At 35.2% G+C, this 72089-nt stretch overlaps 1 pseudogene; it reads right to left on the bottom strand.

Moving 5' to 3' along the window:
• Positions 1–46689: 46689 nt before the first annotated feature.
• LOC140502591 (uncharacterized) lies at positions 46690–64735 on the bottom strand (annotated as a pseudogene).
• Positions 64736–72089: the final 7354 nt, after the last annotated feature.

Below are 72089 nucleotides of genomic sequence, written 5' to 3'. Positions count from 1 at the left end.
CCCCACTCACCCTCATTGATAAAACAAGCAATTCAATATAGGTCATATATGGGGAGCAACACAAAGCACTTCCATATTAGTTATGTTATAAAAGACTAACCACATTTCCCTTTGTCTTATTAATATTATTATATTATATTAATATAATTATTAATAAGACAATATTTCTTGGTGTTTTTGGTTTGGGATACATTTTGGGAGGTAAATGGTGAATTCTTTTGGTGACTATTTTGCCCTCTGGATCTAGCACTTCTAGGCAGTTTTCCTTGATGATTTCTTGGAAGATACTGTCCAGATTCTTTTTTTCTTCATGGTTTTCTGGTAGGCCAATAATTCTTAAATTTTCTCTCCTGGATCTATTTTCCAGGTCAGTTATATTTCTTTCAATTAGATATTTTACATTTTCTTCTACCTTTTCATTCTTTAGATTTTGACTGATTCTTGATGTCTCATAGTCATTTGCGTCTACTTATCCAATTCTAATTTTTATCAAATTGTTTTCTTCAGTTTACTTTTGTATCTCCTTTTCTATCTGTCCAATTACTCCTTTTAAGCAATTATTTTATCCAGTTAGTTTTTGTACTTCCTTTTCCATTTGTCTAATTTTCCTTTTAAAAGAGCTGTTCTCTTCATAGAATTCTTTATTCATACTTCTAAAATCGTTGACCAGTTTTTCTTCTATTTACTTCTTCAGCTTTTCCAGAAGAGATCTTTGTGCATGGGAGTACTTCATAGTCCCTTTTGAAGTTTCAGATGAGAATACAGTTTCAATACTTACCTCTTTGATATTTGTGTTTTGGTCCTTGTCCCCAAAGAAAGATTCTATGATCTTTTCCTTCTTGCTTTGCTTCTTCTTACTCATCAGAATGATGCTTTGTGTATTGTGGCCTCTGGTTCTTTCAGCTAGCAGATAGAAAACCTTGTGTTGAGCTGGCTGGTGTGAGAAAGCAAAGGGCAGGCTTCTTTTTTGCTTTTGGTTTGTGTTTCCCTGATTAGCCCTGGGGGCTGGCTTGTCAAGAGGTAGTCTAGTTATGAAGATCTCCTCAGTCGACCTGAAGCAAAGATAAGCTGACCCACTTTCTTCCCATTTCCCCTGAGGCAAGCCTGGGCTTTTGGTGCTGGTGATTGCAGGACTCCACCTCTCTGGGTCTCCTCTCCTCTTGGTTCACCTCTGCCTTAGTAAGAGGAATATTCCTTAGATATTTTTCTAGCCCCACATACTATGAGACTGTTTTCCTCTTCTGCTGATCCCACTGATCTGTGATTTTTGTGGGGAAATATTTTATGGTTCTTTCAAAGTCAACAGGGGGTGGGGGAGACAGATGTACCTATCATTCCATGACTTTGGCTCCCAGAAGTTCAAGTAGGTGACTTACAGACATTTGATCTGTGGTCCTATAGTTTCAGGAGTGCCTGCTACTGATGCCTGGGGCTTAGCAGCTGTCATTTGCTCAGCTGTGCTAGTCTCCCAGCCTGGGCTGCCACTCCACCGTTCCACCCTGGTTTCTCTGCCTCAGGCTGCCTCAGGGCTTTCCTGCTTGGCTGTGCCATGACGGGACATTCTGTGTTATATGCTGTGGCTTCTTTCACCCCGCAGAACAAATCCTTCCCATTGATCTTCCAGTCTGTCCTATTCTGTGTCTGTCACAACCTGTCTCATACTGGATTCTACAACTCCAGACTTTGGTAAGATTCTCTTTTTAGAGGTATCTGAAGGAGTTTGTCTAAGAGCACAGGTAAGTAATTGCTCTCACTCTGCCATCTTGGCTCTGCCCCCCACAGATCATAATTTCAAGATACCTTGAATTACCTGGAAAGGAAGACTCTAAACCAGGCTAATCAAGTGAATATAAATTTGGTATGCGACGACCCACGAAATTTCATTGCCAGAATTTCTGCAAAACTTCAAGGAGTGATCTGTGTCCTGGTTGATAGTATGACCCATTAACAATCACACTATAAGAGTAGAGCCAAGTGGGCAGAGTAGAAAGATAGACCTATAATAGCTCTCCCACCATAACCCATAAAATGCTGGTAAAAAATGACTCTAAACAAATTCTAGAAGACCAGAAGGCATAACATGACAGAGTGAAGCAGATCTTTATCCCAAGACATCTTGGAAGGCTGACAGGAAGTATCTATCACATCAGGTTTGCAGAAGAGCACATCCAAGCCTGGACCATATGGGGACAGAACTGAAGCAGTCTTCAGGGCATGGAATCATGGAAAGCAGCTGCAGTGCCAAGATTTCTCAACTCATAAAACACCAAAAACAGCATTAAAGGGCAGTAAGAAAGCTTTTTCACCTAGAGGAAAGGGGAGCATAGTCTGGCTCCAGTCTTCACCCCAGTGAAGCAGTGGCAGCCACCACAAAAACAGCATCCACTTTTGGAGCCCTCAGCCAAAAGTCTCTCAGGGAATTGAGCAGCTGATCTGGATTTCAGTGCTGAATAGAGGCCCTGGGGTGAGGAAGAGCTCTATCATGTAGGAGCTGGTGATGGCTGTGGAGAGGGAACCCTACTCTCAGTTTCAAGGCAGAAAAGAGTTCTTGTGATTGCTCACAGATCAGAGTGCAGGCCAGGAGAGGAGTAAATTACTCTACCTTGATTAAGACACATTGGAAGAACTGAGAACTTACAGATCCCTAGAGATATCTCAGAGAGCAGCTGCACAAAACATCTGAAGACTAGGGAAGTAAATACTCCACTTTGACAAAGGATTCAAAAGCCAAGTAATAGGATAGAAAAATGCCCCCAAAATGGGGAAAAAAATAAGACTATAGAATGTTACTTTCTTAGTGAAAATGTATTTTTTTCTATCCTTTAGTGTGAGGAAGAACAAACTGTACCATCAGAGGATGACTGGAAAGTCAAGCTTTCTACATCCAAAATCACCAAAAAAAATGATACAATAGTCTCAGGCCATGGAAGAACTCAAAAAGGATTTTGAAAATCATTTAAGAGAGGTGGAGAAAATTTTGGAAAGATAAAAGAGAGCAATGCAAGAAAATCATGAAAAGCGATTCAATAGCTTGCTAAAAGAGACCCAGAAATGCTGAAGAAAATAAACCCTTTTAAAATATCCTAACCCAAATGGCAAAAGAGGTCCAAAAAGCCAATGAGGAGAAAAATGCTTTAGAGAGCAGAATTGGTCTAACTTAAAAGGAGGTTCAAAACCTCACTGAAGAAAATAGTTCTTTGAAAATTAGAATGGAGCAGATTAAAACTAGTGCCTTTGTGAGAAACCAAGAAAATATAAAAAAAAAAATCAAAGTAATGAAAAAATAGAAGACTGTGTGAAATATCTCAGTCGAAAAAAAAAACTCACCTGGAAAATAGATGCAGGAAATATAATTTTAAAAATATTTGTATATATGAAAATTCAAATCAAAAAAAGAGCCTAGCCATCATCTTCCAAGAAATTATCAAGGAAAACTGTCCTGATATTATGGAACCAGAGGGTAAAAGAGAAATGGAAAGAATTCACCAAACACTTCCTGAAGGAAAACCCAAAAGGAAAACTAGGAATATTGTAGTCAAACTCTGGAGTTCCCAGCTGAAGGAAAAAATATCACAAACATTCAGAAAGAAACAATTCAAGTATTGTGGAAATCAGTCAGGATAACACAGGATTAGCATGCTTCTACCCTAAGTGATTGAAAGGCTTAGAATATGATGTTCCAAAGATCAGAGTAACTAGAATTACAAGCAAGAATCACCTACCCAGCAAAACTGAGTATGCTACTTTTGGAGGAAATGGAATTTCAATGAAATAGTGGACTTCCAAGCATTCTTATTGAAAAGATAAAGTTGAATAAAAAATATGACATTCACATACAAAAATCAAGAGAAAAATGAAAAGGTAAATAGGAAAGACAAACAATTAGGAAATCATTAAAGTTGAACGGTTTACAATCCTTCATGGAAATATGTTATGTGTAACTCATGAGACCGTTTTCAGTATTTGGCTAATTAGAAAGAATGTGTGTGTGTGTGTGTGTGCATGTTCGTGTGATGTATGGGCATGTATGTATATGTATACTATATATGTGTAGGTATGAATAAGTACATGACTGTATGTCCATATGTGTGAATATATACATACATATACACATACATACATATATGATATATACTTTATATATTACACATACACAGGGGGCACAGAGTGAAATTTACTGTTGAATGGATTATACTAGGAGAAAGAAAGTTGAAGAGGTTGAATGTAGCGCATCATCTCACATGAAAGAGGGAACAAAGAGTTTTTACAATAGACGGAATAAAGGGAGAGAAAAAAGGAAATAAATGAGCCTTACTCTCATGGGATTTGACTTAAAGAGGGAATATCACCCACTCAATTGGGTATGGAAATCTATTTTACCCTGCAGGAAGGCAAAGGGGAAAGGGATAGCAGAGGGAAGATAATAGAAGGGACACAAATTGGGGAAAGAGATAATCAGAAGCAAACACTATTGTGGAGGGAAGAATAAATGGAGGGCAGGATAAGACAAAGGGAAATGTGGTTAGTCTTTTATAACGTAACTAATATGGAAGTGCTTTGTGTTGCTCCCCATATATGACCTATATTGAATTGCTTGTTTTATCAATGAGGGTGAGTGGGGAGGGAGGGAGAGAATAAGGAATTCAAAGCTTTAATAATGAATATTAAAAGTTGTTTTATCATGTAGCTGGAAATTCAGTTATACAGGCCATAGAGTATAAAAATCTATTTTGCCCTACAAGAAAATAGAGGGAAAGGGGAATGGAAGAAGGGTGGGTAATAGAAGGGAGCTCAAACTGGAGGAAAGGGTGGATGGTGTGCATGCTGTCCTGGCATGAGGGGTGGGGAAAGATGGGGAGAAAATTTTGAATTCAAATTCTTGTGAAAGTGAGTGTTGAGAACTGAAAAATAAATAAATTATAAATTGGAAAAAAATGGCACTCTATTTGATTTCAGGATAATCAGATTAAACTCTGCCACTACCCATGTGACATTAGGCAAGTCATTTTACCTTTTTAATCTCCAGTTTGCTTATCCATAAAATCAGAGGAGTTACTGAAACATCTTTAAGGTTGTTTCTATCTCTAAATTCTATGACATCACAGATTTCTGATGTGTGTGGTAGTAAATCCCATCATGAATCATGTTCCAAAGGAAAAAAAAAATAATGACTACCATTATTGTTTTTTGTATGTTCGTTTGTTTATTTTCCTGAGAGTCACCATAAGATTAGGATATAGGGCTATTTTATAATGGATAGAAAACTGTTTTCAGGACAGGGAACAAATAAATAAATGTTCCCTGCAAAGACTGAGGGAAGTAAATTCAATGGATTTGGTAGAACGTGAGTATGGTGCAGTAGATAGAGTTTAATAACTAGAGTCAGTGAGACATAGGTTCACATCTTGCCTCTAACACTTCTTATTTGTGTGATTATAAGCATCACTTAACCCCTTATTGCCTACCTGTAAAACCGGGATAAAAGTATCCAAAATAGCTATATCACTGGGTTGCTGGGAAGTTCACAACTAACAATGCTTATAAAGCACTTCAAAATGATAGAGGTATATCTCATTATTATTTGAATGAGTCCTGTGACCAGTTTTTTTTTTAATATCTTTATCTTGAGACAGTGTTGTAGTAATGAATATGTTTTCTTCATAATGTAGTAGTTAGTTGGATCATAGGATAATAAGATTATGTGTTTTGAGCTGAAAGGACAGTTAAATCCTTCAGTTTACAAATGAGTCTGAGATGGGTGAAATGACCTTCTCAGGATCACAGAACTATAAAATACTCTTGATCCTCATTTACCTACATTTACCTCATTTACCTAATCTTTTTACTTTCTTCCTCCAGTTGTCTTCATTTATATTACGACATATCATTTGGCCATGACATTTCCGTCAAATGAGGAACCATTGTGATTGACTCACTCAGAGGTTTGGACTAGATATGAATACATCCGGGATATCTCTAGTATTTCAACTAGTAATAGCAAATATTTTTATAGCAATCACTACAGACCAGGAATTTGACAGATACTTTGCAAACATTATCTTGTTTGATCCTTATAACTACCCTAGGAGGTAGATGACACAATTATCCCCATTTTATGGATGAGAAAAAAGAGGCATAAAGGATTTGAATAATTTGACCATAGTCATAGAATGTCTGAAGGAGATTTTGAACCTAGCCTTTTCTGTCTCAAGACCTGTTGCCCATCTACTGTGCCACCTAACTCCCCCTATTAAGTGAGATAAGAAAGTTGTTGAATTGCTTGGGAGACTTGTACACAATCACCAAATATTTTATTAAATAATTTTCTAGTTTAAAACACAAGGGATCTGAGCTTCTGTCAAAGTAAAAGAGATGCTTCTGGGAAAAGCCCATGAGAAGAAATAATTATGAAGTAGAAAGGGAGGAAGAGGATAGTACCTCAGACTCAAACTTAAACTGTTTCCTTTGTACAAATTTATCTGAAGAAAAGCTAAAAGAGCTTCTATTTTTTCATCAGTGTCATAGCAGCAGATGACTGTAATGTCCTCACCAGGAGTTAGAAGGTCAACTGAATACAATAAGGAAAGACATAACCAAACTTCTTTAAGGAATTAATCTGAAAATCTAAACCATACTTAATGGAAATATGTTGAGGACTGCAATTAAATAGTGCCAAGCTCTGTGAGTGAACCCTTTAGGACATGTGCTTTATAATCTTGAGTGTAGTTTCCCTTGGATATTTACATACTTGTTGAAGAAACTGTCATGGACAATTGGGGGGAGAGGAGTTGCTATGTATCAACTGTTTTAACTGCAACATTTAGTAAATACCCTTTCAAAAAGTTAATAAAATGTGAGTAATATAATAATCAGGGGAGAAGCATATGAATTACATATCATGAATTATATCAATAGAAGGCAGCTCAGTACCTTAGGATTGCATGTAGAACTCTGAAGAAAGTAACCGGCTCTGGGAATCTGGTATTGTGGGGATTGAGACAATAAGTCCAGAGTACAAGTTACATTCTATTTAAAATAAATCAATTAAACAGATATTTAGTTAGTGCTTAATAAATGTCAAGCACTATTCTAAGTAAGTTTTAAAGCTAGAAGTGAACCTTCCTCCAAAAGAGAAAAAAAGAAAGGTTACTTTCTCATTAAGGTTATGGTCTCCTTTGATTGAACCTCAATAACTCTAAGTTGAAATGAGGAAAATATGTATTTCCTTTGCTAAAACTCATTATACTCACTTTCCAGATGAATATTTGCTACCCTTTTACACGCAACCATTTCATGAACTCAGTTTAGCTACTGTGTGTTATCTTTCTCACTGGCAAAATGCATTGTCATGATATTTCATTGTATACTCTGACTATGCACACACAGAAAACAGACATTTTACCTTAGGATACATCTCTGCCACTGAGGAAATAGAAAATAGTTTCCCTGCTGATAAATTCTGTAATATACATATATATGTATATATACAAATATATGTATATAAACACACATACTCATATATATATATATATACATGCACATATACATATAAATATATAAACACACACATGTATGTATGTATGTATATATGTATACAGGTATATTCTATTAGTAATTTCTTTTCATACTATCATAATAAAACTTTTAACTCACCTTTTTTCCAAAGAGCTACAGTCTTTCCATTAAAGAATGTGAACAATTGTGGGGCAGAGCCAAGGTGGCAAAGTAGGAGGATGGACCTGCTCTAGATCTTCTCCCATAGCCCATAAAATACCTGTAATAAATGACTCTAACAAAATTCTAGAAGAGCATAAGCCACAAAATGATAGAGTCAAAGAAATTTTCAGCCCAATGCATCCTGGAAGGCCAACAGGAAAGGTCTATATCACAGGGCTTGAAGCAGAGCACAGCCCTGCCTTCATCTCATGGGATGGCAGGGACAGGACTGGAACAGGCTTCAGGGTGTAGAATCATGGGTAGCAGCTATGGTTTCCAGATTTCTCAACTCAAAATGCCAAAGATAACTTCAAAGGTAATTGAGAAATCTCTTTCACCTGAGTGAGAAGGGAGCAGGGTCTGGACCTAGCCCCTGCCTCAAGGCAGTAGAAGTCACCACAGCAGCTTCCCCTTTTGGAGCACTTGGCCTAAACACCCTGGAGGAAATGAGCAACCAATCTGGGTTTCAGTCCTGAGTGATCATTCTGGGATGAGGAGGAGTGCTGTTGTGGTGGAGCTGGTGGAGGCAATGGAGAGGGTATTTTACTCAAAGATCCTGGGAAGAAAAGTGTGTGGTTGATTCCCAACCAACACCTTGGAGGAACTGATAACTTACAGGTCCCTAAAGTATACCCTCCATGTCACAAAGGACTCGAAAGTCAAGTAAAAGGCTGGGAAAATGCATAAAAAGGGGAAAAATAAGACTATTGAAGGTTAGTTTATTGCCAAACAGATATTTTCTTCCATTCTTGTGGATAAGAAAGAACAAAGCATACCATCAGAAAGAAGAAGACTTCAAAGTCAAAGCTTCTGCATCCAAAACCTCCAAAAAAAGACATGCAACAGTCTCAGGTCATGGAAGACCTCAAAAAAATTTTTGAAAATCAAGTAAGAGTGGTGGAGGAAAAACTGGGAAGACATCTGAGAGTGATGCAAGAAAATCACGAACAGCAAGTCAACAGGTTGCTAAAGGAGACTCAAAAAATACTGAAGAAAATAACAGCTTTAAAAATAGACTAGCCCAAATGGCAAAAGAGGTCCCAAAAGAGAAAAAGGAGAAGAATGTTTTAAAAAACAGAATTAGCCAAATGAAAAAGGAGGTTCAAAAGCTCTTTGAAGGAGATAGTTCTTTTAGAATTAGAAGGGAATAGTTGGAAGCTAATGACTTTATAAGAAACCAAGAAGTTACAAAAAACCCCAAAAGAATGAAAGAAAAGAAGACCATGTAAAATATCTCATTGGAAAAACAACTGACCTTGAACACAGATTCAGGAGAGACAATTTAAAAATTAAGGGACTACCTGAAAGCCACAATCAAATGAAATTGTAAAGGAAAATTTCCCTGATATTCTGGAACCAGAGGGCAAAATAAATGCTGAAAGAATCCACTGATCACCTCCTGAAAGAGATCTGAAAAGAAAAATGCCTAGAAATATTGCAGCCATATTCCAGAGTTCCCAGGTGAAGGAGAAATTATTAGAATCAGCCAGAAAGAAACAATTGGAGTATTGTTGAAATGCAATCAGAATAAGGCAAGATCTAAGAGTATCCACATTAAGGGATTGAAGAGCTTGGAATGTAATATTCCAGAAAGGAAGTAGGAATAAAACCAAGAATCATCTATCCAGCAAAATTGAGTATAATAATTCAGGGGGAAAAATAAGCATTCAATGAAATAGAGGACTTTCAAGCACTCTTGATGAAAAGGCTAGTGCTGAGTAGAAAATTTGACTTTCAAACACAAGAATCAAGGGAAGCATGAAAAAGTAAACAGGAAAGAAAATCATAAGGGAGTTACTAAAGTTGAACTGTTTGCATTCCTACATGAAAAGATGATATTTGCAACTCTTGAAAGTTTTCTCAGTATTTGGGTAGCTGTAGGGATTATACACACACACACACACACACACACACACACACGTATATATGCATATATGTATACATACATATATGTGTATACATACCTATGTATATATACATATATATAGAGAGATATACACATATATGTATATCTGCATACATATATGCATATGTGTGTGTGTATTTATAGACATAGGGCACAGGGTGAATTTAATAGGAAGAGATGACATCTAAAAAAAAATAAAAAAATAAAACTAAGGGGTGAAAGAGAAATATATTGGGAGGCGAAAAAGAGAAATGGAATGGGGTAAATTATCTCTCATAAAAGAGGAAAAAAAATGCTTTTTCAATGGAGGGGAAAATAGTCGCCTCTTTTGAGAGGGAAAAAGTGAAACTCACTCTCCTCATATTTGGCTTAATGAAGCAATAACATGCACAGTCAATTTGCTATATAAATCTGTCTTGTGCTACAAGAAAGTAGGTGAGAAGGGGATAAGTAAGGTGGGAGAGGGAGGATAGAAGGGAGGGCAAATGGGAGGAGGGAGTAATTAGAAGTAAACACTTTTGGAGAGTTACAAGACCAAAAGAGAGAATGGAATAAATGAGGGGCAGGATAGGATGGAGGGAAATATAGTTTGTCTTTCACAACATGACTATTATGGAAGTCTTTTGCAGAACTACACATGTATAGCCTATATTGAATTGCTTGCCTTCCCTGTGGGGAGGGAGAAAGAGAGAAAAAATGGAACTCAAATTTTCCTAAGAAATGTTGAGAATTGTTTTTTCATGCAACTGGGACATAAGAAATATAGGTGATGAGGTATAGAAATCTGTCTTGCCCCACAAGGAAAGAGAGAAAATGGGAATAACGGAAGGGAGGGATGTGACTGAAGAGAGGGCAGATTGGGGGAAGAGGTAATCAGTATGCATGATTTCTTTGGGTGGGGAAAGGCGAGAGATGGGGGCAATATTTTTAACTCAAAATGTTGTGGAAATCAGTATTGAAACCTAAAAATAAATTAATTAATTTTAAAAAAGAAAATTAACAATTTCTGCACTGTTAGTATTGTCTAAAGAATATCTCTTCTAGTCAAGGATGTAAGAGATACTTCTCAGTGGCTTCCAGTTTATATATACACACCCACACACGTGTATATGCACAGAGATACATATATACATATGTACACATACATAAGTACATATATATGTGTATATATACACATGTATATGCATGTACATATGTGTGTAGATATACACATGTATGTGTCTTGAGCTCATGAACAAGTAAGACAACTTATTTCCATCCCTTTATTTCAACATTTTTTCCTAGAGAATCTTTCCCAAATATTTCCAAACTTGTACCTCTTTAAATATCTGTTAATCTATTCTTGGTTTATTAAGTAATCAAACTAAAATTTGACTACTTTCTGTTCTCACTGACAGAAATCTATTGCTTCAATATTCCTCCTTGGTGTCAAGAGAATGTTAGTGATCCATTTAATTTTTAAATTGAATAATTAAACCTATATCTATATCTGTAGATATAAATATAGATATATGAATTACATTCATAAATCAACTGAACAATAATTTTAATTTCATGATGCTGAAATATCCAAATAAATTTGTCAAATTGCACAAAACATAATTGCAACCTGTCTCCATTGTTTCAAAGAGTACGGATAACATATCCCGTAGAGTGAAAGCAAGAAATGCTTAGTTATAAGCCAGACACATCTGCAGTTACTAAGACACAGTAAGGCTATTTAGAAGCAGTCAATATAGACAATATAATGTTAGTCCAAATCTCATAAAACACCAGCAGGACTGTATTGGTAAATATCTTTCTTTGATACTAACTATTCAAAGCCGTGGTTTGAAGTTTTTATTTTTCTGTCTTAGTATAAAGCTGTACAGGAAGGATAACATTTTCCTTTTTCTAGCAAATTGTACTTCTATCTAATGTTTTATATTTTTAAGTCCCTATACCTTCAGTTTCTTGATGTTTCTTGTAGGATATAGCACAATAACTTGTACATAGGGATCACCTAATTAATACTGATTGATAGTCTTATTTAATTTGATTTGTGATCCTAAGTATGGAGAATAAGAATCTTTGCCTTATTTATATTAGTAATTTTTTTCACAGAGTAATTAGAGGAAAAATATACTGTGAACCTCATTTGGGGGTAAAAACTGAAGCACACCATTTAGAGGTGATTTGTCCATAGTTGCTCAGTAAATCATTGGAGTAAACTTCTTACCTTCTAACCCAGTGCTCTTTTTTTTTTTTTTTTATGATCTACTATGAAAGACTCTGGGTTTGACTATTTACTTTAACAAATTTGATTATTCTTTCAAAATCAGCAAAGCCTCTCCTTAATGTGGGCATTGCATCTTCTGGCTCCTATAAAACTTACCAGATGATACACAAGATATACATTATTTATTTATTATTATTGACTAGTATAACTGTAAATTGTCTTTAAATGACATTACGAAAATAAGGTAAAAAAATATTTCTTTTAAAATATATTTCTAATTGGAGTTCTGTTTCATGAATTATTTCTGGGGTGAAAATAAAAGTACACTATAATACTGCAACTAAACATTATTTGTTTGTATTGTTTCAAAATTGAGTTTCTGATCAGACTGATTGAACGATTTTCAAATAGTACACATGAAATCAAGTCATTAATCAGTTTGTACAAATGTGGAAAATAATGACCATATTTCACTATTTTGGCTTTTGTGCACAGACCTTTTCTAGACTACTCAATTTCTATAATTTTAGCTTTTAGATGTCAATCAATTAATCAACCAATTTTGGTGTACTAATGTAATGGTATATTTTTTTTTTCTGTAAGAAGATAGCCATTATGAGGAATTCATAGGAATGTGAAAAGACTTCTTTTAACTTATGGAAATGAGGAGACTTGAGCGATGGTACATGTACACAAGAATGGTACATGTGATTAGTAAATGAGCATAAAATATAACAAAAAAATAATTGTAATAATCAATTTGTACTAGATAATATGTTAAAAATGTGCTTGCCTTTCCTAGAGAAAGAGTTTGGATTATGGATATAGATTATTGTATACCATTTCATGTGTGGCAAGTAAATAAGTATGTTTTGTTTAATTGTTTGGGGGAGGGAAAGAAGTGGTGGGAAGGCAGAAATCTCTGTAGAATGAAAAGAGAAAGAAATTAAAATTTAGAAAATAAAGGACTTCTTACAGAAAATATTAGCACAAAACATTTTATGTGAAAAGTTTTCAGTTTCAAGAATATTGAAAAAGTGTGGAAAAGTGGCCTAGTAGTAACAGAATCCAGATTATACAAAATGAAATCTTGAAAACAATCTGGTAATGGCTAAGAAATAGAATGGTAGATCAGTGGACTATATTAAGTATACAATACACAAAATACAATATTAAGTATACAATACAAGAATCGGCATGATAATATAGTGTTGGATAAATTCAATGATCCAAATTTTGGGGGCAAGAACTCAGCATTTGACAAAAATATCTGGAAAGCTAAGAAGTAATTTGGAAGAAGCTATGCATAGATCAATATCTCACACTGTATATCAAAATAAAGTCAAAATGGATAAATTATTTAGACATAAATGGTGATTTATAAGTTAATTGGAGGATCATGGAAAAATAACTTAGATTTTTGGATAAGGGAATAATTTATAATCAGCAAGACACAGAGTGGATCATGAGAACTAAAAGGGATAGTTTTAATTATGTGAAATCAAAAACATTTTGTACAAATAAAATTTATGTAGACAGAATTAAGAGTAAAGCAGGAAACTGGGGAAAACTTCTACAGCAAGTTCCTCTGATAGGGCCTCATTTCCAAAATATATAAGAACCTGAGCCAAATTTGTAAAAATAAGGGCCATTCACCAATTTATAATTGGCCAAATGATAAAAACAGACAATTTTTAAAATAAATCAAAAGTGCCAATAATCATAGGAAAATTACTTAACTCACTATTGATTAGAGATATGAAAAGTAAAAGAACTCTGAGGTACCACATCACATCTCTCAGAATGGTTAGCAAGTCAGAAAACAAAAATAACAAATGCTGGAAGGGTTGTTGAAAAAATTGCTTCACTTGTGGACTATTAGCAGCATTGTAAACTGCTCCAACCATTCCTGAGAATAATTTGGAACTATGTCCAAATAGCTAAAAATCTAAGCATACACTTTGGCTTACCAAGACCACTATTAGGTCTATTTCCCAAACAGATCAAAGAAAAAGGAAAAGGGCCTATCTGTACAAAAATCTTTATAGCACTTCTTTTTGTGGTGGCCAAGAATTAGAAATCGATGGGATTCCCATTAAGTGAGAAAATTGCTGAAAAAGGTACAGTATATGATCATGATGAAATACTATTGTTCTATAAGAAATGTGGGATGGTTTCAATAAAACACAACAGCCTAGTAAGTCTTGTATATATTCTACCATGAATGAGTCTATGATAGTGAGTTCATGGACTCCAAAACCACAGTGACCCTATATGTACCCTGCTTCTGCTTATTATCTCCTTGTTTCTCTTGAGTTTTTGTCTGTTAACTTGTTTGCTAAATTTGTTTCCTATAGGCTTAGTAGCTCTGTAGCTCTGTTTTCACTCTCTCCCCTATCATTCTATTTCCCCATTTTTCTGTTTCCTGAAACAGATGCCTTTAGATGCCTGATTGTTTAAGCCAGATGTCACCCCCTATCCATGAGGGCAATGTATTATCTCTGGATTTGAATTAGACCAAGCTCTGGATGCCAGCTGAAGAACTAATCTCTCAAATGAAACCTCTTGGGGCAGGAACAAATCTACATTCAGTCTCAGCAGGACGTAGTAATGGAAGAAGAGAACTTCTCCCCTTACCCTGAGATTTTGGGCCCCATTTGTTGAGAGGGAATGATGGGATGCTTGTGCTCAAGCTCCACCCTAAAATATTGTTTTATGTGTTCATTTTGTGTGATTCCCGTCATACTGCTGTGGAGTTTTCTTGACCCTGGTTGCCTAAGATATTGTTTTGTATGCTTATTTTCTGTCATCCTTGTTAGAGTTCTGTTAATACCGATTGCCCCAGTGACCTATGTATTGAATATGAAAGTTCTTGGAGCCAAATGTAATAGTAATTTAAATGGAAAGATCTTTCTCATGCATTAACAGATACTCATAATTGTTTAAATCACCTGGAAACCTAAGGAAGAGTGGGGAAGAAACAGGAGGATGTGAGTGAGTGGGGTCAGGTCAGAGGATACAGGCAGGCAGATGCAGCAAGACTCAAACTCTTGAGTATTTGCTTGTGAAAAGGCCCTGGCTGAGAGGGTGAGGCTTGGGAATGGCTTTGCTCCCTGTGGTAATCATGTTTATTAACTTCTTGGTCACCATAATAGATTTTGCTTTCTGATTCTGGGATTTGGCTGTCTAGCGTCTAAATAAATATTTTTCTTCTGCCTTCTATATAGAGAGTCTTTTATATTTTGTGATTGAGAACTATGCTGTAATATCGATAGTCACTACCAGTATTGTGAATGTTGCCTTGGTGACACACTTTGGAACTCCTACTCATTTCAGCTAGTTTGGGGTTCTAGAAACAAGCAGAATCAATCTAATCTCTTTTTCACATGACAGATGCAAAAAAAGTATAACAGAAGTGAAGTTTGTAATTGTTTAATGTTAGTATGGTGATCTATAGTGACAGTGAGGCACCTACAGAGTATGGGACATATAAAGAATCAATGTGATTTAGAAAAAGCTTTATATAACTATATCTATACATATACACATATACATAAATACACATGTACATACATATATAAATGTGCATGTATACACAATATATACATATACACACATATATGAATGCCTACTACATACATGTGTGGAGAGACACATAAAAAGGCAGATAGAATCAGAAGTATTGAAAGTCAGTCAGGAAATGACAGAGAAAAGTCAAAACTGAGACAGAGAGAAATTAAAATTGAAACAAAAACAGAAAACAGAAAAAGAGGAGAGTGAAACAGAAAAATGGGGAAACAGAATGATAGGGGAGAGAGTGAAAGCAGAACTGCAAAGCAGGAGAGTGAGAGCCAGAGAAAGAGAGAGCAAAGAGAAGAGATATCTGTTGTTTAACTATAAACCTTTTATTTGGAAAGCAAAGTAAGAAATATATTTCAATAGAATTTTGAAAATAAAGCATACTTCAAAGTTAGGACCACTACAGTTCTCTGCAATGTTCCAGTACTGGGTGACTTCATCTCCCTCCCCACCATTCATCAGCCTTTTACGTGCCATGTTTCCTCCATTAAAATGTAAGATCCTTGAAGATACATGCTATCTTCCTTCCTACTTGCATTTGTGTTGCCAGTATGATGTCTGGAACATAGTAAGTACTCCCTATAAAGCTTCTGACTTGATATCATCATGTTTTAATTTCTGGTTCTTTAGTTCCCAGCAAGTTTCTGTCTTAGTACTCCTATAGGGAGTAGGGAGAATAAAGAGATCACATAAAAATTTAGTCTCATTACTCCACATTATTTGAATATAGGAACATTTTTGAAGTAAAAGAAGAATTTTTATCCTCTATAAGTTGTCCTCTCCTTGAAAAGAAAAGAGTCAGTTTTGTGGGTACTGAAACAATTAATAAAAAATAAAAAAGAGTTTGATGTAATGGAAACATTAATCATACAAGCATTAGGAGTATTCAGACCTAATCTTGTATCTGTCACTATCTCTATAACTGAGGTCAAGGAGACAGAATGGTATTCTGAAAACTGTATTTGATTTTGTAGTCAGGGGATGTAACTGTGAAATTTTAATCTGCTACATATTTCCTATGTTACGTGTGATATTGAGTGAATTGGCATCTAGTGTTCTTCCTGGGTTCTCTAAGTCTTGTTGATTGCCATAAAAATTGAGCATTAATGACCATGAAGAAATTACAGTATTTTAAGTCAAAATATGGTAAGGAATATTGTTTGAGTATTTAGAGAATCATATCTTACTGATAACTTGCTATATTTAATTTTCATTGTGCTAATATGTATAGGGGTATATACATGTATTTATGTATATACCTGCTGACTTTGAAACATAAATTCTGGCAATGAGCATCTTTGAATTAAGCTAGGCTGGTCTGTGAAAAACAGACACAAAGTCCATTTCCACATTCATCCTAGCCTATGTTAGTCTGGAAGGACATTGTAAAACTTGAAATCTACTGTCATAGATTTGAACAATTCAAGATCACTTCCATATCATGATAAGGCTTGAATGAGTGCACAAACAAAATAATACACTAACAAATGAAAGAGTAAATGAATGAATGGTATTTATTAATGACTTATTTATGAAAAAGACTCTGATAAGTAGAGCTCACATTCTAAACAATGGAGTTGATACACAGTGGGGGGTACAAAGCATTTGCAAAAAATGAGTGTTCCTTAGGTTATTATGGCAAGGGAGATGGCAATGCATCTTCTTACATGTCATCCCTATTGTTGATCCTTATCTGCTTCTCTTGCTGAATGACTTTACACGGATGAGAAATTTAGTGATGAGAATTTTCTTGTCTGGATTTTCATTAGGAGTGACTGCAGAAGAGCTGGGGGTTACAACACGTGCTGTTATGGGGTTGTCTTGGGGATTGCTCCTGTAGACAGAAAAGGACATGATATTGTAGGAACAGGGCTTCAGGTCTGTGGAAAGGGTGTTGTGATTGCTGTGGATCATGGAGGCAGCGAGATAACGTGCCAGAAAGGAAATGTTTGAAGCAGTAGCAGTGGTTTCATATAACTGACATATGCCAAATTGGTTCATTCCCATGAGAAAAAAGAGACTTCAGTAGATAACCTTTTAAACTGAAGTAAACATTGAAGATGCTTTTGCATCACTTCATTTAAGCCCTTACAGTTTGTTCTGAGAGCATCATGCTTGTCATTTCAAATACTGAAATAGTATTCTGTAAGAATTAGGTATCACAGCTTGTTCAAACATTCCTCAATTGATGGTCATCCCCTCAATTTCCAATTCCTTCCCACCACAAAAAGAGCTGTTACAAAATATTTTTTGTCACATCTAGGTCCTTTTAAAAATGTCTTTTCGATAAAGACTTAGTAGTGCTATTGTTTCATCATAAGGTATATATAGTTCTATAGCACTTTGGGCATAATTCCAAAGTGATCTCCAGAATGGTTGGATCAGTTCACAACTCAACCAACAGTGCCTTAGTATTCCAAAGTTCACACATAGCCTCCAGAATTTGTCATTTTCCTTTTTTTTGTCATGTTGGCTAATCTAATAGGTAGATGGTGGTATCTCAGAGGTGTTTTAATTTGAATTTTTCGGATCAATAGTGATTTAGAGCATTTTTTCCATATAGTTATAAATAGTTTTAATTTATTCATCTGAAAACTGTTCATATCTTTTGACCATTTATCAACTGGGGAATTAGATGCATTCTTATACATTGAACTTAGTTCTCTGCACATTTAAGAAATGATATTTTTATCACAGAAACTTTCTCTAATTTTTTTCAGTTATGATTACTGTTTTACTGTTTATTTCCCTCCATCCTATTTTCATGTTCATCCAATCTACTTTCTTTTACTGTGTACCTCCTCAAAAATCCTGACTAATCACTTTCCCAATCTGCCCTCCCTTCTATCAGCACCACCCCCTTCTTTTACTCCCTTCTTTTCCTAATTCCCTGCGGTAAAATAAATTTCTATACCTAACTGAGTGTGGATGTTATTCCTTCTCTGAGACATTTCTCATTAGAGCAAGATTGAAGCATTACCTGTTAGCCTCATCTCTCCCTCCACCACAAAGTCTCTTTAATGTGATGTGATTTACTGCATTCTACCTCTCCTTTCCTCCTTCTCCCAGTGAATCCCTTTTTCTCACCACTTCATTTTGCTTTTTTAGATATCATCTCATCATAGACAACTTATGCCTATGTTTGTGAATACTCCAACTGCTATAATAGTAAATAATAATAGTTTTAAGAGTTAAAGCTATCATTTTGTCATGTAGAAATATAGACCTTTAAAACTTTTTTAATCCCTTATGATTTCTATTTCTTTTTGTCTTTATGTACTTCTCTTGAGTCTTGTTTCTAAAAGTCAAATTTTCCATTCAGTACTAGCCTTTTCATAAGGAATTTTTAAGTTCTCTATTTCATTAAATAGTCAATTTCCCCCTAAAGGATTATAGTCAGTTTTCCTTGATAGGTGATTCTTGTTTTTTATCTTCTTTTACCTTCCAGAATATCATACTCCAAACATTCTCATCTTTTAATTTAGATACCACTAAATCTTATGTTATCTTGACTATGGTTCCATGATATTTGAAAGTTTTTTTCTGCATTATCTTTTTTTTTAAGTTTTCTGCATTATTTTTTTTCTGCAATATTCTTTTGACCTGGGAATTCCGGAATTTGGCTGTGATATTCCTGGATTTTTCATTTTTGGGTCTTATTCAGGAGGTGATTGCTTGATACTTTCCATTTCTATTGGTTCTAGAATGTCAGGGCAGGTTTCCTTAATAATTTATGAAATATATATGACTGCTTCTTTTATCATGGCTTTCAGGTGATCTAGTAGTTGTTAAATTATCTCTCCTTGATTTCTTTTCCTGATTAGTTGTTTTTCTAGTGAAATATTACTGATTCTTCTCTATTTCCCTTATTCCTTTGATTTTGTTTGATTATTTATGTCTCTTTGAGCCACTAGAATATATGATTTTTCATATGACCATCAATAGCTTTAATTTCTTCATCTGAAAACTGCCCTTCCATATCCTTTGACAATTTATCAGTTGGGGAATGAATTACATTCTCATAAATTTGACTCATTTCACTCTCTATGTATGAGAAAATAGACTCTTATCAGAGATACTTGCTATAAAAATTGTTACGCAGCTTTCTGCTCTCCTCCTAATCTTGGTTGCATTGGTTTTGTTTCTGCAAAAAAGTCTCTTAATTTAATATAATAAAAATTATTTACTTTACATTTCTTAATACTCTCTATCCCTTGTTTGATCATGTAATCTTTCCTTCACCATAGATCTGACAGGTAAACTGGTACTTGTAATTTTAACTATAGTGTCAACTTTAAGGTCTAAATCATGCGCCAAGTTTTCAACTTCTCTTGGTATATGTTGTGAGATGTTGGTTTAATCCTAATTTGTGTCCTACTGTTTTCTACTTTTCCCACCACTTTTTGTTAAATAGTGGGTTCTTATCTCAAAGGTTGGAGTTTGGGGGTTTATCAAACACTGAGTTAATATGGTCATTACCTAATGTATCATATATATGTATATATATGTATATATATACACACACAGATATATATATATATCATATATAATGTATCATTTATGTGTGTATATATATATGTGTATATATATATATATATATATGTATATATATATATATATATATTCTATTCAATGATCCACCACTTTCCTTCTTAATCAGTATCAGATAATTTTGTTGATTACAGTTTTATAATATAGTTTGAAATTTGGAATTTTTAGATCACCTTTTAAATTTTTTTCCCCAATAATTACCTTGATATTTTGAACTTTTTTTCTTCCAGATGAATTTTGGGTTAATTTTTACTGGTCTTTCAAATGCTTTTTGGGAACTTGATTGGTATGACACTGAATAGGAAAATTAGTTTATGCAGATTTATCATTTTTTATTTTATTAGCTCAGATTCTCTATTAGGAATTCATATTTTTTTCAATTGTTTAGATCTGAGAGCATGTGCATAAAAAGTATTATGTAATTGTGTTCATATAGTTCCTGGGTTTATCTTGGCATGTAGAATCCCAAGTATTTTCTATTTCTCATAGTTTTTTAAATGGAATTGTTCTTTCTCTCCCTTGCTGTTGTGCTTTTTTGGTCATAAAATAAATGATGATGATTTATTTTATGTCCTGCTACTATTCTAAAGTTGTTAGTTATTTCTAGTAGGTTTTTTTAATTGATTCTCTAGGGTTTTCTAAGTATATCATTACAGGATCTATAAAGTTATGATTTTTTCATTACTTATTCTAATTCCTTTTATTTCTTTTTCTTCTCTTATTGCTTTAACTAAAAGTTTTAGTACTATAATGAATAATAGTGGTGAGAATGGGCATCCTTGCTTCTCCCCTGATCTTGCTGAAAACTCTTCTAGCTTAAACCCATTACAGATAATTCCTATTGGTGATTTTAGATAGATACTACTGATTATTTAAGGAATAGCTCCTTAATTCCTATGCACTAATGTTTTTAATATGAATGAGTGCTGTATTTTTTTAAAATCCTTTTCAGCAGCTATTGAGAAAAATCATATGATTTCTGTTTGTTTTCTTATTAATATGGTCAATTATGTTGATATTTGCCTTGATATTGAACCAACTCAGCATTCCTGATATGGATTCAAACTGATCATAGTGTATAATTCTTGTGATATATTGTTGTAATCACCTTGCTAGTATTTTATGAAAAGTTTTACATTGATATACATTAGGGAAATTGTTCTATAATTTTCGTCTTCTGTTTTAAGTCTTTCTGGTTTAGGTATTGTGTCATAAAAAGGAATTTGGAAGAACTCTTTCTTTGCTATTTTTCCAATTATTTTCAATACTATTAGAACTAGATTTTTTTATATGTTAGGTCAAATTCCCTCATGAACTCAACTCGCCCTGAGGAATTTTTTCTTAAGGAGTTCATTAATGGCTTGTGCAATTTCTTTTTCTAAGATGTGATTGTTTAGGAATTCTATTTACTGATCTGTTAATCTGGGTCATTTATATTTTCATAAATATTCATCAATTTCACTCAGATTTTAAGATTTGTTGACATTTAATTGGCAAAATGTTTCCTAATTTCTCTATTTTGTTGATATAAGAATTTAGAGAAATAAGTTGTCTTCTAATATTGCTGTCGGTATACCCCATAAATTTGTGTATGTTGTCTCTTTGTTGTCATTCTCTTTAATGAAATTATTGATTGTTTCTGTGATTTATTTTTTGATGCACTTGGTGATTCAGGAGTGGTTATGTAGGCCTAGGATCCATTTTAATAAAGGTGATAATTAAACATATGTGATCTGACAAGGCATCCAAGTTAAACTGCTATGGGAAAAGAAGGGAGTTTAGGACAGAGTTTTTGGATATACTACATTTAATTCTAGTGTAGTAGCATTTTGGCTGCTTAGTCTGATATGGGCTTAATGACTGAATCTATACCTATAAATTAATGTTCCTACTCATTTTTGACCATGAATATCTGTCCTCCAAACACATCCCAATGTCTGTCAGAAATGACTTTTAAGTTACTATTTGTTTTCCTTCCAGCTCAGAGCTCAACTCCTCTGTTCCAAGCAGGGTTTTGCCTAATTGCTGACATTGATCAGCTTTATATCAGACAGGACATAAAACAAAGAGTTGGCTTGATATAATGCAAACATTTCTTCATTTTTAAGAAGATTTCTTTTTTCTTTCCTTCTACATAACATTGCTAGGGAGCATGCAGAAGGAATGCCAGGCTGAGTATCCATTACAAGATATCTCATGGCCAACTCAATACTAGCCATGCTGGGACATATTTAGAGCAACCAAGGAACATGTAGTGCCTCTGACAGACTAATTTACTGATTCATAGCCCTTTCTCTTTGGGTAATATGTTTTCACTGACCAGGTAAAAGAAGAAAGCACTCTGAGAATTTTCTGAGAACTGGAGACGAGAAAGTTTATCCATTTTTTCTCTTTGCCTCTCTGAAGTTTCTATTTTCTTTTAATTTTGTTTATTTTTTTATTTTGAAAAATAAATTGTCAAAATATTTATTGAGGTGATAAATTTATTTTAAACTTAAATATTAAAATGTCAATACACAATAAGGAAAGAAAAGAAACATAAACTTAACTATTAAAACAAATAAAAAATAAGAAAAGAAAAAAACATTGTCATGAGCAGGGCAGAATGTGAGAGGTTTAAAAATATACACCAATAAATTTTCATTTCAAGAAAGCCTCTCTAATCAATCTTACCTATTCTGTTCAGAGCTATCCACCTTTTCTTTGCTTCTTTATAACTTTTTTTCTCTGCTGTCCACTTTTTACTTTGTGCTTTTTTCCCCCTTTTTCTCACTGTGTGTGTATGTGTGTGTGTGTGTATGTGTGTGTGTGCGCACGCGCACAGGTTTGAGTTGAATATGAAGGCATAATATCTAAAAAAATTTAAGGGGGAGAGAGGAACGTACTAGGAAAAAGGGAAAGAGAGGTAGAGTGGGGTAAATTCTCTCACTTAAGATGCAAGAAAATGCATTTACAGTTGAAGGGAAGAGGTGGGGTAGTAAGGGGGAATGAGTGAAGCTTACAGTTATCAGAAATGACTCAAATAGAGAATAACATACACACTAATTGGGTATAAAAATCTATCTTATCCTGCATTAAAGTCGGAGGGAAAAGAGATAAGAGAAACACTTTTGAGGAGGGATAGAGTGGAAGGAGAGAGAAAAATAGAATAAATGTGGAGGAATAGGATGGACAGAAATACAGTTAGCAATAGGGATATTGATTAAAAAATCTGAAGCAGGTTTCCGTGATAAAGGTATCATTTCTCAAAAATATAGAGACCTGAGGCAAATTTATAAAAAAAAAAAAAAATTGAGAGCCATTCCTCAGACGATAAGTGAGCAAAAGACATGAACAGTTTTCAGATGAATTAATCAGTTTGTCTATGGCCATATGACAAAAATGCCTTAACTCACTTTTGATTGATGTAATGTAAATTAAAACAATTTTGAGGAACTTTCTCATACCTATTTGAATGGGCTAATAGGAGAGAAAAGGAAAATGACAAATATTGGAAAGCAAGTGATAAAAATGAGATATTAATGCACTGGCGGTGGAGTTGTGAATTGATTTGACCATTCTTGAGAGTAATTAGGAACAATGCCCAAAATGCTATATAACCACATATCCCCTATGACCTAGCAATATGACTACTTGGTTTGTGTCCCAAAAGAGATAACCAAAAGGAAAAGGACCTATATGTACAAAAACAATAATAGCAACTCTTTTTTGGTGCCAAGAACTACTTGTATTGTTGTTTATCCTTCATTCTCAAAGAAGACCAAGATGTCAGATGATGCCATGATTTGCAAGTGAATTGGATTTAAGTGAAGGAGCTGTACAACAGCCTCACTTTCTCCTTCAGAGCCCTCTTGGTCCAGTGGCAAGACATGGATCATGATAAATGGTGATGGCCCTGGATGCAATGGGAGAAGTTAGCCCTTTTAAGCTAAGGTCTATAGCAGGTCTCCATTTGGCTGAGGCAATGCCCACTCAGTGAGTAAGCTTGTTGAAGAAGTGAGCTAAGGAATGACCCCTTTAATAAAAATAGAAACAGTCTGAGAGGGGAAGACCCTCAGGGTGTCTGGCCAAAAGAGAAACAATTACTATTTACATTCAGTCTGAGTCAATCAGGCCCAATCTATCACTGAGTGGTGCTTGGGTAGGAACCTATTGTTGGTCAATCAATGAGTGGAGGAGGGAGTTTTGTTTAAGGCATGTTCTTTAAGAAACAAATCTAGCCAGTTAACTCTAAGATATCTTTCTTGGTTTCAGCCTTCAAAATTTATTTTCTTTGGCCAGATCACCCAACGTTAGGGTGTAATGTTCCATGGGAGAGAAGGACAGGAGAAAAGAGGAAAAGAGAGGGGATGACAGACCTAGTAGAAGCACCTACTATTTAACAGGTATTGTGATAAACACTTTACAAATATCTCTTTTGAGCCTCACAATAATACTGGAAGGTGGTATAATTTCATCCTTTTTTTGTACTTGCAGAAATTCAGGAAGACAGAGATTGGGTGACTTCCCCAAGGTTACAGAGCTAGTAGGTGTCCGAGGCTGAATTTTGACTCAGACATTCCTGACTCAAAGCACAGTGCTCTATTTATTTTGCCAATTATTTGCTCTAATATTAGTATCACTCCTTTCTGAAAGACTATATACTAACACTGAATTATATTTGAAAGAACCTTAAAGGTAGTCTACTCCAAATCCCTTGTTTTACAGTGAGGAAAGAAGGCACATAATATATAAATGTCTTTTCCACAATAATGTAAAAACAGGCAGTGATTAGATTTTTTTTAATTTTAATTTTTATTTATTTAACTTTTAACATTCATTTTCACAAAATTTTGTGTTCCAAATTTTCTCCCCTTATGTCCCCTCCCCCCACCCCAAAAAACCGAGCATTCTAATTGCCCCTGTCTGCCAATCTGCCCTTTCTTCTATCATCCTGCTCTGCCCTTGTCTCCATCCTATACCCCTTTACCTGTATTTCTTATTTCCTAGTGGCAAGAACAGTACTCAACAGTTGTTCCTAAAACTTTGAATTCCAACTTTTCTTCCTCCCTCCCTCCCCACCCCTTCCCTTTGGAAGGCAAGCAATTCAATATAGGCCAAATCTGTGTAGTTTTGCAAATGACTTCCATAATAGTAGTATTGTGTAAGAACTAATTATATTTCCCTCCATCCTATCCTGTCCCCCATTACTTCTGTTCTCTCTTTTGATCCTGTTCCTCCCCATGAGTGTTGATCTCAAATTGCTCCCTCCTCCCCATGCCTTCCCTTCCATCATCCCCCCCACCCTGCTTATCCCCTTATCTCCAACTTTTCTGTATTGTAAGATAGGTTTTCATACCAAAATGATTGTGCATTTTATTCCTTCCATTAGTGGAATGTGATGAGAGTAAACTTCATGTTTTTCTCTCACCTCCCCTCTTTATCCCTCCACTAATAAGTCTTTTGCTTGCCTCTTTTATGAGAGATAATTTGCCCCATTCCATTTCTCCCTTTCTCCTCCCAATATATTTCTCTCTCACTGCTTGATTTCATTTTTTAAAGTTATGATCCCATCCTCTTCAATTCACTTTGTGCACTCTGTCTCTATGTGCGTGTGCGTGTGTGTGTGCATGTGTGTGTGTAATCCCACCCAGTACCCAGATACTGAATAGTTTCAAGAGTTACAAATATTGTCTTTCCATGTAGGAATGTAAACAGTTCAACTTTACTAAAGTCCCTTATGACTTCTCTTTGCTATTTACTTTTTCATTCTTCTCTTCATTCTTATGTTTGAAAGTCAAATTTTCTTTTCAGCTGTGGTCTTTCCATCAAGAATGCTTGAAAGTCCTCTATTTCATTGAAAGACCAATTTTTCCCCTGAAGTATTATACTCAGTTTTGCTGGGTAGGTGATTCATGATTTTAGTCCTAGTTCCTTTGACTTCTGGAATATCCTATTCCATGCCCTTTGATCCCTTAATGTGGAAGCTGCTACATCTTGTGTTATCCCGATTGTATTTCCACAATACTTGAATTGTTTCTTTCTAGCTGCTTGCAATATTTTCTCCTTGACCTGGGAACTCTGGAATTTGTCCACAATGTTCCTAGGAGTTTCTCTTTTTGGATCTCTTTCAGGCGGTGATCTGTGGATTCCTTGAATACTTATTTTGCCCTCTGGTTCTAGAATCTCAGGGCAGTTTTCCTTGATAATTTCATGAAAGATGATGTCTAGGCTCTTTTTTTGATCATGGCTTTCAGGTAGGCCCATAATTTTTAAATTGTCTCTCCTGGATCTATTTTCCCTGTCAGTTGTTTTTCCAATGAGATATTTCACATTATCTTCCATTTTTTTATTCTTTTGGTTGTGTTTTGTGATTTCTTGGTTTCTCATCAAGTCATTAGCCTCCATCTGTTCCATTCTAATTTTGAAAGAACTATTTTCTTCAGTGAGCTTTTGAATCTCCTTTTCCATTTGGCTAATTCTGCTTTTGAAAGCATTCTTCTCCTCATTGGCTTTTTGAACCTCTTTTGCCAATTGAGTTAGCCTATTTTTCAAGGTGTTATTTTCTTCACCATTTTTTTGGGTCTCCTTTAGCAGGGTGTTTACTTGTTTTTCATGCTTTGCTTCCATGTCACTCATTTCTCTTCCCAGTTTTTCCTTCACCTCTCTAGCTTGATTTTCAAAATCCTTTTTGAGCTCTTCCATGGTCTGAGCCCATTGAGTGGGCTGGGATACAGAAGCCTTGACCTCTGTGTCTTTGCCTGATGGTAAGCATTGTTCTTCCTCATCAGAAAGGAAGGGAGGAAACGCCTGTTCACCAAGAAAGTAACCTTCTATAGTCTTATTTTTTTCCCCCTTTTCTAGGCATTTTCCCAGCCAGTGACTTGACTTCTGGGTGTCCTCTCCACCCCCACCTCGCCTCCAGATCCGCCCAGTCAGCACTTGAGGTCTGAGATTCAAATGCAGCTTCCCAGCCTCAGGGCTTTGGGTGGGGGCAGGGCTACTATTCAGTGTGAGATCAAGTTCAGGTCCTCAGGTGGGGTCAGGGCCGCCTCACTGGCTCAGTTCACTCAGGGGGTTTATGCAGAGACTTTCAACAATGGATCCGGGGTCCTGCCTGCTTGGGGAGCCCTGGTCTGCTCCCGCCTCTGCTGCTGCCTCCCGAGGGAGCCTGAGTTATGGGGGCACCCCACGCCCCTCTCGACCCGCCAAAGAGACCCTCTCACCGACCCTTGTCACCTGTGAGTGGGAGACCCGCACGGCTGCTGGAGATTCTGTCCCCGAAGCCTGCTCGGATCTGCTCTTTTCGGCTCTGCACCACCAAGCCAGGGTTGGGCTCTGCTTTGGGTCCGGGGTGCGAGGGACCTTTTGCGAGAGGTTTTCAGGGTCTCTGAAGCAGAAATCTCCTCCGCTCCATTCTGTGGCTTCTGCTGCTCCAGAATTCGCCGGTGGTTCTTTTTTTACAGATATTTTATGGGCAGTGGGTTTGGAGGTAGCATATGTGTGTCTTTCTACTCCACCCTCTTGGCTCTGCCCCTCAGTGATTAGATTTGAAATAGGATCAGGTGGTGACAAATTTCATATGAATGTGATTATACTATCGTTTACTTGTTTCTGGTCAAAAGTCACACAGGGTTACAGAGTCATAAGCTCTTTGCACCTCCAGGTTAGTGAAGAGAATTTACTTGATACAAAACTTCTAGCAAATGGTGGATTTGACTAGAACTCTTGACTGACATCTTAATTCTACTGAGATCCAGTCAGTCCATTATGGGAGAACATTGTTTCTCGGTTTCTTCTTTAAAAATTAAATAGGAACAGATTTTGGGAAGATGGCAAAGTAAGTTGGGCAAATTCCAAGCTCTCTGGATTTCCCCCACAAACAAGACAAAATCTACCCCAGGGTGAACATAGAGTTGCAAAAATTTACAAGAATTGGAGTCACAAGAGTGTTCCTTCTGGGACAAATGTAGAAGACCAAAAATTAAAAGAAAGAAATCCCAGCACTGAGTTTTGCTCCCAGTGAAGAATAAATACCTCCAGACTTATTACGCTGAAACAGGGGAATACCTTTGAATTCTTATATTCTCTTGTAATATCTTGGGGGATGACTTGTATTTTTATGAATTTAACTCAGTTTTCTCTATATTTGAAAAATGAGACCTTTATTAGAGAAACTGACTGTAAAAAATGTTTCCCAGCTTTCTGCTTCCCTTCTAATCTTGATTGCATTGGTTTGTATGTACAAAACATATTCACTTAATATAAAACAAATTATCCATCTTCCATTCTGTAACATTCTCTATATCTTGTTTGGTCATAAATTCTTCCCTTCTTCATAAATCTGACATGTAAACTATTCTTTGCTCTCCTAATATCCTTATGGTAACATCCTTTGGGTCTAAATCATGTACTTATTTTGACCTTATCTTTAGTGTATGGTATAAGATGTTGGTCTATGCCATGTTATTTTCCAGTTTTCCAGCAGTTTTCAACATATAGTGAGTTTTTATAAAAAAAAAAAAACTGGAGTCTTTGGATATATCAAACAATAGATTATTGTAGTGATTTGTGACTTGACTACTGTGTCTTGTGAATATAATATATTCCATTGATCTACCACTCTATTTCTTAGCCATTACCAAATAGTTTTGATGATTGCCACTTTATAATACAGTTTTAGATTTGGTTTTGTTAGGTCACCTTTCCTTGTATTTCTTTTCATTAATTCCCTTGATGCTTTTGACCTTTTTTGGTCTTCCAGATTTGTTTTGTTGTTATTTTTCTCACTTTATAAAATATATTCTTAGTAATTGGAGATCCAGAATCTTAAGGAAGAAAATGAATCCCTCAAAATTAAAAGTAGGCAATGGGAAGCCCATGAAGTTGTAAGAGAGCAAGAAGTAATAAAACAAAATAGAAAGAATAAAAAAAAAAATAGAAGAGAATGTTTTATTAGGGAGAAAAAAACAGAGGGAATAACCATGATCCCATTTAACTTTTAACAAAGTTAAAGCTAAAATTGCTTCACTTATAAGACAAAAATAGGGAAACTGATGTATATGTTAGCCATATTAATCAATATTGTCTTAGACTAAAATAACTGATGGTATAAGATTGAAATATGGTTGTGGTATAGAAAATGATGGCTTGGTAGACACAGAAAAATAAGGAAGGACTCAGAATTATGAAGGAAAAGATTATCCACTCTCAGAGAAACAGAGAATGAATAAGCATAGTATGGTCTTACACAGATGCATATGAATGTAAATGTTAATATACGAGTATGATTATAGATATCTAAGTTAATGTGTGTAAGTATATTTATGTTTGTATATATGCTTGCATGTTTTATGTTTGTATACATAATTATTATTTGTATGTATATGTATGTATTTGTGTATGTATGTGCATATATATATATATATATATGTTTGCATGTGTAGTTTAACTTTATTAAATTATTAAGTCCCTTATGATTTCCCTTTCCTGTTCATTTTTCTATGCTTCTGTGTTTTGTAAAGGAAAGTTACAATTTCTAATCAGCTCTTTTTCATCAAGAATGCTTGAAATTCTTCCATTTCATTGAATGTCCATTTTTCCCCTGAAGGATAACACTCAGTGTTGCTCTGTAGGTGTGTCTTGGCAGTATTCCTCCCTTCTTTGACTTCTGGAATATTGTATTCCAAGCTCCTCTATCCTTTCATGTAAAATCTGTTAATCTTGTATTGTCCTGAATGTAACTCCATGATACTTGAATTGTTTCTTTCTGGTCTGCTTGCTAGATTTTCTCCTTGATCTCGGAACTCTGGAGTTTGGCTATAATACTTATGGCTTTTCATTGTGAGATCTCTTTCAGGAGGTGATTGTTGGATTCCTTTAATTCTATTTTACCTTCTGGTTCTAGAATATCAGAGCAGTTTTCCTTGATGTTTTCTTGAATTATGATGTCTAGGCTCTTTTTACTTTTATCATAGCTTTCATGTAGTCCAATGACTTATAATTATCTCTCCTGGATCTACTCTCCAGTTCAGTTTCTTATTTCCCAATAAAATATTTCATATCATCTCATATTTTTTTCATTCTTTTGATTGTGTTTCATTGTTTGTTTGTTTGTTTATTTCTCATAGTTATCAGGTTCCATTTGCTCCATTCTAATTTTTAAGGAATTATATTCTTCAGTGACATTTTCTACCTCCTCTTCTGTTGGACCAATCCTACTTTTTAAAAACAATTATTTTTCTACATTGAATTTTTGTGTCTCTTTTTTTTTTTCATTTGGACACTTCTGCTTTTCAAGGCATTCTTCTCCTTCTTGAATTTTTGAACCTCTTTTACCATTTGGCCTAGTCTGTTTTTTCTTTAATATTTTTTGTGTCTTTTACCAAGTTCTTAACTTGTTTTTTCAGGATTTTCTTCCATGACTTTCATTTCTCTTCCCAAATTTTCCTCCTTCTGTCTTGCTTGATTTTCAAAATCCTTTTTGAGTTCTTCCATGGCTTGAGAACAATTCAGATATTTCTTGGAGTTTTTGGATAAAGGGGTATTATCTTTCTTGTCTTCTTCTGACTGTATGTTTTGATTTTCCTTCTCATCGTATTAACTTTGTATGGTCAGAAGTTTTTATTCTTTTCTCATTTTCCCAACCTGTTTCTTGACTTTTACCTCTTTGGTAAAGTAAGACTATATTTACAGGGAGGGTGGCACACTGTCACAAACTTCAGGGGTTTTGTGCAGCTGTTTTCAGAGATGCTCCTAGAGACCTATAAGATTTCAGTTCTTCCAAAGTAGTACCACCTAAGTAGAGGTGTTTACTACTCTCCTACCCTGTGATCTCATCTGTGGTGAGTTAAGACATGCACTTTTCTGCCCTGGAACTATGACCAGAGTCACTACTCCAGTATGAACAAAGGCTCTAGTGTACTTGTGTTCCTTCTTGCCCTGGGAATGTTATCCAGATTTGTGAGTTGGTTCTGAGCATGGGCAAATCAACAGGGCCAGCCTCAGAGTTAGTGTGGAAACTCTTGTAACCTCTTTGTGACCAGTTTTTCCATTCCCTTACTGTCTGTAGCCTGAGAGCTCTGGAAACAGCTGCTGCCACTAATTTAGTAGTTCTTAATGCCTGTTCCTAGTTTGGTAGGGGTGGAACTGGGTCTGCACTGGTGAGGCCTATGCTTGACTGTTCTCCACTCTCACCAAGGTGACACAAAACTTGTCTGCTGAAATTATAAGTTACCTTTGGATGAAAAACTATTTCACAGCTCTGTTTGGTTTCTGTTTCTGTTGCTCCAGGAATTGTTTTACTATATTATTTGAAGGTATAAGAAAGGGTTTGAGGGAGAGCTAAGGAGAGTTGCTGCCTTTTCTCCACCATTTTCCCTATTTTCCTAACTACTTTATATAGTATTGAAATTCATTGTTCATTAAATATTTGGTAGAATAAAAATTGGTCATGTAAATTGATCTGGTCCTGGTGGGTTTTTTTTTTCATAGGGAGTTTATTGATGGCCTCTTCAATCTATTTTTTCTCAGATATGGTTATTTAAATCTTATATTTTTTCACGTGTTAATATTGGAAAAATATATTTTTGTAAATCTTTATCCATATCTTTTAGGTTGGTAGATTTATTGGCATATTATTGGGCAAAAGTGTTTCAAATAAATTATTTTCATCCACATTGTAAGTAAATTCACCTATTTCATTTGAAAAACTGGTAATTTGGTTTTCTTTTTTAAATCAAATTAATTGATCATTTATTTCAATGTATTTTTCATAAACAAGTTTCTAGTTTAATTCATTAGTTCATTGGGTTTCTTATTTTCCATTTTATTGCTTTCTTCTTCGATTTTTCAGTATTTCGGATTTGATATTCAATTGAGGATTTTTCATTTGTTCTTTTCCTAGTATTTTTCAGTTGCATGTCCATTTAATTGATCTTCTCTTTCTCTGTTTTGTTAATATAAGCATTTAGAGATTTGAATATCTCCCTAATTACTACTTTGGTGATAACACATACATTTTGTTGTACTTTCTCATTCTTATCCTTCTTTTTAAATGAAATTGTTGATTTTTCTATGACTTGTTCTTTTTCTCACTAATTCTTTAGGGTTGGATTGCTTAGTTTACAATTAGTTTTAATATAACCTTTCATGGCTCTTTATTGAATGCTTTTTTATTCAATTATGATCTGAAAAGTATTTAATCAATATACCCACTCTTCCTCCTTTGCTTATGAGGTTTTTATATCTTAATACATGGTCAGTTTAATTTGATGAGTGTCATATGCCACTGAGAAAAAAAGTATATTCCTTTTATTCCCATTCAACTTTCTTTAGACATCTATACAGTCTAACTTTTTTCCTAAGACTCTGTTTTTCTCCTTAACTTCTTTTTTGTTGTTGTTTAATTTATCTAGTTCTGAGAAAGTAAAGTTGAGACTCCTCACTAGTATGGTTTTGCTTATCATTTACTCCTGTTTCTCATTTAAATTTTCCTTCAAGAACTTGGGTGGTATTATATTTGGTGCATATGTTAGTACTGACATTACTTTATTGTCTGTGCTTTCATTTAGCGAAATGTAGTTTCTCTGTTTATTACTCCTAATGCAGCTTTGCTTGCTTTGTCTGGGATTGTATTTTCTGTAGAAGCTATAGTAGCAAACATATAGTAGATGATTCTTTGTTGCAATCCTAGGTGATTTGTTCTCATATTCCAAGCCCCTTGGTCCTTTAGTATAGAAGCTACTGAATATTGTGTTACCCTGACTGTGAATATATGATACTGGAATTGATTCTTTCTAGTTTCTTGCAATATATTTTCCTTGACATGGGAGTTTGATTTTAGAATCTTGTTTAGAAGATGATCAGTGAATTCTTTCAATTTCTATTTTATCATCTGGTTTCTAGAATATAAAGGCAGTTTCATTTGATAATTACTTGAAATATGATTTGTGGGCTTTTTATCGTGATTTTTCAGGTGGTTTGATATTTCTTAAATTCTCTCTCTACAATCTATTTCCCAAATTAGTTGTTCTTCCAATGAGACCTAATCTTTTCTCAGTTTTGAAAATTTTGTTTGATTGTTTCTTGATATTTCATGTAATCCTTAGTTTTCACTTAGACAATTCTAATTTAAGGGATTGTTTTACTGAGTGATCTATTGTACTTCCTTTTTCATTTGGCTAATTCTACTTTTTAAACAGTTATGTCAGTGAATTTTTACCTCATTTTTCTTTTTGCCAGTCTTCCTTTTTAGACATTCTTCTATTCCATAAATTTTTGTGCCTCTCTTATCATTTTGCCTCTTCTGCTTTTTTAATGTATCGCTTTCCTCAGCCTTTCTATGCCCTCTTTACCAACCTGTTGGCTCTTTTTTATCACTCATTATCTTTACTAACTTTATTGTATTCCCCTCTTTTAATTTTTGAAATTCTTTTTTTAGTTTTTCTGGGGCCTGAGAAAAATTCATATTTTTCTTTGAGGCTTTGGAAGTAGCTGTTTTAATTTTGTAGTCTCCTTCTGAGCTTTGTTTTGGTTCTGCCTGTCACCATAGTAATTTTCTATGGCCAGGTTACTTGTTGTTTTTTTTAAGAATATTTGTTGACTTTTATATCTCTGTTAAAATTAGATTCATTTTCCAATGTTGAGGGGCATTCTACCAAGTTTTGGTCTATTTGTACCGCTATTTTAAGAGTCTGTTCAGGGAGTCTCTAATTTAAAGTTTTTCCAGCCTTATATAATCTAAGGAGAGGTATGGTTATTGCAATCCTGTAATGTACCTTCATTTTCTAATGTCCATAAGCACTATTTTCTTCCATGGAACTTTGATTGAGGCATATACTCCTGTAAACATTACCTCGTGCTCTGGTATTATGACCCAGAACAGAATGGGCAACACATTTCTTGTTCTCAGTGCTTGCAATGAATCTTCTCTAATGTTCTTATCAGTTGTCTGATCACCTTAATAGTTATGGACTCAGATCATCAGAAGTCACCACCACCACCAAATCAATCCTCCCTAGGCTTGCTATTAGCTAGCTGCCTTCCTTGGTGTGACCTGTGCTGGAGTGTACTTCACTCTCACCCACATGAGAAAGACATTTCCTACTGACCTGAAGGTGTATTGGGCTGGAAAATTGTTTCAACCCTTTTATTGGTTCTGTTCCTCCAGAATTTTTTCAAGTGACTATTTTAACATTGTTTAGAAGGGAATTTGAAAGAATTAAGATGAATCTCTGTCTTTATTCTGCCATTTTGGCTTTGTTTCCCAACATTGATTTTTATTGTTCTCTTGCTTCAGTTCAGTCTAATACTTTATAAATCCACTGAGTAGTTTCTTGACAAAATATATTTTTGGATGGCATTTCCTTCTCCAACTCATTTTTACACAGGAGTAAACAGACAAACTTAGTCAAATAACATGCCTAGGGTCACACATCTAGTAAATGTCTGAGGATGAATTTGGACTAAGGTCTTCCTTACTTTAGTCCTAGTACTCTATTTTATGCCACATGAGATACTACCTCACACATATAGGATTAGTTTACATCACAGAAAAGGAAAATGACAAATGCTGGAGAAAATGTGAAAAAAAAATTGAACACTAATGTGTTGTTGGTTCCATTATATATTAGTTCAATTATTATTGAAAACAATCTGGAACTGTGTCCAAAAGTCTATTAAGTTGTGCGTCCCCTTGACCTATCAAAACCAGTAGTAGGCCTGTTTCTTCAAAAGGTAAAAAAAGAGAATACATACACACACTGTATTTATAGCAGCTTCTTGTGGCTGCCAAGAATTAGAAATTGAGGATATTCCCAATAATTGATGAATAGTTGAAGAGGCTGTGCTATTGAATAATAATGGTATACTAAGTTGTGCTCTAAGAAATAATGAGCAGAATATTTTCAGAAAAAAAACAATCTTGTGAGACATATAAACTGATACAAACTGTAGTATGCAGTATTTGGAGAACATTTTACAGAGTAAGAGTAATATTGTAAGAATAATTATTTGTGAAATACTTGACTTCTCTAATCAAGGCAATATTTCAAAACAAAGGAACCGTGATGAAAAATGCAATCCACCTCCAGAATGAGAACTGATGAAATCTGTATAGATTGAAACATACTTCTTTTATTTTCCTTGTTTTTCCTGCTTTTTATGTATATATTTCTGTTTGCAACATGCTTATATGAAAATATGGTTTACTTAACTTCGTACTTATATTCAAAATATTTATTGTCTTCTCAAGACATGGGAGTGAGGGAGAGATGTGGTAACCTCAAATCTTAAAAAAAAAAAGGATGAAAATATTTAGTCATAAAGCTAGAAAAAACATGGTTTATATCTTTTTCAATATGACATCAAATGGTGAGAATATAACTGCTTATTCTTTCTTAAGTCTTATAATGAGCAACACAGTAATTCAAACCCAAACTTAGGTTTGCTGATTTATAAAATGCCAAATGCTCACCCTGAAAAATTAACAGTTGCCCATCTGAACCAGTTTAAGTTTCATAATTCAGACATGCCTACAAGGTCCCATTCCATCTTAAAATTATGCATATTAATGTGGATCTGGGTGAAATACAGTTTTTGAAATTGGTGGTCAAGGACAAATTCTATCTTCTTTCTTCTGCATAGGCAGAGTATCTTTGAAATCAATGAATATTAAAAAGCAATAATAATAATGCATATTAGAATGAAAATAGATGCAATTGTCATGTTTATATTTTTTATGAGTAACTTGAAAAATGTTATAGCAAGTTTTGTTATATATAAAATGAAACCAAGAGAATTAATACCCATTTCAATGCTGGTTATTATAAAGATGAAGAATTCTAAGCACCTTCTCTCAAGCCCATAGGGAAAAATGCAAATGGAAAACTTGTCTTACAAGTACATTTCTAGTGAAAACACTCATGCGGTGAACTGTAAATTCGAGCCATTACAAATTTTAAGCCCATGACAATGTTTCCCTACAAAAATTACTGTTCTTTCTGGATTCCAAGCTTTTCTATGATTCATCATTATTTGTTAGCTAATATCAGTGACAAATTAGAACTAAATGAATGGATTAATAAATCTAACCTATAAGAACAAGTGAACCATCTCCAAGGAACTTCATAAATGAAATTTTTGTTATTCCTAAGGTACCTACCCAGCATATCCCCCTGTAATTATGCAGTCATCCTTGTCAGTCCCTACTCTTTTAGTAATTGAAAGATAGCAAAAAATATTATACTAATAACTTCCCTGAGTTAAGTGCAGAAGACAGAAATGATATAAATATCTCCCTAATCCATATATAATGCATGTTTGGCAACACAGTTTTTACATGCAATTTGCCAATTTAAGATAAAAATGTATCAAGATATTGTACAATTTTATCCCATGCCTCTGAGATGGACTTCAAAAATTATTTTCAGTTGAAGATTCAATCCAGTGCAACAATCAATCAAAGATCATAGGTTAAGCATTCTTTTCAAGAAGAAAAATTAAAATGACAAATGTTGGAGAGGATGTGGGAGAGTTGGAACACTAATTCATTGCTGGTGGAGCTATGAGCTCATGCAACCATTCTGGAGAGTGGTTTGGAAGTATACCCAAAGGACTACAAAAATGTGCATACCCTTTGACTCAGCAGTATTGCTTCTAGGACTGTATCTCCACGAGATCATAAAAATAGGAAAGGGTCCCACATGTACAAAAATACTTATAGCAGCAGTCTTTGTAGTTGCCAAAAACTGGAAATCAAGAGCATGCCCATCAATTGGGGAATGGCTGAATAAATTACGTTTTATGAATGTAATGGCCATAACAAATTGCGCCATAACAAATGATGAACAAAAAGACTTCAGAGAGGCCTGGAAAGACTTATATGATCTGATGCTGAGTAAAAGGAGCAGAACCAGGAGAATTTTGTGCATGCCAACCACCGCAGTGTGCGAGATTTCTTTCTGGTAGACTTGGATCTTCATAGCAATGCAAGGACATTAAAAAACAAAGGAGAAAAATTAAAAGATAGGGTCATGCTGGTATATGAATCTGTTGTAGAAACTTAAAAAGAACGTTGTGTATATCAAGTAGATAATTACACAGAAACACACAGAAAATAAATAAGTGGTAAATAGTAAAGTCCTCATTAGTATGAATAATGAATCCCGTGAAGTTTTTACACTTGAATTTATATGATTTGAAGTTATAATTGCAATGTATATGTAAAACATTGTACTTGGTTCAAGAGAATAAATAATGCAAAATTTTTAAAATGAGGTTTTATCTATTTATAGATGTAATATGACAGCAAAGAATTAGAAAAAAATGAATTTCAGATTCGTTTTTTCTTTAGTATTTTATTTTTTCCCCAAAATTACATAAAGAAAAATTTTAGCATTCATTTTTACAAAATTTGGAGTTCTAATTTTTTTCTCATTCCTGCCCCTCTTGTCTTTTGAAAATTTTAGGCAGTTTGATATAGTTTATATGTATGCTATCATGTAAAGCATATTTCCAGATTCTTCATAGGTGTGGAAGAAGAAACAGATCAAATAAGAAGAAAAAAAATGTGAAAGACAAAGTAAGTCAAAAAAATACACTTCAATCTGATTCAGAGTCCATGAGGTCTTTTTCTGAGTATGGATAGCATTTTTCTTTATGAGTCCATCATACTTGTTTTGGATTATTTACTTCTGAGAGAAAGGCTGAGTTTTTCAGAGTTGGTCATCACAAAATGTTCCTGATAGTGTGCACAGTGTTTTCCTGGTTCTTCTCATTTCACTTTACATGAATTTGTACAAGTCTTTTCAGCTTATTTTCTGAAGTGTGCCTGTTCATTATTTCTTATTGTACAATAGTATTCCATTACATTCATATAACACAGCTTGTTCAGTCATTCCACAATTGATGGGCATCCCCTCAATTTCCAATATTTTGCTACCATGCATAGAGCTGCTATATTTTTGGACATATATTTTTGGGCATTTTTTTCTGATCTCTTTGAGATACAGATTTAGGACTAATATTGCAGGATCAAAGGGTATGAACAATTTAGTTGCTCATTAGGCATAGTTTCAAATTGTTCTACAGAATGGTTGGATCAGTTCATAACTTCATGAACAATACATTAGCATCCCAATTTTCCCACATCTTCTGCAACATTGATCATTTTCCTTTTTTTGGCATATTAGCCAATCTGATTGGTGTCAGGTGGTATTGCAGAATTGTTTTAAATGTGCATTTCTCTAACCAATAGTGATTTAGAGTACTTCTCCACATGCCTATAGATAGCTTTGTTTTCATCTGAAAACTGCCTGTTGATATCCTTTGACCATTTAACATTTGTGGAATGAATTGTACCCTTAAAATTTGACTCAGTTCTCTATATATTTGAGAAATGAGACCTTTATCAAAAACACTTGCTATAAAAAACCTTTTCAAGCTTTCTAATTTCCTTCTAATCTTGGTTGAATTGTTTGGTTTTTTTTTGTTTTGTTTTGTTTTTACAAAAGCTTTTTCAATATAGTCAAAATTATATATTCTAGATTCCATAATGCTCTTCTATCTCATTTCATCATCAATCCTTCGCCTCCCCAAAGATTTGACAGGTAGACTACTCCACGTATTTTGTAATTTGATTGCTTCATTTCTATGGTGCCTTTTAGCAAGATGTACTTTCCTTCCTCACCTCTTTTAATTAGGTCTATTTTTGCTTTTACTTTGTCTAAGATCAGTATAACTAACCCTTCACTATTTTTTTTACTTCAACTGAAATATAATAGATTCTACTCCAATCCCCTTGCCTTTACTCTGTGTGTGTCTCTCTGCTTCAAGCATGTTTCTTATAAGCAATATATTATAGGATTCTTGTTCTTGATTCACTCTGCTGATTCCAATTTATGGGAAAGTTCATCCCATTCACATTCACAATTATGATTACTACCTATATACTTTCCTCCATCCTTTTGTTCCTCCTGATTGTCCTCTCTTTCCTTTCACCCTTTTGACCTCACCTAAGATTTGTTTTTGTCTCCCTTCTCCTCTGATCTGCCTTCTATTCTATTAGGTCCCCACCTTTACTTAATTTCCTCCACTCTTACTTTCCTGTCAGGGAAAATATATTTCTACATTCAACTGATTGTGCATCTTCTTTCCAATTTGAGTCAATACTGATTAGAGTAAGGTTCAAGCAATGCCCATTGCCACCCCCTTCCATATACCCCTCCACTGTAATAGTTCTTTCTCTTCTCTTTATGTGAGATAATTTACCACATTCTACATTTCCTTTCCTTCTGTATGCATTGCACTCCTCTTTCACAGCCATTAATATTGTTTTATGTTACTGCCTCAAAATCACCTTATACCTATACATTCTGTGTATGTATATTCCTTCTATTTGTACTGTTAGTGATACAAATTTTAAGAGCTACAGGTATTATTTTCTCATGCAGGAATGTCAGCATTTTAGCTCTATTGCATCTCATATGTTTCTTTCTTCTTTTACCTGGTCATGCTTCCTTTGGGTGTAGATAGTGGAGGTCAAATTTGCGGTTTAGTTCTGGGTATTTTCCTTTTGAAGGCTTGAAATTCTTCTATTTCCTGGAATGACTTTTTCCCCCTTGATGTATGTACTGCCAACATGATATTCACAGCACCTATGGCAGCCATGAATATCCTGATGCAATTCTGAATCACAAAATACAACAGGCTCTCCACATTGAAGGCAGAACCAAAACATTTATTCAGGCATCAGAAACTAAATCCATCATAGTAATAAGAATCTATACCCAGTAACAATGCAGAGAACAACACCATCCCCAAGTCTTCCCCCTGCTAGGCTTCCCACAAACCAGCTCCATTAAACAAATGACAAGCAGGCTCCCTTAAAAAAAATCACAAACAACCTTTTCTACTCACGCTAGCTAGAAGCCTGCTTGCCTGCATCTTTCCTAGCTCTGATTGCTCTCTGACTCACTTCCTTGCAGCTCTATTCTAGCTCCAACTCTTCCTGTTCCACCTTTTCTGTTCCACGCATTCAGCAAACTCCTCCCATAATAGACTCCATGTGACTCAGACTCGTATGACTCATCTTCCATGTGACCCAGGCAGGTCACAGGGACCTATTAATGAGTGGGAAAGATCTCCCCATTTAAATTACCATTAAAATATATTATGCTGAATTTTGCTAGAAACATGATTCTTGGTTGAAGTCCTAGAGTTTGCCCTCTGGAATATAAAGCTGTATGGCATCTCATACTGTAATGTTGCAGCTGCCAAATCATATGTGATTCAGGATGTCATTCCCTGATATTTGAATTGTTTCTGGCAACTTGTAGTATTTTTTCCTTCATCTGGTGGTTCTGAAATTTGCCTAATATGCTCCTTGTTATTTTTATTTGGGGATGTTTTTCCTGAAGTGATTAGTGGATTCTTTCAATGCCTGTTTTACCTACTAGTTTTAGGCCACCAGAAAAGTTTTCCTTGATAATTTCTCAAAATATGCTGTCCAGGTCCTTTTTTTTTTTTTTTTAATTGTGGGTTGCAAATAGTGCAATGATTCTGGTGTTATCTATTTTCCGGGTCAATTTTTTCCCATGTTTTTCCCAAGAGGAATTTGATATTTTCTTCCATTTTTTCCTGTTTTCAAATATTTTTGACTGATTCATTTTGTCTTCTAGAGACATTAGCTTCTGCTGGCTTAATTCTATAGCTTTTGTCCTTTCTTTTCCATTTGGTCAATTGTATTTTTAGAAAGATATATTTTCTCCAGTGGATTTTTGTATCTCCTTTTCCATTTGTCCACTTCTACTAGACAGTTTTCCAAGAAGGTAAGTCTTTTTTTCATAATTCTTTTATATCATTGTCATTTCTTTCCCATTTTTCTCTATCTGAATTGTGAGATCCTTCTGGAATTCTTCTATGAATTCTTTTTATACTGACACCACTTTCTGTTTTCCTTTGAGTTTTTTTCCCATAGTTGTTTTGACATTGTTGTCCTCTTATAAGTTTGTGTCTTGTTCTTCGTGGTCACCATAATTAATTTCTATGATCAAATTCCTTTTTGTTGTTGGTGTTGGAAGTGATGGATTTTTCTCATCTTTTCTTTTTTTTTGCCTTTTTTCCTTTCTGTTAAATTTGATCTATGTTTCTAAGATGGAAGGTGCTCACTCTCAAGTTTCTTATGCCAATAGCTGTAGACCCTGACTGTTTTCCTGTGGGTTTTCTGCATTTCTCTGAGGCTAAACTGAAGCACATCCAGATATGACCCCAGAGGATATCTGTTTGCTTTGTGCTGTTCTGAAGTTTATGCGGATTCTAAATGGGGCTCAGGATTTCCCACTTGTATGGGGATTTCTACTGGCTTGCTGGGACACTTCCTGCCCTGGAATGTACTTCCCTTTTATCTGCTTGAAGTGGATCACTCTTGCCACTCTTCCAAGTCTTTGGGGTTAAAAGACTGCTCCTCCACATCTTTCCACGGCTGCTGCTGTTCCAAGATTGGTTTTGGGGAGCTATTTTATGGATATTAGGAGGTGAATATGGGAGAATTATAGTGATTTTCTATTTATTCTGTCACCTTGGCTCCCAGAATCTGATTTGCTTTAAAGAGTAGATATAAAACATTTTAAATGAAAAAATAAAAACCCAATTAATATGATACCTAAAAATTAGCCTGCACTAATTATTTGATGAAAACATCACTAGTGTTCGGTTTTTTTTTAGCATTTTAGTTTACTTAGTTTATTTATTCAAATATATACATATGTAATTTATTTAATATTTTAATAACGTAGCTGAATTGTCTTTTTCTTTGAATCTTCATATATAGATTGGTAGGTAGAGAATTTTTATTTTTATCTCAGAAAATTTGCACACTCACATTCTCAAAGAATTAACTAAGTATAATTGACTGACATGGATCATGTAAAATCAGTAGTCCTTTAAATTTTTCATTATTGTCTTAAAAAACAATTTTGAATTTCTAGGCTAAAATACTTGATAAACAATCTCCATAAACACTTTTAGTTACCCATAAAAGAACTGAAATAATGGATGGCAGTAGCCTCTCAGGGCTCCAGATTTTGGGGATTGTTAAGTAAATATTGGTTTTATTTCAAATTCCTCTTCTGCATTACCAGTAAAGCATTTGGAGATCATTGGACATTAAAATCAAGGTGTTTTCTTTCTTAAAAATATAAGTTCTGGAAAACACACTTTTCCAGAATATTCCTATTTCAACCACATGAAAAAGTTGTTCATAAGATATCCATGACCTTCAATTATTTTCTTCAAAATATCAGCATATTTAGCCACTTCATCATTTCCTACAGTGATCAGTTATCCAACAATTTTAACATTATAAACATGAACTTATGTTTAAAAGCTATGAAACCAGCTGAGTAAAAGTTTCATTATTCTTCATTTCATCACATTTTCTTTCACTACTTTAAATAAACAAAAAGTTTTTGTCTGAAAGGTTGCTTTGGTAAGAGAAATTAATGTTTTATTGCCATCTTAAATCCATATAACTGAAAGATACTCCATTTTTATGATTGCAGTAATCCTTTATAGATGCTTGTCACCACAAAAATCTGGTGCAACTTTAACATTTTCTCTTATTTATCTTGTATGCTTTATAATATCCTATGTCATAGATTCAGAGATGCTGTTGTCTCATTCTTTTTTACATTTACTATGACCAAATTCATGATTTTCAATTAAATAAAATGTTATTCCAAAGACATAAAAAGATATGTGCATGTGCTGCTAATATTTCCACCTGAAATAAGCTTCCTTTTATATATTTCAATATGGGAAATGCCACTTTATAATGCTTGCTTCAGTTTCCTCATCTGTAAAATGAATTGGAGAAGAAAATGGCAAAATGCTCCAATATGTTTGCCAAGAAAAAGAAAACCCAAACGGCTGTTGGGAGGAGCCAAAATGGCAGAGAAAATCCAGGATGTTTTGTTAGCTCTTCCCAATTTACCTCAGAAACAATATTAAATCAGGCCTATAAATGACTTTGGAAGAAATATAATACACAAAAAGATTGAATGAAACATTTTTCCAGCTTAACATAACTTAGGAGGACTTCAGGAAAAGTCTATCTCAGTTGGGAAAAAGGCAAGTACAGTCCAGCGTAGTTGGTGTATGGGAAAGACAGTGGAAATTCTTAGTCATAATACAGGTTGGCAGTGGAGTCCCCTTGGTCCTGGTTCAGCAAGCCAACGATGAAGTCTCTCACCCCAGTGCAGAAAAGAAATAGCAAGCCTTGGAATCCCAACACAACAGGCAAAATTGGCTGGGCTACCTCCAATGTAGTGGGCAAGTTGCAAGCACTTGAGACCTGCTGTGGAAAGACAGTGAATAACTCCCTGGCCCCAGCTTAAGAAGTTTGGGTTAGTGCCCATTGTGCACCAGGAACAGAGCAAAAGTTATGAAATAGACTGACAAATAAGTAAGAAACAGAAAGGAGTCCTAACCATAAAAAGCTACTATGGCAACAGGGATGATCAAAACACAATATAAAAAGAAGAAAACATCTAAATGCCTACATGTGAAGCCTCAAAAGGGAATTTGAACTGATCACTAGCCTGAAAAATCCTCTTGGAAGAGCTCAAAATGAATCTTAAAATTCAAGTAAGAGAGGTAAAAGGAAAATTGGGGAAAGTAATGAGGATTATGCAGAAGAATTATGGGAATGAGTCAAGAGTTTGGAAAAGGAAGTACAAAACATTTGAAGTGGAGAGTGCATACAGAGTAAAAAAGGCAGGTTGCAGCAGAATATATTATGCTTTAATTGATGTAAAAAAGAAAAACAAAACCCAGAGGTAGCAACTTTGATATTAGAAAAAGGAAAAGAAAAAGAAGATATAATTAAAAGACATAAGGAAGAAGATTACCTCTTGCTAAAAGCTGCCAGAGATAAGGAAGTAATATCAATATTAAACATATACGTGCCACATTGTATAGCCTCCAGATTCTTAGAGAAGTTAAGTGAGTTACAGACAACAAAACTATACTAATGGGGGACTTCAAACTCATCCTGTCATGATTAGATAAATCTAACCATAAATAACAAAGAAGTTAAGGATGTGAATTGAATTTTAGAAAAGGTGGAAATGGTAGACCTCAGAAGAAAATTGAATGGGGATAAAAAGGAATGTACTTTTTTTCTCAGTGGTACATTGCACCTACACAAAAATTGACCATGTATTAGGGCATAAAAATCTCACTATCACATGAAGAAAACAGAATTATTAAATGCATCCTTTTCAGACTGTGATGCCATAAAATTTTAAAGTAATAATGAGCCATGAAAAGATAGATAAAAAATTTAATTGGAAACTAAATAGTGTAATCCTAAAGAATGAGTAGCTCAAAAAACAAATCATAGAAACAATAATTCCATCCAAGAGAAAAACAATAATGAGACAACATGCCAAAATTCATGGAAAGCAGTCAAATACTTTTTAGGGCGAAAATCCCATTTGCAAATGCTTACATGAATAAAATAGAGAAAGAGGAGAACAATAAGTTGGACATACAACCAAGAAAGCTAAAAAAAAAAATTAAAATTCCCAATTAAATACCAAATTAGAAATCCTGAAAATTAAAGAAGAGATTAGTTAAATTGAAATTAAGAAAACTGTTGAACTAATAAATAAACTGAGAGCTGCATTCATGGGAAAAACAATAAAACAGATTAAACCTTTGGTTAATTTCATTTTTAAATAAAACCAAGATAACCAAGTTACCAATATCAAAATTGAAAAGGGTGAATTCATCAACAACGAAAACAAAATTAAAGCAATAATTAGGAGCTATTTTGCCAACTGTATGCTCAACAAGTTTGACAATCTAACTGAGATGGATGAATATTTGCAAAAAATATTAATTGCTCAATTTAAAATAAGAAGAAATAACATACTTTAACAACCCAGTTTTAGGAGGGAAAAAAGAATTTAACAAGCCATCAATGAAATTCAGAAGAAAAAAATTTTCAGTGTCAGTGGATGTTCAAGTGAATTCTATGAAATACTTAAAGATCATATAATTACAATACTACATTAATTCCAATACTATACAAATTACCGGAGGGGAGGAATAGATGAAAGAAGGAGAGCTACTAAATTTCTTTTATGACACAAATGTGGTGCTGATGCCTAAACCTGGATGACCCAAAACAGAGAAATAAAATTATAGTCCAAATTCCCTAATGGAAATTGATGGAAAAATTTTAATAAAATATTAGAAAAGATATTACAACATTTTATCACCAGCATAATACAATATGACCAAGTAGGATTTATAGTAGGAATGCAGAGCTGCTTATATATTAATAAAATTTTCAGCTTAATTAACGATATCAATAAAAAACTAACATAAATCATGAGTATAATAAAGATGCAGAAAAAGATTTTGACAATACATAATCTACATTAGTATAATGTACAAAAAAATTGTAGCCGCCCTATTTGTGATGGCAAAGAATTGGAAACTGAGGGGATATCCAATGGCTGAACAAGTTGTAGTATACGAATGTAATGGAATAGTATTGTTCCATATTAAATGGTGAGCAAACAGATTTTAGAAACAAACTAAGAAATCTAAAACTGTTCATACCCTTGGATCCAGGAATACCATAACTAGTTCTTTATCCAAAAGAGATCATTAAAAATGGAGAAGGACTCACATGTACAAAAATATTTAAAGCAATTCTTTTTATGGTGCCAATAGTTTAGACATTGAGGAGATGCCCATTATCTGGGTAATGGATGAAAAAGTTGTGGTGTGTGAATGCAATGGGGTACTATTTTTCTATAAGAAATGATGAGCAGCTAGGTTTTAAAAATGACCCAAAAAGACTTACATGAACTGATGATGAGTGAAGTGAACAGACTCTTTTATTTTATTATACACAGGTAAATATTATACACAGTAAAAACAACACTGTATGATGATAAGCTAAGATACACTTAGCTTTCCTAAGCAATTTAATAACCCAAGACTCATGATGAGAAATCCTCTCCACATCCAGGAAAAGAACTCTAAACTCTCAATGCAGATAAAAGAATACTATTTTCTTTTTTCTTGGTTTTTTTTGGGGGGGGGGATAAAAGAGCACTTATTAGGCTTTTATTATGTCTCAATTTTTTATTAATTTATTTGTTTTCAATTTTCTACAATCACTTCCGTATCTGAGATTTTCCCCCTCCCTCCCACTCCTTTCTTGCTCCCTCCCCCCTTCCTTCCCAAGACAGCCTGAAATCTTATGTAGGTTTTACACATACATTCTTATTAAACACATTTTCACCTTAGACATGTTGCATAGAAGAATTAAAATTAATGGGAGAAGACATGAAAACAAAACAAAACATAACACAAGAGAAAATTGTCTGCTTCATTCTGTGATCCAATTCTTTAGCTCTTTCTCTGTATGTGGAAGGCATTTTGCTTCAAGAGTTCATCAAGAAGTTTTTAGGTACTTGCATTGCTGTGAAGGACTAAGCCTACAAGAAGAATTTTTCATATGCCGGGGTTGTTCCTATGTACAAAGTTCAGTTTATATAAGTCCTTCGAGGCCTCTCTGAAGTCTTCCTGTTCATCATTTCTTTTTTTGGTTTGTTTTTTATATTAATTTTATTTAATAGGAATGTATGTGTGTAACCTATATAAAATTGTATGCCATCTTGGCAAGGAAGGAGGGACTTAGGCAGGAGGTAGGGGAAAAAATCAAAGTTGTATGGCAGTGATTGCAGAACACTGAAAATAAATAAAATACTTCCCTTCTCCATAAATCTGACAAATACCCTATTCCTTGCTCCACCATCTCTTATAGGTATGGAAACAGTTTGCCCAAATTGAGTAACAAGATTTTTTCCCCCTGTTTACCTTTTTATTCCTTTTTTGAGTCCTACATTTGAAGATCGAATTTTCTACTGAGTTCTGGCCTTTTTGTTAGTAAGTCTGGAAATCCCTTATTTCATTGGATGTCCATATCCTTGCCTGAAATGTTTTGCTGAAATTTGCTGGGTAATTGATCCTGGGTTGTAATCCCAACTCCTTTGCCTTACAGAATATCATATTGCAATTCATTCGATCTTTAAATGTAGAAGCTGCAAGGTCCTGTGTGATCCTGACTGTAGCTCCTCAATATTTTAATGGTTTCTTTCTGGCTGCCTGTAGTATTTTCTCCTTCACTTGAGAGTTCTGGAATTTGGTAACAATATTTCTTGTTGTTTTTAGTTTGGGATCCCTTTTGAGAGGTGAACGGTGGATTCTTTTGATGACTATTTTGCCCCCTGGATCTAGCACTTCTGGGCATTTTTCCTTGATGATTTCCTGCAAGATATTGTCCAGATTCTTTTTTTTCTTCATGGTTTTCTGGTAGGCCAATAATTCTTAAATTTGCTCTCTTGGATCTGTTTTTCAGGTCAGTTATATTTTTTTTTCAATTAGATATTTTACATTTTCTTCTATCTTTTCATTCTTTAGATTTTGTTAGACTAATTCTTGATGTGTCATAGAGTCATTTACTTCTACTTATTCAATTCTAATTTTCATACATTGTTTTCCTCAGTTTACTTCTGCTTCTCCTTTTCTATCTGTCCAATTTTTCCTTTTAATGAATTATTTTCTTCTGTAAGTTTTTGTACTTTTCCATTTGTCCAATTTTCCCAGTTAGGTTTTGTCCTTCCTTTTCCATTAGAGCTACTCTACTCAGTGAATTCTTTTTTCATACTTTTAAAACCTTCGGCCATTTTTTCTTCTATTTCCTTCTTCATCTGTTCCAGGAGTACTCTCTGTGCATGCAAGCAGTTCATAATCCATTCTGAATTTTCAGATGGGAGTACAGTCTCAATACTGACCTCTTTAATATTCATATTTTAGTCCTTGTTCCCCTAGAAAGATTCTATGATCTTTTCCCTCTGACTTTGCTTATTCTTGCTCATGATAGTGAGGCTTTGTGTGTTGTATCCTCTGGTTCTTTTACTTAGAAGCTGAAGGATCTGTTGTTGAGCTACTGATGTGGGAAAGCTAAGGGCAGGTGTCTTTGTTTTTCCTTTTATTTTGTATTTCCTGACTTAGCCTTGGGGCTATCTTGTTAAGTGTAAAGGAGGAGTGGTCTGGTTATGGGAGATCTCCTCAGCTGAGCTAGAGCAAAGGCAAACTCAGCTCATACTTGGGTCCTAGTGCGAGTTTCCACCCCCTCTTGGGCTCCTCTCTTAGTGCTGAGGCATGCCTGGGTCCTAGATTGAATTTCTTGTGCTAATTTAGGACTAACATTTAACACCAAGAAAACACAAGTGCTCCATCAGCCAGCACTACACCATCCACATGTGGAACCATCTCAATAGCCAGAGACAGTGTTCTCTGGATATGTAAAATTACTAATTGAATGTTGCTCTTTCTAGGATTTTCAAGTTGGTGGGGGTGGGTGGCTTTTTCCTGGGGTCTCCCTCGGAAGAATTGCTAATGGCCTTCCTTCTGATCAAACCCAACCCCAGTCACAACTTCAACCAGCCACTGAATGATATCCCTGAAGTTATGGGGTTGTTTGCCCCAGGAAAGCATAGTATATGCAATGGACTTGCCAGTGCTGCTGCTGATGCCTCAGGACTTGCTGAAAATCACCCTCCATGGTCTGCACTACATAGTGCAAAAAGAATATTTGGTCAAGAAGCTCTTTCTCCTGTTTATCTATCATATAAGTGAGGAACTTTCAATCCCACTGCACAGAGGCAACACTGGCAGGATGCAGCTATCGAATATTCATTAGAAGCATGTAGGCTTCTTTCATGAGAGTCATACTTATGAAACTGAGTAGGATATTCTTGATGACATGGGATACAATCTCCTTGGGTGGGTAATGTTGGGGGGACACAAATTCCATAAGCAATTGCAAAGTCTCTTGTGGGACGTTTACTTTGATGATGCTGAATACCAATTGGAGTATTTGCTGGGGAATGGATTCTCTCTTTTGTTTCTTGTTCTCTGTAACTTCTTTGTCCTGTATTAGTGCCTTTAAGAAGAGGTGATGCCCTGGAGGTGTAAGGCAGACAGCGGGTCCTGGATAAGTCCACAACAGGCTCTGAGGTGGCAGCCACTGGCATGGGCTTCTCTGCCTTGTCTTGGACATCCAGGGCAGAAACCCAGGGAACTCACTCTGTGAAGAAACCTTGTGGAAGGGGAGAGGAGTGTTTCTGAATCAGACTGGTATTATCAGCAGAGTTGTTCTCATTCTGCCAGTCATTAGGGCATGTTTCAGAAGAACCTTCCAGGAAACAGGGCACTGATGTGTTTTGGATATTGCTTTCACTGCTGCTGCTCTTTGGAGAGAGTGAGAAAACATCTGAAGAGATTTGTAAAGTTCCCTAAGAGCCTAGATCACTACTGAAGGTAGTTGTACTACAGTTTTGCTCTGAGCTACACAGAGAATCCTCACCACTGGGTACTGGAGAGAGGCAATCTTCAAATCCAGTGTCCTGAATTAGGTTCCGAGCAGAAGTTGGACTATCATACACTTTCTTCTTCAGTAACTGAGACCCTTCCTCAGTCTGCTGTGCTGTTTCACAGTTGATGGAACAGTTGGCACCTGCCACAGAATGGGAATGCTTCTTTGGGGAACAAAAGATAGGGTCCAGATCTAGGTTCATACTGTTCTCACAAGGATAATCAGAGTCAAAGGGATTATCCTCTTCATCCACCTGTGTCAGATCTATGATGCTGAATCCACTGGGGGTCTTCACTATTGGGTTAAGTCGATGAAATCCACCACTGCTTGGGGACTGCATGGGGATTCAGCCCCTCAGCTCCCCTGTCCACTTCTCATCAGAGTCTACCGGGATCCACAGGCTCGAATAGAGTGGAGGCTTCTGTCAGGACTGCAAGGCTCATTGCTGTCCCACTGTGATCCGAAACCACAATGGGTTCCATCATGGGATCCACTTCTGAGGCTCGAGGGGAAGCGAGTGGCCGCACTCTCCAGCGCCTCTGGCTGCAGCTGAGGCCATCCAGCCGAGCCAGGGCCTCGCCTTCAACTCAGCCCCTTCCTGCTGATATCCCTGTCTCAACTTCGGCTCCAGCGGGAGCCAAAGCCTTGGCCCACGACGGGGTCCCCGGTGTGGGCTCAGGAAATCACTATTGATTCGAGAAAAGCAAACTGAAATAACTTTTAGGTACCACCTCACATCTATCCAATTGGCTAATATGACAAAAAAAGGAAAATGATAAAATTTGAGATGTTAGAAAATTGGAACTTTCATGCATTATTGTTGAAATTGTGAACTGATCTAACCATTGTGCAAAGCAATTTAGAACTATTCCCAAAGGATTATAAAACTGTCCATACCCTTGGAGTCAGCAATACCACTACTAGCTCTATATTCCAGAGAGATTATAAAAAAGGAAAAGGAATCCACATATACAAAAATATCTATGGAAGCTCTTTTTGCAGTGGCCAAGAATTGGAAAGTGAAGCAATGTCTAACAAGTGGGGAATTGCTGAGCAAGTTGTATTATATTAATGTGATGGAATGCTCTTATTTCATAAGAAATGATAAGCAGATTTCAGAAAAAAAAAAAAAAACATCCTGGAAAGATGTATATTAACTGGTTCTGAGTGAAAAGAGCATAACCAGAGGAACATTGTACACAGTAACAGCAGTACTGTGTGATAATCAACTTTGGCAGGCTTAGTTCCAAGACAATTCCACAAGACTCCTGAAGGAAAATGTGTTCCACATCTAGAGAAAGAACTATGGAATCTAAATGTAGATTGAAGTATAGTATTATTATTTTTTTCTTTTTCATGGTTTTCCCCTTCTGTTCTGATTCTTCTTTTACAACATGACTAATGTGCAAATATGTTTAATATGATTGTACATGTATAGCCTATTTCATATTGTTTGCTGTCTTGGTGAGGTGGAAGGTAGAAAAAATTTGAATTCCATGTCTTATAAAAGTGAATGTTGAAAACTATCTTCACATGAAATTGGATAAAAAATTAAATACCTTTGAATGAAAAAAGAAATTCAAAAGTTTTTTTGTGTAAAGAACAATAAAAACTACTATGAAAAACAGGAAAAATTCCCCCTAAATAACTGAGGTTTATAACTGATAAAATAACTATAGAACTATTTTAAAACTACTTGTTTTATTTTTTCTATTTGAATGTGTTTTTCCCAGTTCAGAGCAGGGAAAATTTTTTTCTGACAGTAAGCCATACTGGCAAAAAGAAAAATACAAACAAAAAAACTGTTGGGGCTTAACTTGTCTCATGAGTAAATTCAGTATTCAGTGTAAAGTAAGCATTATCAAGGAGCTGGGGGATGTTGTAAGGACTGAGTGATGTTGAAACTTTGTTGCCAAGGTAACAGTCTTCTGACTGTAACGAATCTAGCACAGGGGAATCGTGAAATTGGCAAAGACTGTGTGTCTCTTTGGCTTTCTACTAGCAAAGAAGAGAATATGATTCAGGGATAAGGAAAAAGAAATGAAGCAGAAAAGAGAAGTAGTACACAAGACTTTGGGGACCAAAAAGCACTATATCCTTAAATGAAAAAAAGGAAGAGATTGAGAAATCAGAAAGAGAAGATAGAGAGCTAATTAGAAATACAAATGAAGCAAATTAAGACCTTTTTCCCCATAATATGAAATTAAGTACTTTAGATGTCATTCAGAAATATCAAAGTAACAAGGTGGCACATGTATATATTTACATATATATGTTATGCATATATATGTATATATAATATATATGCATTTATGCATATATTTAATGTATATGTATATATTTGTATATACATACATATATATATATGTGTGTGTGTGTGTGTGTACATGAAGTCTAGTGAAAATGCTAAAAGGACCAAAGCCCAGAAGCACTGTAAGTGAAAGGAAGTTGATTTTTTCTTGTAAAGAGGAAATAAAAGAAAATAGTTAATCAAGCCTTGATTGGTAACAATAGAATTTACAAACTATTCTGGTCTGTAGAAATATGTTGGCATTTCTTCATCTAACTTTTGTATTATTTTTTCTTCACACAAATGTCTACATGCTGAGGAGTGGAATTTGTTTAGGGAAGACTAGTACCTCTGATGTGAGGGCTACTGAGCACTTATTAAGGCTGCTTTCCACCTTTGATATCTACCTGATCTACATAACTCCCACCATGGCTCCAAAAAGTTGTAGCATGCACGGTGACCACGTTCTGGCAAACCATTTTGACATATGGGCTAAAACAAGTTGAATGTCACTGAGGATCTCAAACATTTCAGTGAGTTTGTGCACCTCAAGCATGTGAAGACTTCCATTGGTGGAATGGGTTAATGAGAAGAATTTCTTCCAACAGCCATGAAGGCACCTGAAGCTGGCACTGTGGAGTGCTTTAGAGATTGGATAAACATCAAAGATGGCAAGGTCATCACTGCATCTTGAGCCATCACCAGTCCTCTTGACTCTGCCCTGTCACTTGAATGTGATTAGTCTGGAAGAGAGAGTGAGGATGATGACTTTGTGCAAATCTGCCTCACATAAAACCAATATACACATGAATCAAAAGATATCACCCAAACCATTTTTACCATTTTCACCTATATCAAATTACTGTGTTGATATGTAAGTGATAAAGCACAGGTGCAGCCACACTGGGAGTTATAGTCACAAACCTGCATACAGGAGGCCAAGACCCTATGATCCTATTCTCATTGGAAGCTGCAGTGGAATTTGGCACCCTCTGGATGTTTGAGCAACCATTTAATTATTGCACTGCTCACCTGCTGGTGTGACAAAGAGACTAGACAAGGTGCCCTACAAAGTGTAATTCCATTTAAAATGACTGCAGAAAAGGTAAAATATTTGAGATTTTACCTGCCAAGACAAACCCAGAAATTAATTGTATGAATACAATTACAAAACACTTTTCACAAGAACAAAGTCAGATCTAAATAATTGGAAATAATATCATTTGCTCATGGGTAGGGTGAGCTAATATAATAAAAATTGACAATTCAACCTGAATTAATTCACTTATTCAGTGTCATGCCAATCAAAATTTTAAAAATGTATTTTACAGAGATAGGAAAAAGTAATAACAAAAGACAGATAATTAAAAAAACATGCAAAAGAAGTTGGCCTATACCACCAGAGCTAAAACTACATTATAAAGTAGCAATTATCAAAAACATTTGTCACTGGCTAAAAAATAGAGAAGTAGATCAATGTAATAAGTTCGGGAGTGGGGAACATTTGACGGAAAATGATGCTGGAAAAACTGGAAAATAATATGGCAGAAATTAGGCATAGACCAACATCTTATAACATCTTATAATATATACCAAGATAATGTCTAACATGAGTTATACATAAAGGGTTATATCATAAGCAAATTAAGAGAGAGAGCAATACTTTGCCTGTCAAATCTATGGAGAAAGGAAGAATTTAGGACCAAACAACAGAAAGAGGCATTATGAAAGGCAAAGTGGATTATTTTAATTATATTAAATTAAAAAGCTTTGGCACAAAGTAAGTCATTGCCACCAAGAATAGAAGGAAAACAGAAAGGGGAATGATTTTTATTGCCAGTGTTTCTGATGAAGACCTTATATTTCTAATATATAGAAAAGTGAGTAAAATGTATAAGTATACAAGTTATTTCCCAACTGATAAATGGTCAAAGGATATGAGCAGATAATTTTATGATAATGAAGTTAGAGCTACTTATAGTTATATGTGGAAAATTCTCTATTGATTAGTGAATCACTTTTTTTATTATAAAATAGATATAATTAATGTATCAAAATCACATTTTGGAGATTGGCTATGATGAATTCACTGTTAGGTGAGATTTTTCTGTAAAGGGTTATGAAATAATTGTTACAAAACTGGACAGAATAGATTTCAGTATTCTACTAACTCCTTTTTCTGTAAAAGCCACTAAGGTAACTAGTCGTTGACTTGGGAAGTTGAGAGTTCTCAGTTATCATAGTACTGGAGCCTGTTTTCTGGCATGAAGTTCCTATTGGTTGCACAGAGGATAAGTAGTTTGAGCAGGAATACCTTCTCCTGCAGCTAGGGTCCTTGGGGCTACCCAGGTTCTTAGGCTAGTAAGACTTGGAAAGCCTCAAACTCTATTTCCACACCTACCGAAGTGATTTCATTACCTTCCTGCAAATGGAGCCTAATCCTTTTGATAATCAGATCCTTCCTTTCAATGACTGAAGTCCTCAGGTAATCTGTTAACACATGTTGATAGATAAGAGACAGTGCAGATGTTCAAACAGCTCATCCCAACTCTGCCACTGGCACATATCAGACTCTGGCTCCTTTCAGGAATGGTAAGAACAAATCCAAATATCATTTCTGCAATTTTATTTGACCTGCAGGTTTATACCCACTCCCCCATCTATTTATATCCCTTTCATAGATCATAATAAATATACAATTCTCAGATTAACAAACATCATCTTCCTTTTTAGTGATGTAAAGTTTGCTTATATTGAGTAACATGTTTTGTTTTCCTCCATTTAACAGTTATGCCTCTCTTGAGACCTGCATTTGAAGATCAAATTTTCTATTGAGTTCTGACCTTTTCATCAGGAAGGTCTGGAAATCCCTTATTTCACTCAATGTCCCTCTCCTTGCCTGTAAGATTATGCTCAACTTTACTAGGTAATTAATCCTTGGCTGTAGTCCCAACTCCTTTGCCTTATGTAATATCGTATTCCAATTCCTTCTATCTTTTAATGTAGAAACTCCAAGTTCATGTGTGATACTGACTGTAGCTCCTTTGATATTTAAATTGTCTCTTTCTGGGTGCCTGCAGTATTTTCTTCTTCACTTGTTTGTTCTGGAATTTGGCAACAATGTTTCTTGGTGTTTTTAGTCTGAGATCCCTTTCAGGAGGTGAACAAGTGGATTCTTTCAATAACTATTTTACCTTCTGGATCTAGGACAATTTTCTTGAAGATTTCTTGGATGATAATTCCAGGCTCTTTTTTTCATCATGGCTTTCTGGTAGATGAATAATCCTTAGATTTTATCTCCTGGATCTATTTTCCATATCACTTGTTTTTTCCAACTAGGTATTTTACATTTTCTTCTATCATTTCACTCTTTAGATTCTGTTTGACGGATTCTTGATGTCTCATAGATTCATTAGCTTCTACTTGCCCGATTCTAATTTTTAACAAATTATTTCTTCCATTAACTTTTGCATCTCCTTTTCCATCTGTTCAATTGTTCTTTTAAGGAGATACTTTTTCCAGTTAGGTTTTGTACTTCCTTTTCCATTTGTCCAATTGTACTTTTAAATTCTTCTCTGATTTCTTTTTTCATATTTTTAAAGTCTTTGGTTAGGTTTTCTTCTATTTCTCTAATTTGACTTTTAACATTTGACTTTTCTGAGCTCTTTCAAGAAGACTCCTTGTGCTTCAGACCAGTTCATATTCCCTTCTGAAGTTTCAGATGGAAGTACAGTCTCAAGGCTGACCTCTTTGGTATTTGTGGTTTGGTCCTTGTCCCCAAAGAAAGATTCTATGGTCTTTTCTTTTCTGCTTTGCTTCTTACACATAATGATCACCTTTCTCCTGACTTTTAAAGTAGATCTCTGCATCTGGGGCACAGGGGGCTCTTTCCCTTAGTTCTTATACCTAAAACTTGAGGTTTTGTGTATTGTGGCCTCTGCTTCTTTCAATTAGAAGCTAAAATGCTTCAGCTTACCTGGTGCTGAGCTGACTGATGTTAGAAAGCAGAGGCCAGGTGAGGTTTTTTCGGGTATCCCTGGAGTTACCCTGGAGCTGGCTTGTTATGTATGGAGGAGGGGTGATCTGGCCACAGGAGGTCTCCTCTGATGAGGTCATAGGCAAGCATTTGCATAGGCAAGCTCAGCGACTTGTGATCCTGTCTGCTTTATTGTCTTCCTGATTCCCCTGGGTTGCTGAGGCAGGCCTGGGTTCCTGGTGTTGACAACTGAGGTCTTCACCCCTGTGGGGCTTAGGATCTTCTCCTGATTTTCTGAGGTGGAGCAGTCTGGGACAGCTCTGATCCTGCACTGTTTCCCTGTCTGTTTCAGCGACAGAAAGAGGGACCCTCCTTAGTGATTTTCCTAACCTCACAGACTAAGAGACTGTTTGCCCCTTCTCCTACTCCCACTTTTCCAGGGCTTTTTTCTGCAGAGATGTTCTCTGGGCTCATCAAGGTCAACAATGGGAGGGGGATAGCAATTTCCTATTACTCCACCATCTTGGCTCCCAGAACTGGAAATCCTGTTAGGGAATTTCATAAAAGAGAAAAAACAACAACAACATAACTCTGGCTTAATAAAGTGAGGCTTCCATCTAGACCCAAGACATAATTCTTTGAGTTCATCATACAGCTGATCTACTGCACAATGACACCATCAGAATGTCCTTCATGCCAGAATTGTATCTGTTGTACTTTTTTTCTACAACTTTAATATTATTTTTGCATCTATATTATGACAATGCAATTCTGTTCCCAAAATTCCCACATTTAGGCCTACCTCAGGCAACAATGAAATTCTTTCATACAGGAACAATGTGATATATATCAACATATCATTTCAAAACTTTAAAATATCAGTTGAATATCAAGATAAATTATATATAAAAGTTTAAACATTTAGATGCTTAGCAAGCTCTGATAATTAACTGTTTTTAATCTGATTTTATTTTGTTTAAATTTGTGTGTGTGTGTTAAAGAGAGAGAGATAGACACAGAGAGAAAGAGAGAGAGAGAGAGAGAAAGAGAGAGAGAGAGAGGAGAAAGAGAGTTTGTGTTTTATTCACAAACTTGGATTCTTAGAAATATTTTTATAGAAATCATAAAATAGCTTTTACAGTGCCTAACTACTTTTCATAGGATTTAGTAAGTTAGTAAGTGGTTCTTTCAGGTTAATTTTATTCAGAACATATTAATATTAAATAACACTTAAAAAATTAACATGACTGATATTTCTTCAAAATTCGGTATTAGAGACATATGGTTGAAAGGGCCATTAGAGTCAATCTAGTTCACTTTCCCCATGTGACAAATGAAGTAAAAAAGACTCAGAAAAATATAATACCCTGTCCAAGGTGATACACAAAGGGAAATAGAAGAGCTGGGTTTGATCTAAAATCCAGGGAACCTAGGTTCAGCATATTATATACCATTAATATTGAGCTTCTCTAGCAAAGATTTATCAGTCTTCAAACTGAGCCCTTATGATATGTGAGGGCTACATGGAAGACATGATAATTGCCTCACAGTGTTAAAACAATGTGTTTCAACTATTTACATAAATTACAAATCTATGATGATCATACTTCCAGGGATAATATTGTTTGACTTCTGAAAGGATAAATTAATCTATAAACTATTTTCAATATAAACATATTATGCACTTATCATTCTGTGGAAATAAGAATTAACAACCAATTCTGATCCCATCTAATCTGCAAATTAAAGTTTTAAATTGCCTTTGGTTCAGAGATTTTAAGTGACTTGTTTATGATCAAGTTAGTAAAAGTCATTGTCTCTCAATATAGAAGCATAGATGTATTCATTCATCCCTCTGATCATACCATGCTTATTCTTTCAGGAAAATATTTTAAACATGTAATAATTAAATTAGAAAAGATATTCTGATATAGTTATTAGATATTAGTTATACTGATATAGATATTACATTAGTTATTACATATTAACTGGAAACTTTTCCATTTTCATATATTTAAAATAAGAACGTTCTTTAAATATCACAGAGGAGCTTAATATTTTACTAAAAAAAAACCTTGAATCATCACATTGGATATGAATTTTAGATGGTTTTCTTACACATTTGTAAAGATATAAGTAAAACAATTTAAATGACAAATATCATCTTCTGAATGACTGATCATTTGCTTATATTTATAGTCTGGAATTAAATTTTATTGGCTCACCTTAACATATTTGCTAATCATGAAACCTCAAATCATATTTATAGCTTTTGAAATCACCTTCACTGTTAATGATTATGCTTTTACTGATAAACTTAAACACACTGAAAGTACTGGGTGTTAATCTAGTCCACAATCTAATCCATGCAAAACATCAGTAAAATGAGACTGTATATTTTATAGGATGCCTTTGCTTGGGAAAATAAATAATATATTATAAATAACGAACTTTGAATATTGTACAGTCTCTAAATTTATTCCCAGCTTATTACTTTAGTCATTGTTTGCCAGGCCTAGAGGCCTGAGGGCTACCCGAGTCTTACCTTACCTATCGCAGGTCTTCGGCTGGCCAAACCGGATAAACGTATGAGAGAAGAGACTTTCCAGAGTCGAACGAGGGTTAGGCTTTATTCAGGGTCTTGGTTACATGTGCAGGGGGAACTCTTCCTTAGGAGAGAGGGGAATCTCCCAAGGAGGCAAAAATCTTACAGTAAGAGATTGGAAACGGAAGTGGCGAGAGAGGGGAGAGGGAAGAGTGAAGAGAGGAGAGAGGGAAGAGGGGCCTTCTGTCCTGTAAGGGCCCCTCAGCGCTAAGAGCCCCTTTGGGCTTTCCTGACCCTACTTAAGCTCTCCTGCCGTATCGTTTGCACCTCAATACCGTGCCTGTTAGATAACAATAGGTGTGCCCAGATCCGGGCCAGTCTCGAGGGCGGGGATGCTCTCTCCCATCACGTTCTCGAGGGAAGAGGCGGAAATACACGAGATCTCACTCCTCAATTCCCTGCTGTTTCCTGGGGGGCCTCATGAGAACTCTAAGGTTTAGAAGTCCTCACCTTTACCCGTCCGAGACTGTCCACATGGAACTGAGCTTACACCCCCAACAATTGTTTCTAGTATTTTCTAATTAAAATGTTTTTGAATGGGTAAAAGAACTATGGTTATTGGAAAATATTATTTTTAAAAGAAATAATGGAAATAGTGCCAAAGCAATAAGATGGAAATTAAGAGATTCAGAAAAATCTAAAGTTAATATGATTTGGATTGACTTTAAACATGTTTTTGGACCAATTTTTTTGTTGGGGAAAGACTCTTAATCTCTAAGAATTTATTGTCTTGATTTTATAGTGTCCTCTCTGATTCACACTTTCAGAGCCAGACTTGTTACATTTGTCCCTGAGGTACCCGAAAGTCATAAGGAGGATTGAGTAAATTTCTTTTATAGTGGAATCACCTGAAATCCCTATCATGTTTTCTTCCCATAGTAATATATTTTGACTAGTGTCCCATTTCATCATTTGACATCTTTCAAATATTACAAAGTGATATTTTTCTTTTGATGACAGCAAGAATAAAGTATTTTTCTCCCACAACATATTATCTTCTACCCCATTTTACTTTGGTGTTAAGGATGGTGGGTAGCCAGTACAAAAATTAGTTAAATTTCTATAGAAATTCATCCCTCCAAGTTCATGTCTAGATTACACATTTGCTGAATGAATGTGCGTGCGTGAATGCACACACACACACACACACACACAAATATTTTTTAAAACCTTATATTCTCACTGGATAGGAACTAATCATTTTCAATGAGAACATATTTTAGGATTTAAAAATATTTTGTACACCTTATTTTTAACATCAAATACCACCCTTAAAAGTTATATGGAGAGTCCTGGAGCCAAGATGGTGGAGTAAGCAGTAAATTGCCATATCCCTTCCATATTCACCTCCAAAGAACAATAAAACTAGCTTTCCCAAACAAATCCCGGAACATTGGAACTATCAAAAAGAATGGATGAATCAATCTTTTAGCCCAAGAAATTTGGAATATTTTCAAGAAAGTTCTATCTTACTCAGGTAAAATAGTAATACAGTTCAGGGCAGGAAGCATCTAGCAAGTGAGCAACAATCCCTACCTCAGGAAACCAATGGGAAATCCTGAGATTCAGTAAGGTGGAGCAGGCAAACTCCAACATCAGGATATCCTCCCACATGCCTCAGCATAGCTACAGGAAAGGGAAAACTCCATGTGTGAGAACCATCACATGCTTCAGCATATGCCTGGGCAAAGAGCCTCAAATGGCCAGACATCCACATGCTTCAGGATAGTCCCAGGAAAATAGGTAGACAACAACCCTACTGGTACCTAAGCAAACAGGCAGCCACCAACTCCAGCACAGGCCAAGTTTCTTCAGTAAAGTCAGAACTGGACAGCTGGAAGATAATGACACAATGAGACATCAAGAATCAGTAAAATCAAGACAAAAGGATGAGGAAATAGAATAAAATATAAAATATCTCATTGTGAAAAATGACCTGGAAAATAGATCCAGGAGAGACAATGTCAGAATCAATGGACTACGTGAAAGTCATAATCAAACAGAGAATTTGGAAAGCATCTTTCAAGAAATTATCAAGGAAAACTGCCCTGCTCTCCTGGAACCAGAGAGCAAAACAAATACTGAAAGATTCTATCTATTACCTCAGGAAAGAGATCCCAAAATAAAAACTCCAAGGAACATTGGAGCTAAATTAAAAAAAAATATATATCAGATTAAGGAAAAAGATCCTGCCAGTGGCCAGAAACAATTCAAATATTGGGGAGTCACAATCAAGACAACAGGCCTTAACAGTTGAAGCATTAAAAAATTAGAAGTCACAGAACATGATATTCTGGAGGGCAAAGGAACTATAGAAGGATTTTAAGCTTTCATTCTGAGAATACCAAAATTTAACAAAAAAAAAAATTGATCTCCAATATCAAGACCCAAGAGAAGCTTAAAAAAGGGGAAAAGGGAGAAAAAACATAAGGAATTCAACGGAGCTGAACTGTTTTCATTCCTACAAGGAAAAATAGCACTTGCATTCTCAAAAATTGTACCACTAATATTACAACTAGAAGAGATAAACATAGACAGAGGATATGGGTAAACTGGGAAATGGAGGGGCTGACAAAAAATATTTCAGGAATGAGAAATAGGAGTGAGTGCACTGATGGCAGAAAAAAGGGAGGGTTAAAATGGGATAAATTAATTTATTCAATAGACACAAAAGATCTTTTACACTGGAGGGGAAGAAAGGAGGGTGGGTGATGGGCATCACTTGAACCTTACTCTCATCAATATTGGCTCAAAGGGGAAATAAGATGCACAATCAGTTGAATATAGAAAACTATCATAAAAGACAGGGAAATAGGCAGGGAAAAGACTAAGTAAAGATGAGGGAGAGCACTGACAGAAGAGAGGGTCCACAGAAAGAAGCCAATCACAGTCGAGAAGGGAGAAGGTGAAAAAAGAAAGAGGTCAAACAAGAGGAAAAATAGGATTTGGGAAATACACAGTAATCATAACAGGAATGTGAGTGGAATGAACTGTCCAATAAAATGTAAGCAGACAGCAGAGTGGATCAAAAACCAGAATCATACAATCTATTCTTTACATGAAGCACACATAAAGAAGAGAGAGACAAATCGAGTAAAGGCAAGGGGCTGAAGCAGAGTCTATTACTATTCAGCTAAAGTTAAAAAAAAAACAACAGCAACAAAGCAAGAGGAGCAATATCCTAGACAAAACAAAAACTAATTAAAAGAGATGAAGGAAACTACATTTTGCTAAAAAGTACCATAGGCAATGAAGATATATCATTGTTAAACACAAAAGCACTGAATGATATAGCATCCAATTTCTTAAAGGGGAAGTTAAATGAGTTACAGATTCAGGAACATATAAGAAGTAAAGAGCATTACAATACGTAAAATAGACAATTTTGATTACATTAAATTAAAAAGCTTTTACAGAAAGAAAAACAATGCAACCAAAATTAAGAGGAAAGCACAAAGCTAGGAAAAAAATCTTTATAGAAAATATCTCTTATAAAGGCCTCATCTCTCAAATATACAGAGGATGAATCAAATTTAGAGGAGTGGAATTTACTCGTCAGTTGATAAATGATTAAATGATGTGAACAAGCAATTTTCAGAAGAAGAAATCAAAGACAGGTATAGGCATATGAAGAAGTGCTCTAAATCACTATTAATTAAAACAAATGCAAATTGAAACACATCTGAGGTAGCACCTCACATGTATCAGATTGGTTAATATGACAAAAAAGGAAAAATGTAACATGTCAGAGAGGATGTGAGAGAAATATCTTTCCTGCTTTGCTTCTTACTCATGGTAATAACCCTATTTCTGGATTTTAAAGTAGATCTCTGTTTCTGAGGCACAGGGAACACTGCCCCACAGTTCTTGTGCCTAAAACTTGAGACTGTGTGTGTTGTGGCCTCTGGTTCTTTCAGCTAGAAGCTAAAATATTGTGGCTTACCTAGTGCTGAGCTGGCTAGTATTGAAAAGCAGAGGCTAAGTGAGGCCTTTTTGGGTTTCCCCACAATTACCCTGGAGGTAGCTTGTTAAGTGTGGGGGAGGGATGGTCTGGTCTCCTCTGCTGAGCTAGAACATAGGCAAGTTTAGCACTTGGTGATCCCATCTGAGCTACTGTCTTCTGAATTCCTCTGGGGTGCTGAGGCATGCCTGAGGTCCTGGTGTTGGCAGTTGCTGGCTTCACCCTCCCTGGGGCTCAGGATCTTCTCCTGGTTTGTTGAGGTCAGGCTGTTTGGGACAGCTATGATCCTATACTGGTACCCTGTGGCCACAGGAAGAGAACCCTCCTAAGTGATCTTTCTAGCCTTACAGGGTAAAAGTCTGTTTGCCTTGTCTACTTCTCCCACTGTTGCAGCGTTTGTTCCCACGGAGATATTCTCTGGGCTTGTCAAGGTCAAGCCAGAACCATTATTTTCTCTAAATCTTGAAGAAATTTGGGAGAAGAGAAGAAAAGTTGTGTTAGATTTAGAGGACTTAATCCAATACAAGAATAAAAAAAAAAAAAAACACCTTGCACAGGGTTAAAAAGAATAAACTCTCAAAATAACATCCGAGGTATTTAAATTTCTGTTTGAGTGCCCTATACCTGTAAAGCAATCTGTATTCTAGATGCAAAATGCGCAAGCAACTTCACAAAGTTTTATTTCCAGGTATTTATAGTGTGGGTAACATTATCATAGATTCAACAAGAAGTAAAAAATATTGAATGATCAACCACATGAAAGAAATTACATACATACATACATACACACACACACACACACACACACACACACACACACACACACACACACACATATATATATATGGAACAAAAGAAAAGGGGGGAAAACATCAATGTCCCAATGAAAAGTTTATTAAAATAAAGTGGTTTTTATACCTCAATGCAATGTAGATCTGAGGTGAATCCTTTCTAAATTGAGTTTACTCTGGATGGGGACTCTAGTGGTTCTCCAAATGCAATTCTCTACTTTGAAGAAGATACTTAGTCCCAGTAGGAATTACAAAAACAGAAATTAGATGGACCAAAGGATGAAAAAGGAAACCAGAAGAAAATAACAAAAAAATAAAAAATGCTGACAAACAAATATTTCAAAGGAGAAATGTTGAATATAAGCCTAGCACCCAATGAGGTGAACCAGTTATAGTCTAACAAATAAAGAAATAAATGAGTTGCAAGATACATGGAATGACTCATATGAGCTGATGCACAGTGAAATGAGCAAAAACAAATGTATATGATTATGTCAATAATAGAAGAATGAATGATTTTGGAGACATTTCTAAACTAATTAAGAATTAAATGATCAGACCTAAGAGTACAATTTATGTAATACCAACACTTTTAAGACAAAAAAAAATGTTGAAAGCTGTGAAAACTATGAACAAAAGAATGACTTCCAATAATTTTAGTAGACAAATGATGAAACATAGTATACAATTTCTGACAGAAAATTGATAGATTAAGGGAGAAGATTATACATACATGCATACATAGAAACATACATATGCACATGAAGCTAAATATTTGTATAGAGTCAATGATGGAATTTCTTTTGTTCAACTATTAACATTTGGTATTAAGTATTTGTTTTCTGAGACATTTTAAGAAATAAAGAGGTATGATGGGTAGAAGAGATGTGGAATTTTGCATGTGCTTTCAGAATATATCACTATTTTATAACTTTTAGTAGACTGTCTCCTTTGCTACAACAGACTCAAAAAGCGAATATAATCCCAAACATTTATACTATAAAACAAAGCATCACTAAAATACCTTTTTTTAAAAAGGGACTCATAAGACAGAAACAAAAGTAGAAAATAAAGTTTAAAATGTCATAATTTAAATAGACATAAAGTGGAGAAAAATTAACCAAAATCCCTAATGAGTAAATTTCAAACTTCACAGAGATTATGGAATAGCAATAAATTCCATATTGTATATATATACTGATATGTATATAATACACCAAAAGAAACTCACAGACAAATCTATCTACCTCTAATCTATATCACTCTCTATTATCATGTGTAGGTAACATATTATTGCAATCAATTTAGGAATTGAAGTATCAGAGATCTCAAAGAAGATTTAAATAAGACAAACAATGGAATAGAAAAAATATAACACATGTTCAAGAATTTTTTAAAAGATATAATGGTCTTCAAAGGAAAATGATATATTTGGAACTCCAAACAAAGTAATGGAAGTTTTGAGGAAGTCATAAAAAAGCCAACTTAAAAAAAATAAATACAATTCTATTTAAGTTAAAGTAAAATCATGAAGGCAATATTTGCAGATATTACTGAGGATTTCTTCCCACAAAATAATTAATCAATAATTTTGGATACTATTTCATAGAAATTATTACAAGGAAATCATCCAGTATTCTGATTGATGAGAGGCACAGATGACCACTAGAGTAAAATTCCATACCTGAAACTGTAGGTTCATAGTGGTCAACTTTCAGAATTTCTTACCAAACAAAAAATTTTGGAGGGAGTAAGGAAAAATATTTTTTCCTGTAAAATATCATTACGTCAAATACGTCAAAATTTCCCTGACACTGTGAGAAATCAAAGAAAAGAAAGGAATAGAATACTTTACAAAGCAGAGCAGTTTATTTTGAATTCCCAAATAGTATATCTTGCAAAGCAGAATTCAGGCATCAATCAAAGATATTAATCTCAAAAAAAGAGAATTATTTGAAATAATCCAATGGGAGAAGGGGTGGTGGTGGTGGTAGGAATGAATGGATGAAGAGAGGAAAAAAAGATAGCAAAAGGGAGAATACGTATTAAATATTTCATTTGAAATCTATCTAAACAAGCGAAAGTGCTAAAAATATAGAAGTGTCAGGAAAAATTGAGCAGTGGAACTAACTTTCTCATGTTTATAAATAATATTTAAAGAAAGAATTTGGATTTATGTAGAAAAAGAAAGAATAAAGAGGGGTCATCAAAGTCTATGAGGTATGTAATGAATTATGGATTTAATGGACTTAGGAGAAGAAGGAAATCTAAATTAGTATTCCATGGTTTATATTCAACTATATCCTAAATTTAAAAAAGAACTGAGAAGTAAGACAAATGAGTAGAAACCAGGCTCAAGGGAAAGAACAGATTTGGAATTGTCACCCCAGAAGGAAAGCAAGAGAAGGGATGTTAAAAACAAAATAATAACAACAGCAAAAGTCAGTAAATTTTAGGGCCTGTTAGAGAGTAAAGGAAGACAATAAAGAGGAGGAGTTGAAATGGGAGAATTTAAAACAAGTTTTGCCCTCGATGGGGAAAGGAAATGGCACTATTAAACAGTATTTACAATATGTGCAACATGATCTATTTCAACAGAAAAAGACAGGAATCTTTGAACAGATTTCTTTCTCAGAAAGTGGAAATAATGAGAGAAGTCCTTTTCCAAATGAGAATTGCTGTTCAGGGGTTTTCTGTAAATATGTTGCAACTAACCTAAATTTTATAGATTGATCTATATATGTATATATGTATGCACATACATATATACATATGTCATTGAAAATTTTAATCTGCATTATTAACATTATCTTCATTTTTAAGTTTAGGGAATCAATAAACTATAAATCAAGTCCTATTTTGTAGTATTTTCAAAATCTTGTGTTGTAAATTCTTACAATGAAAATTTAACAATTGGCACACTTACGCCAGTGCAAGCTGGTTCTGGCACACCCTTGATTGAAGCTCATAATTGAAGAGGAGATTTATGGATACCTAGCAGCCACTATTAATCCAATTTATTGGTGGGACAAAAAACAATCACCAGGATAATTTACTCTTGATAAAAGCAGCATGGAGGATTATGAATTATGATATGAGAAACAAAGTGATTTTGAGGTTACTCACTGCTTCTTTCTTGAGCATATATTTCTTTCTTTTTTTACAAGAGACAAACTTTATTTGTTTTCAACTTTCTATATATTTTTTCTAATTGTATGTAAGATAGTTTTCAACATTCACTTTTATAAGATTTTGAGGTTCAATTTTTTTCTCCCTCACTCCATCCTTCACCCTTCCACAAGATGGCAAACAATATGATATAGGTCATAGATGTACAATCATGTTAAACATATTTCCACATTAGTCATGTTGTAAAGGAAGAATCACAGCAAAAGGGAAAAATCACAAGATAGAAAAAAATAAACAACAAAAAAGAGGAAGTAGTATGCTTTGATCAATATTCAAACTCCATAGTTCTTTCTCTGGATGTGGATAGTATTTTACATAATGCCTGTTTTTGGAATTGCCTTAGATCATTGTATTGCTGATAAGAGGTAAGTCTATCATAGCCGATCATCACAAAATGTTTTCCTTTTTGTTTATACTGGGTACAATTTTCTCTAGGCTCTGCTTACTTCACTCAGCATCAGTTCACATAAGTCTTTCCAGTTTTTTCTGAAATTCCCCTGATTATCATTTCTTATTCAACAATTGTATTCCATTACATTCATATACCACAACTTGTTCATCCATTTCCCAATTGATGGGCATGCTGTCAGTTTCCAATTCTTTCTCACCACAAAAAGAGTTGTGATAAATATTTTTGTACATATGGCCCTTTCTATGACCTCTTTGGGATATAGACCTGTGTCAAAAGGTAGGAAAGCACAGGTTGATAGCCCTTTGGGCACATTTCCAAATTGCTTTCCAGAATGGTTGGATCAGTTCACAAATCCACCAACAATTCATTAGTGTTCCAATTTATCCATATCCTCTCCAACATTTATCATTGTACTTTTTTGTCGTATTAGCCAATCTGATAACTGTAATATGGTAACTAATATTGCTTTAATTTGCACTTCTTTAAGCCGTAACAAATTCATATGTGAAAACAGCCTGTTCATATCCTTTGACTATTTATCAATTGGGTAATGTCTTTTATTCTTATAAATTTAAATCAGTTCTCTATATATTTTTAAAATGTGTCCTGTATCAGAGACGTTGGCTGGAACTAAAACATTGACCACCTTTCTGATTTCCTTCTAAACTTGGTATGATTCATTTTATGCAAAAATGTCTTAGTTTAATGTAATCCAAATTAACCATTTTGCATTTTATAATATTCTCTATCTAGTTTGGTCATAAATTATTCCCTTCTATATGGATATTCTGTATAGTTCTGACATGTGAACTATTCCTTTTTCTTCTAATTTGCTTATGGTATGACCCTTTATGTCTAATCACATACGCATTTTAACCATTTAATTTGGTATACAGTGTAAGTCTATGCCTAGTTTCTGCCATACTATTTTCCAATTTTCTCAGAAGTTTTTGTAAAATCTGTTCTTATCCCAGAACCTAGAGTTTCCAGATGTGTCGAACAATAGATTACTGTAGTCGTTGACTACTCTGTCTTATGTACCTAATCTATTCCAATGATGCAATATGCTATTTCTTAGTCACTAACAGATAATTTTGATATTTGTTGCTTTAAAATGTAGTTTTAGACCTAGAATGTTGTAATGTTAACAGCATTTGAGAATCTTTCCTGCCCCTTAATAGGCCCATGTGACAGACTTTGAGCTTTGGACCAGCCCATAGCCTGAGTCACATGGAGTTGATGGTAGGAGGAGCTTGCTGAATTGTGGAGGAGGCAGAACAGCTAGCATGCGTGAGAGCAGGAAGTGATTTTATCTAAGGGAACTTGTTTTTGGCAAGGCCTGACAAAAGGAACTTTGAGGATGGTGTTGTTCCCTGTATTGATAATGTGTATAGGTTTTTATGTTACTATGAAGAATTTGACTTTCTGGTGTCTGAATAAATGCTTGGTTTTTCTCTTTGAGGAAGAGAGTTCATATTTTGTGAATTTACACAGGAAATTCATATGCATATCCATAGCAGCTGCTGTGGGTATCACATTGGTGTTACAAAAGATGATGGGGAAGGAGTCAGGAAATATATAACCTCTCCTTGGAGACAGAATGTCCTAGGGAAGGAAACGGGTATCCTGGCATGGAAGAATTTACCTTGTTCCTCCCTAGGGAGAGAATGGGATAAAAACAAAGGATTTTGTGAAAACTGGGAACCAAGGCTATGGAAGGGAAAACCCAGGGATTTAGAAAGATGTTTGTAAGGAATACCAATAGAACTGGGGAAAGAAATGGCAGGAGTATGTAGAAAAGTATGGGTATTTTTAACAAGCTATCATATTATATGTATTAGAGACAAATGGCTGGAGGAAAATGTTCATCTGCAAAAGGAGTTAGCTGATTTTCATAAGAAGCTTTCTGTGCCAGTGTCCAAACTTTCCTTTAGAAGAGGAAACTAAAAACTATCAGTTGATAACAGAAAAGAGAGTTGTGAGAGTGGTTCAGAAAAAAAAAAATTAAGGAGGAAGTCAACAACAGGAAGTGAGTGCAACCCTTGAATCTGTTGGGTCTGATTGGGGCCCAGGTACCTGAGAGAAATACAGGTGGAAGGAAAATGAAACAAATTCATATGAGGAGGCTTCTAGGAATGTGGGTAGATATCCAACACTACTAAAGAAGCAGGAAAATGGGGGGGGGGCACAAAGAGTTTGAGGAAATACCTGAGGATTTTACTCAGCAGGAGGTCACTCCTTTTTCAAGTCAATTAGCCCCCAAAAATGTGAGAATCATTAGTGTTTTACATGTGAAGAAGGGGTCAGAGGAGTATGGATAGATAACATAAATTGTTTGAAATTCATAGGTATCAGTCAGAATTGTTGTGTACAACAAGCTTTTAGGGATTACCATACTCAATAAGGTAACAATGGAATTAATCTGTTAACTTTAGTTGCCAAGGGATGTAATAAGCATTATCCCACTAACTCTATGTTGCGTAATGGAGATAAATCCTGGTATTCACTTAGAGACTGTATGGTAAAGTTAAAAAAAGAGGAAATAAAAGCTGCAATAATGGTTGGAGATGCTGACGTTTATCACAGCACTCCCTTAATGGTTCCTCATAGAAATGTAATAGTGAGGAAGGCTCTTCCTGTTTATAAGCACCTAATTCTGACTCCACTATTTGGGAAAATAGGGCACCCTCTTTCAGAGGTCCTGGATAAGATTTCACAGTTAAGTGATTTAGGGAAATGGGGAAAAGATAAATTTCCTCAAGAGAGAAGAGCAAATAGCCAGATGATTCAAAGTCAGAATAGATTAACAAGGAAAGTTTACTGCTTCAAGAGCAGGGTTAGATTTTGGAAGAATTGATGGTATCACAAGCAACAAGCTGTATAAGATTCACCGAGAAAATGGGAGTTAATATTAGGGGAAGTAGGGAAGAGGGAAGTAGGAACTGCCCCTACATAGCCTCCTATCAAAGTTCGTGACACCTACAGGAAAAAAAGGAAGTAGCCCAAGCCCCAGTTCAAATTAAAGAAATATCCAGATGAGATTACAGACACCATATCAGTTTAAATAAACACATACTGGGAAAATGGATCAACGACTGTAACTAGGGGATTAATCGATACTGAGGCAGAGGCCTCTCTTATTTATGGAAACCTCACAGTAAGAAAGAGAGGGATCACTGTAGTTCCCGTAGATTCATGGACTCCAGAAGCATGGCTGATGTGACATTTACCCTGCTTCTGGTTATTGTCTCATTTATTTTTTGGCCTTTGTTTGTTTGTTTAATCTCTTTGCTATATTTGTCTTCTGCAGGTTTAGTGCCTTCCACCAGTAGATGACCACTTATGCTGGATTTCGCCCTTTGTCCGAGACTAGGATACACCACCCCGGGACCTAACATCAAGCAAGCTCAAGATACAGACTCAAGAACTGACTCCTCAAATGGGACAGCTCTATGTCCAATCTTAGCAGGAAGTACTTACAGAAGAAGAGACCTTAGCCCTTTACCCCTTTGAGTACAATTTATTTGAGGGGGGAATGATGGGGCGCTTGTGCTCAAGTCCCCTCTTAAAGATATTGTTATGTGTCTATTTTGTGTTATCCCTGTTACATTGTTGTGAATTTATATTGATACTACTTACCCATAAACTTCCTTTAACCTGTCAATGGACATGAAAGATCCTTGTACTGATGGTAATGGTAAGGAAATTTAAAGATCTTCCAGGGCATTTAATAGACCCAGGTGACCTACTTTAAGCTTTGGCCCAGCCCACAGCCTGAGTCACTTGGAGTTGATGATGGGAGGAACTTGTTGATTGGGTGGAGGAGGAAGAACAGAGCTGAGAGAGTGAGGTGGAGCTGTGAGAGAGACAGAGGAAGCAGAATTGAGGCAAAGCAGCTACCTTGAGAGGGAGGGACTTATTTGGCTGGGGCAGCTTGTTTGTGGAGAGGCCTCATGGAGGGAAAGCTTGGGGATCGCTGTGCTCCTTGCACTGATAGTGTGTATAGATTTCTTTTTTACTATGATGGATTTGGGTTTTTTGTATCAGAATAAACATCTGAAGTCTGCTGGTTCCCTGGTCCATGCTATAGCAAGTGTGGAGTTCAGGTTTTCATGTTTGGGGCTCAGGATCTCCACCAGTTTGCTGAGGCAGGGCGAGCTGCTAGCCTACTAGAATACATCTTATATCGGATTGTTGGTCTCTGCATCCCTTTTTTCTGAGTGATACCTTTTTTACTAGTCCTTTAAGTGTCTTGGGCTAAAAGACTGTTTGACCCTTTCTTTTTGCTGGCTCTCTTGTTCCAGAATTTGTTCTGGGGCACTATTTTATGGTTGTTTGAAGTTGAATATGGGAGACCTACAACAATTTACTCCTTACTTTGCCATTTTGGCTCCTGGAAGATCAACATGTATTTATAAATGTTAGCCTAGTGTTGGAAGACATAGATGACAAGACTTTCTGACAACTAAAAATGAATATCAAATAAATGAACAGAAGAGAAAATGAACACCACAGAAAGTGCAATGGGGAGGCATACTGTAGGTTTTTAAGGATATAGAATATCATGAAGAGGAAGTTCAATATCTACTATCTGCATCAACATCAATATAAATTTCTCTACAGCCACCTCATAGTACTGACCAGAGATCATACACTGAGGAATTTGACATTTTCATCTCATGAGATGAAGGCCTGGATCCTCATTGTTCTGATTGGAAGTGCCTTATTTTGACCACTATTTCAGATAGATACCACTCATGTTTTGTTTCACCTTTCTATTCATCATCTATATTCATTGCAGTTTTCTTTTCCTGGCATGAATTCTCTTCACCTCTTCCCCTCCAACTCTTACTCTTAAGTTCTGAACATATGATAAAATCACTTTAATGCTTCATGCCACAAATCACCATTCCTATAACTTTCCTTTTCCCTTTCTGGCATCTAGCTTCCTATGTTGTCTCCATCACTAAAATGTAAACTATTTTGTGGTAGGATGCTGTATTTTGTATTTTATCCTTAGAACTTAGTCTATTTCTTGGCACATAAAATGTGCCCACATGTATTTCATTTGTTCTTTTATTTATTGATTCATTTTTAAATCATTAAAATAGATACAAGAGTAAAGAGACTATAAGGGAGGAAGATAAATAAAGAGAAACAATGAGCTGGTCATGTGTCAAACACTAGGCGTAATAGAATGCCTGCCCAAATGTTCTAATGGCATCTTTAAGATATCAGGAAGAAAGAAGGAAAGCCTACAGCACAATCTCAACTGTTAATTAACATTTATTTAGCACCCCGTAGGTTTCAGGCATTTTGCCAAGTGGTGAGGATACAAATATGAAGTGAATGACCATTTCTGCCCTAAAAGAGCTCACAATTTTATGGGGGAAGGTAACATAGGAAAAAAACATGAAAATGGGTGTAGGTAGGAGAGTTTAGTTGTAATTAGCAT

The sequence above is a fragment of the Notamacropus eugenii genome, chromosome 4, assembly GCF_028372415.1.
Source record: "Notamacropus eugenii isolate mMacEug1 chromosome 4, mMacEug1.pri_v2, whole genome shotgun sequence".
NCBI classification, from domain to species: Eukaryota; Metazoa; Chordata; class Mammalia; order Diprotodontia; family Macropodidae; genus Notamacropus; species Notamacropus eugenii.
This window is presented reverse-complemented; position numbering and strand designations above follow the sequence as displayed.